Below are 51299 nucleotides of genomic sequence, written 5' to 3'. Positions count from 1 at the left end.
TTGCAAAGATCCAGTACCTCAAAACTGCACTTCAGTACAGAGTAAATGTGCTTTGGACTACTGTCAACCTCTAGTGTTTGCGTATTTGACAGCAGACACACAGAGCAGGAAACAGCATCCTCTTGTGTTTAACAGACAGAGTCACAGAATCTAAACATGTGTTGAAGTAAAGATTCATTTAATCAATATAAATATTCAGAAACCAAACGAAAGATAAAAAGAATGGATTGTCTAATTCTACACACTGTAAACTCCTCATTATTATGCTAAAAAACAAAGTGTGGATCTGTGACGTGATTTCACTGCATTGAGACTGACGTCTCTGATTGGCTCTCTCTTAGAAACTGGGCGGGATAATGCGACACAAACAACCAATAGCGTTTGAGCTCACCGCCTGACCAAAAAGTAAACAGACTTGTTTTGATCTGTCAAAAAATCAGGCGACTTCTCTGGCTGTCATCCCGCCAGGCTTTTAGTTTCATTTTGAGCAAACAGTCGATGTGAAACGGCTTGTTTTTCCACGAACACGAAGATATTTTCGCACTGTCACTTTGTTTGAATTTTGGAGTATTTGGCTTGTTTTTATAGTGCGTTACACGAGCACGCAGGCTAACCAAAAGATAGCTTGCTAGCTGATGTTCTTCACGTTTCAATCAACATTAGCTGACGGGTTAGCAGCGCGGTGGCAGCTAGCGGTGGGTCGACGCCAGGACGTATGTGACTGTGAACTTTCACGTCTTTCTGGTTGCTCAGTTTATAAAGTTATGGCGTGAATCGTGTGTTCAACTTCATACATAAACCCGTAACGTTACACCGACTCTGCAGTGACGTTTCAAGCAACCGTAAACATTAGCCGCTAGCTGCCCAGCCCGTTCCTCCTCTTCCTGGGTGTTTTTCTACGTCCGTTGTGGCTTCAATTTGCGACAGATGTGTGAATAGTCAGGACGATGTTGGTGTCAGACAGATAAAAGCGATGAAGCCTGAACATCAGTGCCCTGCCATGGCTGAGGATGGAGAGGTGAGTCCAGCGGGAGGACGCGCTGGCTCGTCAGGCCGCCTGGGCCGACAGACCTACAGAAGTTCAGCCCATTTCCGCAGCCTGCTGGACGGCCTCCTGGCGCTCAGACAGAGCGGCATCCTGTTTGATGTGGTGCTGCTGGTGGAGGGTCGACCCATCCAGGCCCACCGAATACTGCTGGCAGCCTCATGCGATTATTTTAGGTAAAACTCACAGATTGTGGCTTTACTGTCACTGCAGACAGAGCAGGCAGGAGTCATGTGGACTCCAGTGACGGACCACATGGCCTCCAGTCATTAAAATGACTCCTCAGTTAAGCTTGTCACAGAACCTGTTGTGCTTCATTACATGTACATACACTACAGCACAAGGTGATCAGTGAGAGCAGGTGTGTGTACACACACAGCTGCAGAGACCAGTTTTAAGTCCAGGTTTGAACCACTTCCTGCAGCTTATCAACACTGTCTTATGATCAGTGGTCATAAGGTTAACTTCCATCATGACGCAAGTGTTTGTAGACAATGGTAAGTAGGTCACAGATAAAATCCCCACATGTCCACACTCAGCAGCAGCATATGTGATGCAGAGAGGTGTGTTGAATGTGAAGTCAGTGTATCACGCTGTGCTTTAAACTGGTGCGCAGCTTAATGTGCAAAGGTGATTCTCTGTGATATGCAGTGTGCAGGTAAACCAGAGCCCTGCTGTTGGTAGGTAGCCATGTGATCCAACATAAACCGTCTTAACAGCGTGTTACTGTTCTCCTCCAGGGGGATGTTTGCTGGAGGCCTTCGGGAGACGCAGCAAAAGGAGATCCCGATCCATGGAGTGTCTTACATGGCCATGAAGAAAATACTTGACTACATCTACACATCAGAGATTGAGTTAGACCTGGAGTGTGTGCAGGAGGTCCTGATTGCGGCCACGCTAGTACAGGTGAGCTCTCTGTTGCCCCTTTGCTGCATCATGTTTTTCACTGTTCTTTGTTTTTCAGCTAATTTGTGTTCTTCTGTGTTTTAAAGCTTGAGATTGTCATCAGCTTTTGCTGTGATTTCCTTTTCTCCTGGCTGGACGAGAGCAACATTTTAGAGGTGCATCATCTAGCTGATGTCTACGGACTGCAGCAACTTAACGCCAGGGTCCACTCCTACATCCTCAGGAACATCCAGACTCTGTCTCGAACCGAGGTGTACCGACAGCTCCCCCAAGACGAAGTCTTCAGAGCGCTGAGCAGCGACGAGCTTCAGGTGAACAGCGAGAACGAGGCGTACGAGGCGGCGCTTCACTACCACTACAGTCCCGAGCAGGTGGAAACTGACCAGGTGTACTTGCAGGTCAGTCCCAAGGTGTGTCTGCATTTTGTTCTCATCTCACCATCAGATACACATTATATACTGAGTAGATAAGGAATCACTGTTATTATTTACAGAGCTGCGTAGTTTCACTCACACTTTGTCGGAGCTTTTTCGGTCAACTCATATTTTTATCTTTTTGACCCAAAGGACAGTCTGAAGATGCTTGATGCCGTGCGTTTCTGTCTGATCGAGAAACAAGTGCTGCAGAGGCTGTACGACAGACTGAACCAGTGTCCGCTGAGGGACTCGGTGTCCGCAGCCCTGCAGTATCACGAGCAGGAGATCTGGCAGCCCGTCCTGCAGACTCCCCTCACCCAGCCGCGCTCCACCTTCCACTGCATACTGGGCTTCGGGGGGATGTTCAGCTCCAGCTCCCTCACAGACAGCGAGCATTTGTTTCAGGTGTTCCACCCGAGCTGGGGCGAGTGGAGGACGCTCACTGCAGCTCACACCCCCCGAATGTCCAACCAGGGCATCGCTGTGCTCAACAACTTTGTTTATCTTATCGGAGGAGACAAGAACACCAATGGATTCCGTGCAGAGACTCGCTGCTGGAGGTAAGATAGTGTTTATTCTCTTTAAAAGAAGATCCCTTAAAATCGGTTCTTTAATAAAAGAAAGGCACCAGAGTGTTGAATGGTTTAAACAGCGTCACTGTTTCTACACTACTTCAGACGTGTCTTTGGTGTTTCTCTGCTGCACTTCCTTCTTTTCTCTGCTGATGCAGATGTATTTGCAGTAAGCTAACATTGGCTGGAACATGAGCCCACCTGAGTTATTGATCGGACGACAGTTTCAGATCTCGGCTGATTGTTTGCTTTGTCTGACCAGCTGCTCAAAATCCAAAGAAATTCTGTTTACGCTGATTCAAACCGAGAAAAGCAGCAAATCCTCACATCTGATAAGCTTGATAAATTTCTGACAGCCGATTGATTAACTGACTCATTATTCAGCAGCAGGTCTGTTTCTCTTGTTGGTTTATCGTTCGGCTGATTTCAGCGCAGGTTTTCTTCCCGCTGATTGAATTTTAAAAGTCAGGTTTTTATTTCGCTGCTCTTTTTCTTGCTTGTTTTTCCCAGATACGACCCTCGTCACAACAGCTGGTGCTCCGTCCAGCCTCTGCAGCAGCAGCATGCCGACCACTGTGTCTGCGTGCTGGGCGGCCATATTTATGCCATTGGAGGACGGGACTACAGCAACGAGCTGGACTCAGTGGAGCGCTATGACCCACACACCAACATGTGGGAGTTTGTCTCACCCCTGAAGAGAGAGGTGCGAAGAGGGTGTTTTAAAAAAATCTGCATGTAATACTGCTGCCATCCACATGAGGGTGCTAGACGCTCACCTGTGTGTTGTTAATGGAGGTTTTCCTGTTGTGCACCAGGTATTCCCCTGTCCTCCTGCCTCCTTTAACACCAGTCTCACCTTCCCTGCAGGTTTACGCCCACGCTGGAGCAGCATTGGACGGGAAAATGTACATAACATGTGGGCGCAGGGGAATGGCGTACCTGAGAGAGACCTACTGTTTTGACCCTGCGGCCAATAGCTGGACAGCGTGTGCCGAGGGGCCGGTGGAGCGGGCGTGGCACGGCACGGCCGCTGTTAATGGACGTCTTTATGTTATCGGTGGAAGCAACGATGAGTGCAGATATCGACGTGACGTCCTGAAGGTATGATGTCACGAGTCATCAGTGGCGTTACATGGAGACATATGATGACACGCGTCTGTCGTTGTTTCACGTGTGTCACTCGTCTCTGTTTTATACATTTAAATTAGAAAATATTTGACCTTATATTGACTCCAGACTTACTTTACGCTCTCATGTTTTTGTCTCCATGAGCTAAAAAGTCAGCTTCAGGACAGGAAACCAAGAGAAATTCATTTTGCATGTTTTTCAGGTGGCGTGCTTTGACCCCGAGGCCAACTCCTGGTCTTTGATGGCCCCCCTCCCGGCTGGTCACGGAGAGCCCGGCATAGCTGTGCTGGACAGTCGCATCTACATCCTGGGAGGACGCTCTCACGACAAAGGCAACCGGATGAAATACGTTCACGTGTACAACGCCGACACGGACGAGTGGGAGAGCGAGACGGAGTTTAAGGAGCGCGTGTCGGGCCTGGCGGCCTGCGTGGTCCTCATGCCCCCCGCTGTGATCGGCGAGGCCAGGAGCTGGGAGCAGCGCACCAAGACGTCGTGGGAACAGATGGACATGGACAACTCGGACGACTCGAGCGAGGACTGACGCGGCCTGGCTGAACTGAATGTCTGAGCGCCGGAGGCTGCATGTTGAAGCACCTGGAGGATTGTTTTGTTTTGTGAGTGGCGGCGGTCATGGCCGGATCGTGTCCTTCCTGTACGCTGACCGCTTCGAGTGCCTCTGAACCAAAGTGTCATTCAGGACTCACTTCTGAAACATCTTCTTAGATAATCACATCCATCCATGAATCCCTGCTGACGCCGCCGTGTGCCGCCGAGCCCTCGTCACTTCCTGTCACTGTAGCTGCTTCTGCTGTTTATCATAGACGAGTGAAGACTACTTGCTATGCAACGACACTGTAATATGGAGTTTGTTCTTTTTTGATCTGCTAAACCTGGGTTTAGACTTCAGAGGTTGACAGGCAGAAGTTATTTAATTGTTCATTCCTAATAACTAAAGACCGATGTTGACTTTTATTTATGACTCTGTTCTCGTCTCCACGGCGGCAGCTGCTGGTCATCGGCAGGAACTGCACGTCCAAACCACGGAGGAATCGTGACGTCGTCCAGTTTAACATTGTGCCTTGTTTTCATGTGATGTATTTCTGTGTTTCTGTGTTTCTGTTGGTGGAGATGAGCCTTTGGTTTTGTGCCTCTGACGTCACAGTTTGTTTGTACCTGAATGACGAGGCACTGGTGCTACAGGTGGTAGACATCAGCTCCTAATATGTTGCCATGTCTTTAAATCCTTTCAGGTCTTCATATTTGTGTGGTGAAAACTTTTTTTTTTGGTGTCCTTTCACTGTAAATTAATTAGTAAGTTATTCTGTGACTCAATCCAAAGAACAAGAAGCTGAGTAGATTTAGAGTATTTCTGATAGAGTCGAGCTTTGCTTCATGCTGCTGCTTGTTGCCTCAGTTCATTGTTACGCTGTTCAATAGAAGCATTTAAGAGGTTTAATGATCGCCGCTCTACTGTGTATCTGTGCTGAAAAACAGGAGCTTTAAAATGTGCTTTTTTTGTCATATAGAGAGAGTCCACGTCTTCAGAGGAAATGCACTGTACTAGAACACACTGTCACACACGATATGCAAATTTAGCATCCTGTTCATGAGATCAGTTTTGAAGTTTAATAAAAACAGTAATGTGTTGCTTTCGTCATGTGTGCATGTCAGGAGGGGTCGGGGCTGTTTGTGTTGAGTTTATGAGCAGTTAGATAGATAGATAGACAGACAGACAGACAGACTTTATTTATCCCAAGCTGGGAAATTGCAAGATTAGAAAGAATAAAATTAAGATAACTACAACAAAATAAACCAACGTGAAATAAAGGGCATGCAAAATAAGAACAACTTTCAAGTACAAAAATGCAAAGAGAGATTTATAAACCAGGAGGCAAAAATACAAAATAACAATATAAGAAAAAATAGTGAGATAAAAATTTAGAACTAAGCTGTTTAAATAAACATCTGGCGGTTAAATATGAGCTCAGTAGTGCAGTTGTGCAAAATGACTGGGGAAAGGTTGTTGACTTCCAAAGAAAGAAGAATGGCTCCATTGAAATAAAACCTACAGGAAATGCAATTAAACAGCAAAGTCAATGAGTAAAAACAGTAAAATGTTCTTTTAGTGTCTTGGAGTCGCAGCTGTGACTCGTCAGCTCAGTATGCCTAAAATCCTTCCTGTGACTCGTTTGGGTCAAAAAAAAACAGCACAGTTTTCATCAGTATAACAGAAAACAGAATCAGGTTAATGACTGAGCTCCTCACATGCAGAGTTTGATATTTGATAATGATAAAATAAAAATGAAGAACTTCTGCAGGCTGTGAATCAGGAATAGAAATAGAAGACGTTCGGTTTGAAGATGGGCGGCGCTGTATGGTGCATGGTTCAGGTTGTGGTTTGATCTGCATGGTTCAGGTTGTGGTTTGATCTGCATGGTTCAGGTTGTGGTTTGAGCTGTATGGTTCAGGTTGTGGTTCAGGTTGTAGTTCAGGCTGTGGTTCAGGTTGTGGTTCAGGTTGTGGTTCAGGCTGTGGTTCAGGTTGTGGTTCAGGTTGTAGTTCAGGCTGTGGTTCAGGTTGTGGTTCAGGCTGTGGTTCAGGTTGTGGTTCAGGTTGTGGTTCAGGTTGCAGTTTGAGCTCCTCTCAGCGGTGCTCGCTGCTCTTTATTCCGCCCAGTCTCCACCAGTTCCTCTCCATTTGGCCTCCACTCCATCAGCTTTATGAAGGCTGACTGTTGCTTTCCTCCTTCAGGCTGTTTCATCTACATCTGTTACCCCCCACCAGCCCCTAAGTGAGCGCCCCCTCCACCCCTCCCTTTGTTTCACACTACTGTGCCAGCCCCCGCCAAGATGTCTGGTGGGATCTGCTGACACCAGCACTGGACATCCAGCACCAACAATCTGCTGCTGCTGCTGCGGCTCTGTTTATGTGTCACTCTTTTCATTGTGAGGCTGCACTAGCACCCGGGGGACACTTAAGACGTATGTCATGCACTTAACCACGTCAGCGGCCTTCACGGCGCCTGAGTGCATGTCGATCCGCTGCTCTTTGCTCGACCATTATCAGAGCAATTAAAAGGCCCAAATTGCCCATTGATGTAGAGCTATGCAGATCAAACCCGGCTCTAAGTGCTCACTTTCATTCTCGTCTCTCCTGCTGTGCTGGAGGGGAGGAGGTCCTCGGCCAGCTTGTTTTGGCGATAAGTCAATAGAGAACAAAGGAGGTCACCTGTGGATGGAGACCTGGACCCAGAGAGGCGACACACATTAATCCTCCTGGACCTGTATGAAGCTGCTGCACCGGCGACCCTGCGACGTGCAGCAGCTTTGTCTTTAAAGTGCAGCTTTTAGCATCAGAACGTTTGTACTGTAACATATAAAGTTAGCTCAAACAGCATCAGCAGCACATGATGTGGAGGGAAAACTGGACCACAGAGGAACAGAAAGTCCACTCGAACCCACTGACCTCCAGTCCAGCCTCCTCTGTAGCTCCTGACCTTTTCTATACAAAATCTGCATGAAAGATAAAAACTAATTAAATTCGATTATTCAAGACAAACTGGCCGGCAAGCATTTTGCTTCTTAATTCACAACTAACAGTCGCAGCTGCTGACAGATATGTCACAGTTCAGCCGTGTTTGAACACATCTGAGTCATGGGAAAAGATTTTGGGATAAATTCCCAAATCTTAATGTTGAATTCACATTTTTCTGCAGCTTCTGTACAACTTTCACACCAGGGGAGCAAAATATTATCACAGTATAAACAGTTCACACATGTGGAAACCTTCATCATGGCAGAACACGTCTTACGATCAGTCTGAGTCTCATCATCTCAAGTCACATTAATATTAATAGATTTTATAATATTTGCTCTGTGATGACAGAAAAAATATGAAGGAAAACACTTTAAAGGAATTAAGAATTAAGAATCTCATCTTATTGGTTAAAGAGTATTTAAAGGGCAAAATCCAAACTTTTTCAAGTGTATATTCTGTAACATCGTCCCACTAATGTGACAATTTGATGCAGAAAAGCTTCATCACCTGATGAATCTGTGACATCAGCAGCCATAAGTAAAAACTGAGCTTGTTGAGCTGAGCTTGTTCTCTGTAAATCCAGAGTTTTATGCGTAAAGCACGTGTCTCTTTGAGCAGCGCTGCGTATGATCCCAGACAATATCCTGTGACAAAAGCTCTTTAAATTTCCTTTTTCCCGACAGTCTGATTTTATCTTCACTGCATTTCATTTAAAAACTGTCGGAATAATCTCATGACAAATTCAACTTCATCGGATTCCTGTAAAATTCTCTCTTTTCAACACACAGCTGGGAAGAAACACTGAGTAAAACCTGCACCACAGCAGAGTAGTTCAGAGATGGACGACCCCCCCCTCCTCCCCCCGGTCTTTACAACAGTCATTAGCAGCTCATATCCACCCAGGGTGGAGGTGATGGGCCCGGGCCCAGTGTTTCTCAGTTGTGAAAGGGAGCCAACAGCCGCCCATTTTCATGCCTTTTAAGGCTCATTGAGATGGAGAACAAGGGTCGTGCCATGCTTTATGACGGCGGTGGGTAAACCTCAGCAGGTGAGCCGGAGGCGCAGTAATACAGCGTCTTAATGCATGCTGGGCCCGTCGAAACTACAGAGTGCTGCTCGTTAGATCAACAAAGAGCAAATACAAACAAACAGCACCAAAGGTGGTGCTGCTCATCAGAGCTGGCCAGGTACGAGCATGCAGATGTGCACAACAAACAGAGCCATGCTCAGTCACCCAGTGAGTCACTGCAGAATATGAACTGATGGATGGATGAGAAACAGGATTATTATTAGCAGACTTGTAGCTAACATCAACCAGGGGAAGATACAAAGCTCTGGGTTAGAGTCAGAGGCCTGGCAGGCTAATGCTAACAGCTAACTAGCATGAGCAAAGTGCTGGTTTGACCATGTTGTTATTACAGCAGGAGAAACCAACAAGAAACAGAACAGAACAGAAACTTCTGTTCAGGCTTTGTTGAAGAAAGATTAAACAACCAGACATCGGATCATTTCACGTTTTATTTGCTGATCACATCACAGTTCGACAGACATAAATTGCACACTTTGGTTTTATTCTTCCTCTTTGTTTTTTTTTACAAAAATAATATTTTCACTTGGGAGATGAGATGAAATACAAAATAAATAGACAATTCAACGAACAAGGGAGCACTCGGCGTGCGTAGAGCAGCACACTGTGGCGTCAGTCGGCTGATCCGGAGCCTGAACTCTGCGGGTGTGAACGGCGACCGGCGGCCCCCTCGGAGCATGCATCTCAGAGCAGTGATCGGCTGCAGCGTCCGTACAGTCACTATTCACCAGCACGAGTACGAGAACAGCGGGTACTGGCTCCACTCGGCCACGTTGCCATGGTGATAGCCGTGATGCACGGCTTGCGTGGTGTAGTCGGCGGTCAGGTGGTGAGGGGGGGGATACTGGGCGGGCCCGGGGCCGCTCCACTGGCCCAGGGGCTGCTCCGCACCATACGGGCTGTAGATGTGGTGGCCGATCACCCCCGGCTTCCCGGCCTGGGCCATGGTCATGTTGAGGACCCCGGTGTAGTCCTGGGGACCAGGTAGGTGCTGGGGGCCACAGGGGGAAGGACCAATGTCATGCGTGCGTGACTTGGAAGAGTCATGATCAGGGACGGTGGCGACATCAGGGACTCGGGACTCGAAGCTGCTGCGTCCTGACCCACTGTTGCTGCTGCCGATGCTGGAGGACGGGGAGGGGGACTTCCCGTACTCGTGGAACCTGAACGGGAAAAGGAAGGTGGTCAGCGTGCTGCTCGTCATGACAACATTATGCTCTCGTTTGTTGCACGTGTTTAGCAGTATTCACCTGTACGGCTGGTAGGAGGCCGGAGCCGGAACAAGCTGCTCCGTGTTGTACATGTCCCTGGGGTCGGGCCCAGCGGGAGACTCCGTCCTCACGCTGTGCTCCCTCTCAGCGGTCCACGGGGAGTAACGCTCCTCTTTGACGGCGTCGCCCTCTTTCCTTTTGGGCAGGTCTCCTTCCTCTCCGTCGTAACCGTCGTATGACGAGCGGCAGAAATCTGAGAAGACAAACATCATCGGATCAGCCGAGGAGGACGGGATGAAGAGCAAAAACCTCAACACAAAGAAGAGTCAGAAAACCGTACCTGGTGGACTGTCCTCCTCAGAGTCCCTGTTCAAGATGTCTGACATCCTGGCTCGTTTCTCAAGGCAGGCCGGGTTCTTGTTTGCACGTCTGCAGAGGAACATCAGGTTCATTAGAACAATTCTGGAGGAAACTGGCAAACTGAGTTCCTGCCTGTGACCGCTGTGATACTCACCTCTTCTTATTCGTGCCTTCATCCCGGAAACCTTTTGCAAATGGGTTGTGATCGATCTTCAGCTTTGTGATCTGTATTCGGGGAAATAAAAGTTAGTGTCAGTTAAAATCTCAGTAATGTGTGAGTCCTGGCAGCGGTCTGCGGCCGCAGACACTGACCTTGGTGTTCTGGTAGGCTGTGACGGCGGTGAAGGACGTCTCAGGGAAGGTGAAGGTCTGGAAAACGCTCCAGCGGACGCTGAAGAGGTCATCTGCCTGCACGATGTGGAAGCGCGGGTGGTAGCGATGCATGGAGTGCAGGATGATCTGCAGACAGGAAGACGGCGAGTCATTCAAAGCACTTTTTCTTTTTCATTCTGTGAGTGTCAGCGGCCGGTCACACCTCCTCTGATGAAGCAGAGCGGAGATGCAGAGCTGCTGCTCCCAGGGCTCGTACTTACATGGCCGTGCTGGTCGAGCGTATTGTTGGTGAGCTTGAGCTTGAGGAAGGAGACGGACTGCTTCATCCAGTGGCTCCCCGGGGCCGGAGAGTCCGGGTGGAGGTAGGTCCTGCAGGGAGGCTGGGGCTCCGCTTTTCCTGCCACCTCCCATTTCTCTTTATTCCACTGTAGGAAGGAGACAAGTCAGTCAATCCGTCATAGAGAAAGGTGATTTACAGAAGGGGCTTCACCTTCTCCCCCTCCCACAGTGAGACAGCAGAGTGGAGAGTGACTGCTGGCCAGCACCACCCACAGAGACAGGGGGTAGTACAGTGGGCTCCCAGCAGGGGATAGAAAAACAGGAAGAGATAGCAGCCTTTGATGTACGATGTCAGGACGGGGGCGGGGGGGTGTCTCGTCTGGAGATGCTGATAACCACTGAGGGACATCTAGAGCCACGGCCGGGCTGAGTCAAGATTCAAGATTTCTTTATTGTCATTGTTGAGCATGACATGTCAATGAAATTTGCATTGCAACCCCCACGTTAGAAACAAGATAATAAGAAAGATTAGAAAATAAAATAAAGATACTAGAATAAAATAAACCAACATGCAGTTAAAATATTTGTAAATGCAATAAAAATATACCAGAAAAATATGCTAAACAATGAGAATAAAAGGCTGCTTACTGTAGGACACGCTAAAGGAGAGTGGGAGAGTGTCTTACCTTATACCTGAAACCGTCCTCAGGGACCATGTCAACCAGTAAGATGTACTTGGCGCAGGGAATGAGGCCAGAAAGATGAACTTTACAGTGTGGAAACATCCTCCTGGAACAGAACACATGAATGAGCAAACACTGCAGCAGAGGATCTCCAAACAGTTTGCATGGAGTGTGACTTTCATGTCGCCTCACCTTCCAGGTTTAGTGATGATCATCTCTGTTCCTATCCCGTGGAAGGTCTTCCAGAGTTCAGGGTCCTCCAGAGTCATCCTGATGTTGCCCTGCAGGTAAGCATCGGGGCCAGCGGCCATAGAGGGGGGAGGAGGGCCGCTGAAGTTGGGCTTCAAGTCTAGAAGTGAATAAGATTCATCACAGCTGTGCTTCTCTACAGAACTCATGATCGAGACAAATCGGCTGAAGACAAAAACCCCAAACTGATCCAGTGAAAGTCAGCCAGCACTCACCTCTGATGGACTGCATGCTTCAGGCTCAGTCAAAGCCGGACGAGGTTCATGCACTGAGGGCCAACAGGCAATCCGAGAATCTGTGATATCCAAGTGTTGCTCAGCGCTGCTCTGCCTCCGTTGTGTCCTGCCTCATGTGAACCAGAGAATCCAGCAGCTATCAGGGTCGGTCAGGCTTGTTGCAGCAGATCTTTCAGAGCTCTTCAGTCCTGCACACTGAGGTGACCGTGACTTTTAAGGGGATCCACGGAGTGGGTGGGGTCAAGAGAGCCATTCCCAGGCTTTGAAGTGGCACACAGATGAGTCAGTACCCCGCTGTGATTGGAGGGAGCTGGAAATCAAAGAGACTTAACAGAGCCTTGATACCATCCCCACAGGAAGGGGGACGGAGGAAATGCATCTTTATTAACTGCTAAGAGACTTTAAAACAAATATGGACGGACTTCCATGCTGCAGATCAGGACTCGCAGCGGCACCAGAATCTGTGCAAATATCATTCACACACACATATCGGCACACATGAAAAAGGCATTTAGTGTGTGTGTGCAAAGAGGTGAGCACCCAGTATGACACACGTGACACAGCTGATGGAGAAACAATGAAGGGTCCGGTTAAATAGCAGCAGCAAACAGAAAAACAGCAGAAAACTTTATTCCAACACTTCTTACAGCACATCATTCATATTGATCTGAAATTAGATGAAACACCAAACACGATCACCTGTAAATGTGTCCGGAAAATAAAGAGTTCAGCTCTACATGGATGACTCCTTTTATGATTTGGCACTAAATAAAGTTGACTCTGATGCAGTGGGTGGGAAACTTGGTGTAAACCCATAATGGTGTAATGACAACTTGCACTCTTTCTGCAGGTAAGTCTTACCTGGGGGCGCGCTGTGAGGCCTGCAGGGCTGCAGGCGCTGCTTGTGTATTGGGATGTCTAGACAGAGCCATACTCTGATAGATAATCTCATTAGGCCAGTTTCCCTTGAAGAGGCTACTCTCTGCATGTGGAGAAAGCCCTGTGTGTAGGCAGGCAATTAACAGCCAGTTAGCACCACAAGCCCAAGTCAGCCTTGAATGGGACAGGGGGGGTCTGAGAATAAAGACCTGCCGCAGTCGTCCTCCCACCAGCCACGTCCAGGCCAAATCCATGGGTGTCGCTCATCGGCCTGTCTCTGTACCGTGTGGCAAAACAAATGCTAAACAGTGCGGGCGTTAGCATAGAGGAGCATTACAGCACACTGACATGAACATTTGAATTCATTCAGCCTCGTTTCTAGCATACACACACCACTTCCACTTCCACGTCTCATTGTATTCTCCAGCCTGCCTGCTGCATACAGTGCTCCCCTCACACCCGCGCTCAGAGGACTGTTTCTGCTTTTGTGGACCTGTATGGAGAACAGGTTGGATGAAGACGACGTGCAGTTTTCAGAGCGAGGTGTGCAGCACAGAGAGGCTCCTGCTGTTTTAAAGGTGTGGCAGCACTCTGTGGAATCGGCAGTAAAATGTGCATAAAGAGACACTCGCTGCTGCAAAGCCCCCCCTGTGAAAATATCGACCGGCCTCTTTGGGCCCCTGTTTGAGGTCGATGCAGAATAAAAAGGAAAACACGGTTCAGCCTGTAACGATGCACTCAAAGAGATCTCTGTGCGATCATTTGCTCGTGTTAAACGCTCTGATGCACGACACCCCCGGCACTCTGTGGCACAACATTGGCCTTGAGGAGGTGCGACGTGTTTTTATCCTCCTCATGAGGAGTTATTAATCACAGGTTCAGTGTGGCTCTCCTCACTTAGCCAGCTCCTGCTTGGGGAGGCCGTTCAGCGGTCCCACGGGCAGAGGGGGCTCGCCGCTCTTTGGGTGCTCAGGAGGAAGACGGCGTGAGAAATAAAGAGGTTGTGATGGTGGATTCTCTGCAGCTCTGGCGGCGGAGTGTCAGAGCCGAGGCGTACGTTTCAGCAGCGGCAGCGTCGATCCCATTACGCCGCCGGTCTGGAGGTGACAGGTGTGACCGGGGAGGGCCCGGGGACAGGAGTCAGGGACAAAGAGGCAGGACAGCGAGCTTATGTAACAGCCAGCCTGGGGCGATTCAGACCGGATGAACTCATCTGGAGAAGATTCATAGAGGCCGAGAACAAAAACCAGACCATAAACCAGCCGTACGGACGCGGCGACACACGTCAGAGAGTAAACAACGAGGAATCCTTCAGGACTGATCACTTAATGTGGAGCTGTGTTAAACGGTTGACACCTCCTCTCCAAACTGAACCCTCTCCCACATCACCTTCAGCAGTGCTGTTCCACCTCCCAGGTGTCAGTCTTTGGCCATTTGCTTTAACTGCACAGATCCCCTCGCGCTCTTAACAGCTGCCAATATACAGCCAGGGCCCGGGGATCAGACGGCTCTCCGGCAGCCCAATAAAGAGCCCCTGGAGTGGACTGACGAGAAATCTCACACCTTTCGCTCACATTAGCCATGCAGCATGCCCTTTTGATGCTTAATTGGCCACTTTGAGGGGTTTGCAGATAGCCGCCCCACGGCTGGAAACAACACGATGTCACAGGAGGCCGAGCAGCCTCACGTGGCAGGAGGGGTGCGTTTACCTGCCGACAGGTCGGCTCGCTTTATCTGCTGCGAGGCGCTGAGTGCAGATTAGAGAGGAGTCAAGTCCAGTTTGTGGCAGAGACTCTAAAGCTCTGCATTTTTTATGTCACGTACACATCATTTACTTGTGAATTTCTTTATTCGTCTGTCCTGATTTCTGTCTTTTAGCTGCTGAAACACTCAGATTTCTCCTCTGGAGATTAATAAAGGTTTATCTTATCTTATACAAGCGAATCTGTTTTTTTTTCTGCACAAGAAAACAAACCTAATGAAGCAGATTTTATTCAGGTTAAGGTGAATTCATAAATTTTCCTGAGAAAATGAAGAATAAACCTCTTTACTGAGGATAAAAAGAGAAAACAGTGAGTTGGAAAATCCCGTCTGGCGTCTCTGAGCTGCTGTGATCTCACATGCATCGACGAGGACATTTGGTCCACATAAGAAAACAAAACTCAAATGTAGCTTGCCTGGCAAAGGGGGCAAACGACAACTTCACAGCACTTCATAAGAAACTCCTGGAAGTTGCTAATGAAGACTAATGACTTCCCTCGTGTCGGAGACTTCACACCAGAGTGAACAAGCCCTTTGACCACAGAGTCAGTGTGGTCAGCGGGGTGGTCTGCGGCCCCGGAGAGCCCGGCCGAGGCTCTGCCCTGCAGGAGGACGCCGTTTCTTATTTATTCTATTCTTTAAAAAAGCAAAGTGGAGCTCACAAATAAATCTGCTGAAGAGTTTATCTTTATCAGAGTCATCGGGGGTCTGAAGATGAGGCAGACTTTGGGCTATAAAAAAAAAAAACAGACTTTATTATTCTGCAATAAATGTTCGTCAGTATTAGCAGTATGTCAAGTTTTTGTTTCATTAGCAGTCGATAAGAAATCAGGATCAAACATTTATCTGGTTACTGATGAATCACAGAGAGTAAACTTGACAGTCAGGAGCCTCGACTGGTGACAAACCTGACTGCTGCGTTTCAGTGAGTAAACCAGCACTTTCCTCTTACTGGTCCCAGTCCTGGAAGCACAGGAGAGAAAACAAACACAATGTGAACACCAAACCTCATCAGGAGGGTTTCAAACTTTTTTTCTAAAGTGAATTTTCTGGATTTTTCCTGGATGTTCTGTGACACTCGTCGCTCCTCTGAACAGACTCACCTGGTTAAACAAAGTTATCGTCATATTAAAGCATGAAAGCAGTGAACTGAAGGTGAAACGCTGCCGTTGAATTAGAAGTAAAAACATTTATTCTCCTGGTTGTGATGTAAGTTTGAGTCCTAAAAGTCAAACTAGTAGAAACACTTTGTTTGAAGTGACTTGAAGTAAATGACGAGGTGACGCTTTAAGTTCATACATTCATGATTCACTCTAACCATGCTTAGTGTCTGCTTTGCACTCTGTCCACTCTGATGAAACGTTATCGGTCGACCTCCTGTGAAAGCCTGATTAGCAGCTGCTCACATTTGTCTCACATGAATCCTGAATCTGTCCGAACATCCGAACATCATGAAACCTCAGAATATGTGGTTCTGAGGTTGTTGCTGTTCTCACTCGAGGACCTGATGTGTTCAGCTGTGTGTCCATTAGTCTGATTATAAACCGTAGTTCCAGCAGTGACGGATGGTGTTCCTCAGAAAGACCAGGAGCTCTGAGCTCATTTAAAACCTGATTCCAGCGAAGTCTGGACGCCGTAAAACAAATCAAACCAGAATCAGTCAACTATCAAACTGTGACAGCAGTTTCCTGAAGTGTTCCTGAGTCCAGGTATTAACGACCAAGTCTTCCCAGGATGATTCAGAACCAATCATGATACTCTCACCTGTTACCAATCAGCCTGTTTACCTGTGGAATGATCCAAACAGGTGTTTTCCCAGTCTTTAGTTGCTCCTGTCACGTGTTTGAAACGTGTTGCTGCATCAGATTCAGAATCAGCAGATATTTACAGAAATCAATAAAGCTGACGAGCTCAGACAGTAAATATATTGACTTTGTGCTGTTTTCAGGTCAGTTTATGTTAAAAACGTGTTTCACGCGGCGTCTCAACCTGTTTGGGATTGTGTGCAGATCTGGATGGAATTTTAAGTAACACACAGAACAAAAATGTGTTTCTCAAATATATTTTTGGTTTGACATCTATAATGCATTCAGTCCAGACACAGAGAACAGTTCCCCTCCTGTAGGCTGAGCCGGGGGGGGGGGGGTTGTCACCTCTCCAGCTGTGGCACATTCCCAGAAGCTTCGCAGAACAATAGAAAACTATTTTACACCAAAAAAACAAACCAAAAAGAATGAAATCAAATACAAAACAGTTTTTAAATATCAGGGTGATCGTTAACATTATTCATTTGTGTCCTTTTTAAAAACGAGTCTTAGACGACGTTCAACAAACACAATCAGTAAATATCTCTCTGAATAGAAAACAATCTGTAAAAAACATTCTGTTGTCTTCCTCTGAGTTCAGATAGAATTGTGACAAATTTAGCAAAATGGTTTCAGTGGGAAGGCGTCAGTGCTGGAGGGTCTTCAGTTCCACCGCGGTCAGGAAAGACCGGCGAGTCGTTTCCTGAGCCGCCGCCTCGCCGCCGCGTTCACGCTCTCACAGCTTCTCCAGCTCGATGCTCAACCCATTAAAGCCGAACATATTGGAAAGATACTTGGATTGTGACGTCATGATATGTACAAAAGCTAATTTGTAATAACTGAACCCCCCACATCATTCAGATCAGTGCTGGTGACAGGACGTCTTCCTGGTAAACAACTGTTCCTCTGAGCTACAAATGCACACCAAGGAAAGAAAAATATATAGGACAAAATATTACAAGAAATACAGTGAGTACAAAAATAGCACAAAGTTCGGTGCCAACTGAAAAACATCCCAAACGTTAAGTGTAAACATTTCCAATCTGCTACAGGTTGTGAGGCTGCGATGAACCTCGCGTGCAGCCGATTGTCCTCATTTCACCTTGTGTACGCTGACGTTCATCATGAGCCGATGTGTCCTGCGGATGAAATTCTCATGCCGGAGTAAATGATCAGAGTCGAGGACAGCAGGTACATGCTGCTGAGCGTCAGTCCGGACTGAGGCACCTCAGATCGGTCAGTTCTCAGAGGGTTTAGCTGCAGCGTGGAGGTGCGGTTAGCGTGAAAAAGATGCATAAACACGGGACTGGTTGGCTTTGAAGGCTGAAAGTCTTTCAGGCCACATCCAGAGTGCAGCTGGTTGCAGGAACGCTGGATAAGTTGATGAGAGAGATGCATAAATGGCACATTGCAGACATGCTGCGAGCCTCGAGCCGCCAGTCGCTGCTGACGAGCGGAGCGACGCAGCGGCGTGACAGGCGATGAGAATACTGCATTCTTCAGTTTGGAGTGCTTGTTTTTCTAATGCACGTGACGGAACGATAGCATGAACAAAGACAGCTGCAGCGACATGTACCGTTCCTTTTTGGAGACGGGGGCACGGGTTCGGCAGAGTGAGGCCAAGCTGCGGCCGGAGAGCCGGCACACGTGGGGTGGGGGGGCTGCAGAGGCTCAGATGTCCATGTAATCGTCCTCCTCCTCGTCCGACTCGCTCTCCAGAGATGACTCCTGGCTGGACGTCTCCTGCACCTCCAGCGCCGGCTGGCTCAGAGTGTCCTTCTTGACTGTGGCTGCAGACTGAGAGGACAGGATGACGTTCTGTGCAGGGGCAGACAGCAGGGGGCACTGTTGAGTGTTAGAGACTGGAGCACAGTTTCAACAGCTGCACGTACGCTCACACAGACACTCAGAAGCACATATTTCCAGACACGCTGCATACCTTGAGTCTTTGTTTGGTTTCCTCTGAGATGCTGCCTTTTGGGGAGAGGAGCGTGGGTGTCGGAGGCGTTACTGTGATCTCTGGCGGGAACTTGGTGACGGTGGAGGGGATGAAAAGCTTTGGCATGTTGGGCGGGACACGGGAGCGGATTCGGTTGGGGTCTGGAAGCTTCGACTGCTCGCTGCTGGCATACTGCTGCTGGTCTGAGAGAGGAATTAAGAGGACATTTATGAGTATTTTCATTCACAGGTGGATTAGCTGCAGGTCGCATTAAATCGATCAATGCGTCCTGCCGTGTGCTCTTCTGTCACACCTCTGACTCAAAGGTCCTGACCTGGGCAAGGCTGTGCGGTGCTACATGTGGCAGTTTCTTCCTGGAACCAGCCTGCTGCTGACTCGGCCTGGGATACAGAGGCCAGTTTCATCTGCTGACAAAGGTGTGACTCCTGCTGTCGGTATGAAAGTCCCTCTGAAGGCTCCTCCCGCTCCTCTGTGGGCAAAAACAACACGACACAATGCATGTTAAAGTCTGCAACCAGCACAGAGTGTGTGGCTCATCTGAATCAGAATCCATGCCAACAAACAACAAAATATCCTGACAACATTACAACCTGAGCTCAGAGTTAGTTTCTGTGTTATCAGTCACAGACAAACATCATCAATAAGAAGAAAACTTAAAAGTTCTCTTCATCAGACGACGTGTGAACTAACTGCAAACGTCCCTGCAGCCCAGACTCAAATGAAAACAAAAATGATCTAATACTCTTTCAGGCTTCTCCACTAATGTTGCCTAGGAAACCATTACATAATACACAGCGCTGCAGTGATGCTTGATGCTAACCTGTGTATGTGTGTGTGTGCATGCAAATATACAGTATGCAGACACTTTTGCACGTATCTGCAACACCTTCAGAGGTAATCCATCCCAGATTCACACAGCTTGATAAACATGCAGCTGCTGGTTGGATTTATTGGTGTAATCAGTGACTACAGATGAAAAAAAACAGTCTGCAGGGACTGTCTTGTTTTTTAGGTTGGAGTATTTTATTAGAGCCAGCCGTCTGTCATTCAGGTTTTGTTTCATTTCTAGTTTTTATCTTAAACTGCTTGATCACATGACCCTCAGTGAGTTTACAGCTGTGTGGATGTGATGTGTGTACAGCTTGCTGGGAAGCAGCATCGTGGGTTTCCACTGACGGACAAAAACAAGATGAATGCTGCCGTGTTAGATTAGAATTGTTGCCTTTTAGTCAGTAATATTTGCCTTTAAATGAATTACGTCATGTGACGTGTGTCAGAGAACAGCTGGGCGGGTAAACACACGTCATTTGGTTTGATGCTTCGGCTTCATTCAAAACAAATTTTGAGTGAAGTCGATGTAAGACAACGGTGTGAGGTTTGTTACCTGCAGATATCAGAGAGGTCAAATGAAAGTCAGGTTGCAGTAAGAAACCAAACCATCAGCTGAAAAGGAGCAGAAGCAGGAGATCTTCTCTCAGTCAGGAAGGGCTTCTTTAGGGTCTCTAAATGCTCTTTACTGCCCCCTAATGGGTCTACTGCCCTCATACAAAAATCTAAGTGAAAACATCATAAATAATCAAATTTAACAACTAACAAGAAGGGGTTAAAATGTTAAGAAGAATACAAAAAACACCTGCAGATTCAAGGTTGAGTTTGGAATATCAGGGGAATCCAGGCTGAAGAACTGCTTTAGATATTAAACACGAGATAAACCAGCAGAATATTCATGATGAGGCTCAGCAGCGATTATCAAACCCCTCCAGGAGCTCATGTAGGCAGAAAAGGAGTCACAATCTGGAGGACACCGATTTCTAAAACTCTTGTTGGGGGACTGACAAAACCCAAAAGGCAAAATATAACCAGGCCAGAGTCAGCTGTTATGTAACCCATCAGTGGAAGCCCACAGGCGCCCCCTGCTGGTCAACATGGATTAAAGCACTTCAGGATGTCCAGAAACTGAACTGACAAAGCTTTACCTCAGCAGCAGCAGCAGACCACAACAGTCTGAAAAGCTGCCAGCATCAGAAAGTGGTCGATTCGTGTTGGGAGGAGGCCACCGTACCTGTGTGTGGTAAGAAGGCCATGGCTGCAGCAGGGTGGCTCGCTGCTCTCCTGTGAAGAGGCTGATCGTGGAAGCCCGAGGCTTGAGGTCTGGACGGCTTGCTCAGGGGCTCGTACACCACTTTGGCTTGGCCGTCCTGGGCAGACAGCGGGTGGCAGGCGGCGTGGCTGAGCAGGACCGGCGTCGGCAGGGAGGCGGGGAAGAAGATGTCTCGGTGCTCCTTGGTGTACTTGGGTGTGGTCGGGGCATCGCCTGCAGACTGTTGGAGACAGAAGAAGAGCAGTGGTCGTGAGGAGGTGTGACTGACCTTGGACATCCATCTGCAGCGTTAACCCTCCTCTGCTCAGGTAGATTTCTGTACTGTACCTCCTCTCCCCAGATCCAGAATCTGGTCAGAAACTCAGCGCCAGATGAAAACAAAAGTCAGTCGATGCCACAGCACTTTTCAAACAACGCGCATCAGCGGTATTAGTCTCGGCTCTCTCATAAGAAGCAATGAAATCCTTCACAGAGTTTCGATGCCGTTCTCCAGGAGTTCAGAGGCTCACTTGTGCGCTGGCGCAGCTCTACACCACACCACATCCCTCTGAGCCACTTTCCTGTGTGTCCTTTTGAGGACCACTTAAAAACACAAGAGCTGCACAAACAACCTGTGACAACAGCCGCCCTGCTCCCACAGCCGCTGTCATGGCAACACAGAGGAGCACAGTTTAAATGAATACACCTTCTCTAGTTTTCTATTTAAAATGGATGAAAAGTTGGATCAGATCTAGCCTCCAAATGCAGCCCTCCAGTCTTCAGTATGAACTGTGGCAAAATTCAACAAGCTGAAGAAAAACACATTTTCATATCCAGAGAAAGGCGACGTACAACTGTGCTGCATTCATTATGGAAGCATGTTAAAAAGTAAACATGACTGCCACAGAGCTTCTATATCAGAGGCACGTTAGATTATTAAACATATTACCGTTTTATCAAGATTTCAAAAGCCTGGAGGCAACTTTACACCTCTGCCATGACGAACAGGCTTTCACAGACACAGATGTGACTGTGAGCACAAGATAATCTGGCAAAAACTGAGCACTCATGCCATTTTTCTGAGGCTCTCTGCTGGGAGTTAAAGTCAAATTGTGCTCTGAATCAGAGCTGTGCACGATGAAGCTCCCATCGGGGTTCGCACAGCAGAGCACGGGCGAATCAAACGGAGTAGCCTTCCAGAAGCTTAGACAGCAACAGATCCTTCAGCTCGACACAGAGCGGCACAGCAGCTTCGAGCGTGCACCAGCTCCGAAGCCAGCTTTGATGATTCATATCTCATGAATTAAACATCGCCAACAAAGACTCCAACAAGTCAGCTGGACTGTGTGCATTAGAAAAACACTGTACCTGAGAAAATTGCAGCACATACCATGCAGCCAGCCTGCGGGCTCCTCCAGTGTCTGCTGGGAGGTGAGAGTGGGCTGCTGGCAGCCAAACTCAGGTCCCACAATTTGAATTGAAAGATGGTTCTCTGCAATTATCGAGATTGGGCTTTAAATCAGATTAGAGCAGCCGTAGATGTCGTGCAAAGGTTCGGTCATCTATCCAACACAACTGAAAGACCGGCCAACCGAACATTTTAATTAAATTGCCTGCACTAATGGGACTGACACAGGAGCTCTTTGTGAAGCAAATGTCCATAATATTTGACGAGTAAAACCTCAGCGTCTTCCTAAAGTCTGCTGATATACAGGAGGTGAGTCTGGGGTGTCTTAATGAAGCGCAGAGTCCCTCAAAAAGCTACAGCATGAGAGTAAAAACCCAGAAACCAGACATGGGTTGAGCTCACAGGTCATTTAGCCTCGACATGTGTTCTTCCTGATACGGCATCAAACTGGGGGAACAAACAACACACGGAGCACAACGCTGAACGCAGCCAGCTCTGCGGCTCAGCAGCAGATCGTGCTCTGCACTTGTGGGGGCTTGAAGGAATGTGTGAATCTGTAAGAAGCAAGCAAGGATTTTTTTTTTCATGTCCTCGAGCTAAGAACTTCAAGGTGCCTACTCACATTTCCCACTACAAATGCAACCAAATGCAAACCACAAAATGAGCTGGTGGCATAATAATTACACATAAACAGTTACATCAGACTCGAGAACAAGCACCCACTCTCATTATTATCAAAACAAACCAGCACATGCAGGCTGATGATCATCACGTCTAACGGGACAACAATCACGTCACCTGCACATGATAATTACATGTTGTTGTACTCTCTATATGTATTATAATAACAGCAATCACATTGACCTGACAGCTGATCAGATCTCATCATGAGATAAAAACAAGTATAGTAAAGTAAGTAAGTAAAAGTATTTCTTCTTCTTCTCTTCTTTCAACTGCAAATACCTTTTCATTCACTGCCACTAATTTCTGCTCAAGTGCTTTTCACTGTTAGACCTTCTAAATTATATTTAATTCTAAGGCAAAGTATAATTGCATTACTAAAACAAATCAATCTGAAAAAGGAGAGTGCACATCTTCACCAGGATGAAACAGAGGAAGGTGAAATATCTGAGGCATCAGACTGCAATGCTACCACAACTGAACAGCAAAGTAAAGTGCAAATTTTCTTACATACAGCATATTCTACCCCATCCCGGATTCAGCCCGTGAACTATAAAAACTTGCCAAGGATCTAATACTGGAGGACAAGACCAAATTTCTCAATTTAAATATTGTGATATATTTATAGCAATATTAAATTTATTTATATTCTAACACATCACACACAATAAAAGCTGTCCCTTGCTCTCTCACCACTCCCAAACAAAGGATAGTTCATACACATAAGATAATACACATCAGAGATGGAATTAATCTGCAGATGCTCAAGATGAGACCAAACTTTTCTATCGATGTCACTTTTTGTCCAAAATGTGGCCAGCAGTGGAGCAGCTGAGGCTCTGGCCTCTGGCTGGAAACGCTTTCGGCTGTCGTAGCGCATTTCGTAAAAAGGTGAATACAGCAGTCTAAAGCTGTTTCAAACAAAAGTCAGTCAAAGAAGTTTTTCAAAAATTCTGCATCACAGCAACCACAAGAGTTCACTGAGCAAACAGTGATTCATGTGCACAAAACATATTAGGCTGATGTGTCCATTTCTGAGACTGGCTGCAGACAGATACTCATTATGGAGATTCATACATGTAAAGACACACAAACTGGAAGCTGATGTGAAAAGTACCCTCACAGCTGGTTCAGTACAGATATAAGATTCTAATTCCGACCAGATTTTACCACTTCTGAAAAATGTGGCTTGTAGCTCTGAGCCTCGTCTGCATCATTACCTCCATGTTGAGTGTTTATTCGTGAAAATTAGACAAACAAATGCAGACAAAACGAACAAAGACAACAAAAAGACTCATGCAGAAAATAAGATGATAGGATCAGTGAAGTAGGAAAAGAGAAATTTATTTGCCCACAGCTACTTCTCGTGAGCCTGAGGTTCGGGAACATCGCCGTGACAACAGGATGTGGGCAGACAGACCCTTGTTGACTGTGTGGGCTGGAGGAGGGATGTGAGGAAGGGGGAGTAACCGACACAGGATGAGGCAGAGCAACTAATGATTCCATGAGGAATATGAGCGCTGAAGACAAAGCTGAGCTAATAGTTGGTTTAGCATTAGCTGAAACCTTTCAATTTTATTACAATTAAACACGTATTCAGTAAATTGCGCGCACATCGCCTGTGCTGATAAACAACATGCATACCAACGCTCAGCTGAAACTGATGACAAGTTTGGCAACGACTGTGTGAGGCTGAGGGGACAACAGGGAGCATTCACACCACGCGTTAGGCTATATTTAGCTCTGGCAGGCTGGAGCTGGACAGACGAAAATAATTCTGGGAATTACCAAGAAACTTTTCAGTTTAGCACATTTAACTACAGATGCTACATATAGCATAAAACATCCATCCTTACACTTCCTAGTATGAGGTAAACAGCACATAAGCAACATTAGCACTTAACATACTTGGATTGGCAGATGGGGAGTGCACAACATCAGGACAACTCACAGATCATACGCTTGCCATGCTGGAGCTCAAAAACATAATGTCATGAATAATTTAATTTTCTTTTTCCCTTAATTGTAATGTAAAAGTGGCATCAATGTTGAGAAAAGAGGGACAGACAGAGTGTACATTAGCTTTCTGTATGAATGTAAAGTGCAGCATTAGCTGCAGTGCGGGGGGGGTGGGGGGGTGTAGAGGTAGCAGAGAGAGTTTTACCTGTCTTTGGGCAGAAGTGGCCAACTGTATCTGGCAGAACTTCACAGCTTGGTCCAGAGCTACATCCTCGTCAACCTGAGACAGGAGAACAGCAACACATCTTCATATGCTCATGGTTGTATTCCACAGTGTCAAATCCTCTCACACATCTCTTTGCATTCAGTCAAACATGCTCATGCTCATGAGGGTACAACTGCAAGTCCATCATGTATGAACCAACTGACCTGTCCTGTGTGCGTACCATGTGAATTACTCACTATGTCTCCACACTAATGCCGACGCAACAGCAAATTCAGATTCTGTACGAGAGCCAGCAGGATTTCTTCTGAGCTTCTGATCATAGCAGCAGCAGAGAAAGACCCATATTAAGGCCCAGTACAGTCAGTGGATGTGTGGGAGTTGGCAAGCTCAGCTACAGCCCAACATCGTACACTTAATCTCGTTCACACAGCTGCTATGTTCCCTCCAGCAGCCTGTTGTAAGTAGCGGTTCAGGGACCCCCAAAAGGAGGGATTTTTACAGCAGCCTCATTCTACTTCTCAAATGATGCCAATTGTTAAATGGACTGAGTCAAGCGTTGGTGCATCACAGAGGACAACCCTCTGCTTCCAATTCATGTCTGGCTAACTGCAAACCTGCAGCCTGCACCCTGAGAGAACCGCACACAGTTGACTGATGACTTATCACGTAATGATTCAAAGTTTAACAGAGTGATGTGCAGGTGTCGCTCTGCATGTCTACAGCACCCGACCTTAACGGTGAACTGACAGACAGAAAGCAATATTAATAAGATCAACAAGAATGAAAAAGATGCGAGGTACGTGTCTGAACTGCAGCAGACCGTAAAACCACAACGCATCTGCACTTTGTGCAAGTAGGAGCACAATCAGAAGATGCTTCTGGAAGATGTCCAACATACCAGCTGCATAACTCATTTGGTGACAGGAAACATGTCGTGGCTGATTGCGGCTACTTTCTCTTAAGGCAGCATCTGAGAGAGTATGCTTTAAATAAAATAAAAAAAAACAAAAAACATCCAATCTCGTCCTATTTCTTCTTCTCCTCTTAAGCTCTCCCTCGCCTACTGCCCTCCCACTCCAGCTGCAGCTCTCCTGCATCACAAGGCCACTGGCAAGGCAGCTTCTGTAGGGATGGCATTGATCTTCAGCTCAATACAGCTACAAGCTGATGTGGGCTGTTCTGCAACTACATCAGTGCCACAGAAAGCACTGAAGTTAGACTAACTTTCAACAACTGAGGCAACAACTTTTGCTCTACAGAGATGCAAGGAAATGTCTCGCTTCTCTAACACTTCCTGTGCAGGAGAGTGATGATATAATGATTTACAAATGTCACATAACAAGCACAGTTATACAGACAGCTGCACCTCCCATGACTCAATAATTACTGCACATTTTAATAACACAGATTACTTAATAGACGAAAATCCAACAGTTTTGCAGTAATCTTACTGTGATGACACTATGCTGCAACACATTTTTACTTTTTGCCATCAGGGCTGCAGTCATCACATACTGAACACGTCTTTAACGAGTCAACAGTCTTTGTCTGGGAGCATAAACTGTCTGACAGACACCAACAATGATTCAGTCTTTGTGTTCAGAATGCAACCTGAGGGCCAATCACTGCAATTTATAAATAGTGAGGATGCAGTGATGAGAGACAGGAGACCGGTCCACAGCAGCTTGTACTATCAGATTAAAAAAAAAAAAATCCCAGTTCATCTTGAAAACACCCACTGGGGCTAATTTTAGAATCAACAACCTGTTTCAGGAGTGACAGCAGAAAGTCCAAAGTCACGGAGGTTGAATTTGGGTTAAATATGAGTAAAAACACAACCGCAGCTCATGAACTGGATTTGTCGCAGTGTTTGAAAAGTGAAAGAGGGAAAGTCCCCATTCTCCAGTGGGCGTTGCGTTAGTAATTCAGCAAGAAGAGGGGTTTCCCGAGTCCACTGTATTTCAAGAGGTTGCATGCATGATGCATGACTTTGCAAAATAAAATGCATAACTGATGGCAGCACATGCACTCACAACAATAATATCTGTGTGTGCACAGCAGAGGAAACGTGTGCTACATCCTGAAGGGCGTTACCTGTTTTATGAGCATATAAGTCTCTGACATGATCTTCTCAATGCGTCCAAGATCATAGGTCATGACCTTCTGGCCTTGCTGCCACACCCTGTAGGCATCGAGCAGCAACGTTTTTCCAGACTCCACGTCCTCAAGAAGCTTCCGTTTCCTATTTGGCCGCCGCACTGACCCCTGATCAGTCCCACTGGCTGCCACAGTGACCTTGGGTGCTGCGACTTGGAGCTGCTGCTGCCTGGAGCTGATACTTAGCTCCTCTAGAGACAGCTCTGGTGTCCGGCTGCTCTCAGTCACTTTCAGCTGGGGCTCCACAGCACTCAGGGAGGTCTCAGCCTCTGTTTGGTTGCCCTGAGAATCGGTGGCAGTCGGGGGCCTCCTCCAGCTGCCACTGTCAAGCTCCATGGGTTCATCTGGCCCTGCTTTGTGCCCCTCACTCCCAGCAGTCTCCACCTTCCCAGGGAAGCTCTCCTGAACCTTAATCTCTTTATCTACAGATGGTGGTGGTGGGGTCAGTTGTGCCTGGGAGGCTTCCTTGGGCCCTGTATCAGTGGCACAGGCCCCCTCCGTGAGCCCAGGCTTCTTAGGCAGAACATGTTTTCCGTCCTCTGAACTGGGCCTGTTGGATGCGTCCGTCGTGGTCATCTCCCCCATGGAGGGCGCCGGCGCTTTGTGAAGCTGCTCAGACACCTGAAAGAGAACAGAACCTGTCAAAACAAGAAGCGGGTGCATGCCAGACGGCTGAAACACCGCGCGGCTCTCAGCTCTTAATGTGTGTGTGAGTAGTGATTTGTGTTTCTTACCCCTGTGAGACTGTTCAGATTGTCCTCCAGAACTTTTACAGTTAGGAAAAATGCTCTCTTGGCCAAAACCTGGCGATCAACATCCCGTAAATACTTCCTTCATGGGAGAGAAAGAAGCGAGAGGGGAGTTGTCATGGACCAAATACATACCACATAACAGAAACAGCAGTGTCATACAAAGATGGTCCTTACTTTCCCTGGTCAGGGGTTCTCTGCAGCATGAAAGAGACTTTCAGCAGAGTGTCGTGATCCTTAAGCTGAGACAGCACCTCCAGCAAGAGGACAATGGATCGGTTCATATGAGATGCAAAACTTCCAGGGCGATCAATCTCATCTACTGGAATACGCCAGATGCCCTGCAGGAGGGAGAGAAGAAAAGAAGCAGAATCTGGAGCTGAGTTTGACTGCGACAAACGACAAACAAAACGATGTTTTCAGCAAACTGAACGCGGCACAGTCAAACCTGCTGCTGTGCCCAAATTGAGCACAGAGGCTAAATGTTGTCTAGGAGGAACTGCCTACATGTAACTGGTTTCACATTTAACTAGACAACAAACCAACAAGCTGTTCTGTGAAATTCTGAAAGTTTCTGTTTTTATGAGTGCTCTCTGCTGCTACCCCAGGTTTTCAAAAGCACACGGAAACCATTAACAGAGGGACATGGGAAAAACTGCAAGGAGAGAAAGTTGAAAGCAAGAGGAATTAATGGGAGTTAAAAACATGGCATTCAAAGAAGAAAGTCCTAATGAGGGGATGGAAAGGCGGCAGGAGAGATCTTGCGGACTGGCTGGCCATGTAGGAGGTGGGAAGGGAGGGATGGGGGGGCTTTCTCTCTGGGCACACATGATAGGCAGCCTCATTAGTGCTCAGCTCGGTCCAAGCAATGCAACAGACCAGCAGACGGGCTGCCAACAAACACAGTCCTCCTTTGCACAAAGCGTGATAAGGTTTTTTTTTTGATGGACGAGTCCACCTTTTCAGCGAGCACATGTCCTCCCAGCAGGTGAAGCGAGGCGAGGTTCTGCACTCTGAAGCCAGTGATGCGAGTGCAGATGGTGGCCTAGGCTGTGTTCAGTCACAAAGCACACGGCACAGAGTACAGCTTCTGGCCTCGGAAAAATGTGTGCGAGGCAAAACAAAGCTGACCGTATCAGGATGGAAGAAAACAAATGAGAAGGCTCCATCAGCTGCTCGAAGGCCCCGAGGAGCGCGGTGCTCCTCCTCACAGACAGATGACATTTTCAAAGCCACTGGAGAGGAACGATACAGGAAAGAGAAGCAAAAGAAGCCATCAAAACAAATCACATTCCTGAGGACGGACTGCGTGCTCACTGAGAAAGTGTCTCATCTGGCCATCTACCATGTCAGACACAAACTCGTCCCAGGAAACCCGTGCCTGCGTGCTTAATCCAAGTCTTCCTCTGAGAAATCCTACATCAAGGAGGTGTTGTCCTTTTTAGTTCGTGGAGGCTACTGAGTATTTGTTTACACGCATCTGTTAAGACTAATTTAGGAAGAAATCTCTTTGCCTCATTAATCATTTTAATTATGATGTTACAGGAGCCCATTCAAACTGCTGAAATGATACCAAATCAGATCTGGTGGTCAACCAAAAACCCTCAAAAACAAACAAACATGCGAAAATGAGAAAATAATAATATAATCATACCAACAACAAAAGCAACTATTATTCATATCCTTGCTACTGTTATTATTAGATGCAATCAGGAAGGGCTCGACAAGGCTTTAACCTTTCAATGCACAGATTATCAAAAGCTTCCAACAAGAGCAGGACAAGTATGATGAGGGGGTGGGCTCGGCTCACTTAGAAAAACATGTCTAATGGAGGAGAGTTGTTCTTCATCAGAGAACCATCCAACCACTGTAAATCTGTTTAGGGAAAGCAGAGCCATGGCTTTACACAGATTATGCTGTAGCACAACAGCTAAAGCAGATTTGTAAGACTTTAACTGCAATGATTTTAAGCATCTTTTTTCCCCTTTTTTTTTTGGTGAGAGAAAATATGACCACTGCTTGATATCTGGAGCAACAGCTTTGGCAAACACATGGCCAATACATCACGCAAAATAAATGAATAAGATGCGCGGCGAACAAGGGATGATGGGATAAATGCACGACAAGAGACTCCTGTGGTCCAAGTGGGAATCTGACCTTTCTTCAGTTTCAAATGGGCTTCTTCGTTTGGTTGTAGAGGATGAGGAAAAAATAGAGTGTGGACACATCACATCGTTAAGTAATCCTAATTAGTCACTTACTCACGTCTTACAAACAGCAACATAGAGGAGTCCTGTTGCAGAATGACAAAAAAAAGGGCAAAAAAAAAGGTGAAGAGCAGGGACTCGGACCTGATAGCCCCCCTGAGCCAAAACACAATACTGGCTGTCTGTTGAACAACAGCTGGAGGAAAACCCTCGACCTCCTGTCTTCTTCTTCTCACGTCTGAACATGCCATCAGTGACAGAACAAATGACCAACAGACAAACTTATTGACAGCAGCACAATCTGAGTGTTAATGTGTCTTGTTACAACCAGCAGTCATTAGTGCAGCTTATTGGTGACAACAGGTTCAGTATTTCACCAGCCAACTACAACTCTGATGTCTCAGATTTGTTTTTAAACCCAAGAAGGATGGTTACCTGCTAATGCTAGCAGGCAGGTGGGTGGTGTAATTCTACATCAGTGTATCTGACATGCAGAAAAGAGAACCATTAAGGAGTACATTCATCTCTCTTTTGCAGTTCTGGTCGAGTCTCCAAGAGTACCGCTGATTAAAAAACACCACACCACACAAGTTTAACACCAACTCTCTTTCTGCAACACCAAACACAGGAACTCTCTAACATGAACTTGCGCTCGATTTAGTAAAAGTCAGAGGGAAAGAGAAAGCGACTCACCATCACCAAAGAAAGCTACTCCCCGGTGCCTGTGTTAGTATTCTTTTGGACAGTTTCCTGCAGGCGGTTGCAGCGCCAGCAGCCCCGGCAGCGCCTCCACCCTGAGAGAGGCTCACGCTCAGAGAGCAAGGGGTGGGCTGCATTTGGGTGCTGGGGCAGCGAGAGCTGCGGGAGAAGCGGGGAGGGAAGCACAGCTGCACGCAGGAGAACGGGAACAGAAGCGGAGGAGAATGGCAGCTAGCGTGGCGTGAGGAGAAACCGTGCCGGAGTCGGGGCCTGTAGGCTCGGCGTGCCACCGACAGACGAGCTGACTCGCTCCTCTCCTGGTTTCAAACCCTGCCATCTCAAAACAAAAACACCCACGCACTCTATCTCCGCTCTCCCCTGACCCCAGCCTGCTGGAGTTCTCCCCCCTCCTCCCTTCCTCTCTCCCGCACTATACACAGCGTGCAGCCAATCCTCGTCGGGCTCTGCCAGCCAATCGGAGGTGTTCAGAGAAACTCCCGCCCATTAGTGCACACCCACACAATACACACACAAACAGAGGAGTGAGAGAGAGAGAGTAATGAGGAAACAGACGAGTGCAACAGAGAGAGGAGATGAGTAGAGCGAATAGAAGCCAGGGGGAGGGGCAGAGCGTGATCACCCTTAAGACGGAGCAACAGGAAAAGAACAAGAGAACATAAACTGACTGAAAAATGAACTCAGTGCTACCACATCAATGTGGTGGGAGGCATGACGAGGGTGACACAACAATGGTGACAATCACCCAAAAACAGAGTGAGAAAAGGTCAGATTGTGAAAGTAAAAGCCCCCCCATTAACCACAGAAACCACAGGTTGAAGAACAAACACACACACACACACACAGTATTTCCTCCGTCAGCTGTGGACAGCCCCCAACTCCTTCCTTTCCTCTCTTTCAACTCTGCTCGTGCCTCTCCAACTGGCCACCATAAACATATGAAGCAAACACACCTTGTTTTTCCTGCTTCCTGTTGTTTGACAGAGAGAGAGAAAAAAAACAACTGCTGAAAAATGTTCAGCTGAAGACCGAGCAGAAGAAGAAAGCAACTGAAAACATGCTGGCAGCCAGACTTAATCCTCCAAAATGCAAATCAGAATATCAACTTCTACAAAATGTGTTCATTGGGCCAATACTCCTCCCCCAAGAAAAAAAAAAACAAGGTTCTCCCGAGTGGAGCTCCACCTACAGCACACTGCACAGCTGAACACACAAAGGTTTGAGTCATACATCAAACCACGACAAGTAATGCAAGTGTAACTGTTGCCCAGAAGACTCTCCTAACCTAATACAACAAGACGCAGAGGCTTACCGATAAGCAAAGTTACATTCAAGCAGCCAAATCAACGCGAATGCTCGCTCTGAAAAGACAGCGCCGCTTCAGAACACGTTCTCTGAAAAGTTACGAGACCAGGATGGGTTTTCTGAAAAGCACCGGCGAGGACATCCATTTTCTCTGAGCTTCGCAGACAGCGAACGTGCGAGTGGGTGGAAGAATATGTAAGCAAGAGAGTGTGTGTGTGTGTGTGTGTGTGTGTGTGTGTGTGGTGTGTTGGGTGGGGGGCGAGGAGGGGGGAAGTTGCACCGTGCCTGAGTGAACACACAGGGACTCCTCACGATCACTCCACAGTAGCCCTGAGCAGCCACAGGGCCTGATGTTACAGCAGCTCTATAACCAAGATCATTAGAGTCAGCTCTGATATTCTGCTTCAAGGACCAGGAATATTTCTGTTCCAATATTCCAATTCTCCAACAGTGATGGCATTACTACAAGGCAATTTTGCAATTTTTAATAGTTTGCAAGATCTGTGTTACATCACAATATTTGTGTTGTTTAAAGGAAGATAGACCCTTAAAAGAGCCGAGTAATTCCTCAGAAAGCAGATTCATTTACTGCATTATCGAGAGGTGCACTACAAGCAGCAGAAGTGAAGCAGTGAGAGTTTGAGCCCTCTTAACATGCATACTTTAACTTCTTCTGCCTCAGCATCACCACACCAACAATAACGTAATGTCATAGACTGTAGCACCACATGCAACGTCTGTGACTGTGGGAATATTAACCTGATCGAGGATCATTTTCAATGAAACAACTACACAACTATCATTAGTTTATCATTGGTTTAAAAATGAACTGGCCCTCCTAGAGAGCACTCCTGTTGACAACCACACCAATAAATTATGCAACACAACCTCATCTGGATCATGTCTAAACAGCACTATATAGGTTACTTTATGCAGGCCCCAGTTAATGTAACCCAGCCAAAGCAAGGAGGAAAAGTAGGGCATCATGACCTACATTAGGGAACTCAGTATTCACCAACAGACTCACGGAGGTGTGTACCCAGCTGAGAGTCAAGTCTCCTTGACATCAAGGTGCCATGAGTCAGGCCATACGTTTCACATGATCAACACTCTGTCAGGCTCTCGCGGTGGTCGTTCTGACTCGAACACACACAATATGTTTATCTGACAGCGAGTGATTACTGAGTTTTGAAGGTGTTGGCTGTCAGCTGAGACTTGTGTAGTATACAGGTAAACAAAGGTGGCTTCAAGGGTTCAAAATCCACTTCTACCTGCAAAAACCATGTGCTAAAGCAGTGTTTCAGCTGCTTTTTTAATTTATGTCCAAACTGCCCAAAACTCATAGACTCAATGAAAACGGCATGTTTAATAAATATTTAGAAAGGTTTGCACTATCCTGTGGTAGAGAGAGAGACAGGGCTTCGTTTGGAGGGAACAGTAAAGCTCCAACAGTTGGTATGCCATGGTGGCAGGTTTCCCTCCAGAAGGGGCTCTGTGAGAACCCAGTGGGAGCCAGAGCGCTGCAGAGCTCTCCTCCAGCTCAGACCTGGCCCACATTGCTTCCACAGTCTGTTACCAGAAGCCCTCTGGAGTCAGCATTTGACTCCACAGACTACACAATCAACTACGTCCAAAATAATGTGCACCACAAAAATATGGCCTGACAGCTGACTGATAAGAGGTGCCGACACCATCTGACATTCTGCTTGTATTACCTGCTCTGGAACAAAAGTCGGAGCATTTGAGCATTGACAAATCACTCAGAGAAGAAATCAAAAGCCAATTTCTGCACATACTGAAAAGACATAATATCTGCTTCGAGTGAAAAGAGGTAAATAAAGTGACATGCAGAACAGATGACAGATTCAGACAGTAATCTCCTCCACTGGAACCCAACAGAGGCCTTGTAATTCTGAGAGGCAGATAATTCAACAATCCCCCCACTGTGTGACTCCATTTATAGCAGCGCTTGTATCTAGTGATCCATATTTAGGGCTGATTTTTTGTGCATCCAATTGAATTATGTAAATAATACGTGTGAAAAGGGTAAACCTAACTGTAGCACGCCAATCATTTGCTCGGAGCAAACACACAGACAGCCCATTAGTCACAAACGTGAGGACACACTTCAGCGCTTCATGGTTTCTTCCTCCGGGAGTCTCCCTCAGCTGCTGCTGTGCACTTATAGATTACAGTGAAGCTAAACTTTAAGAAGTAAGCCGGCGACATGTACGCTTTATTGCCATTTAAAATCATTTATAGTCAGGCACATTGTTGTATGAACAGTGCTGCTGTGTGTATATAAAACCAAATGTTGTGTGGTTGCTTCTGGAGTGAGTTGCTAACGCATGTCCTGACCTGGCATCAGTGCACAGCAAACATGTGCACCACAATTCTTCCTTTTAAACTGAAGAATACTCATGGTAACACCTCTAGAGGAGAACAGAGCAGCAGAGAATATCCCAGCCGCGTGATAGCTACTATTTAAAGATAAATATTCATTTATCAGATTACAAGAAGGTATTTCCACCAGATTCATTTCAGGCGTTTTCGTCACCAAGCTAATTCCTTCCAGCAATACTGGCCCGAAGTCACTTTGCCAACAACAACGTTCATTATGTCACAAGCCAGTGAAGCGAGACATTTTCTGTTGGTCCTGCCTTATGAAAAAATGTTGATGAGACCTTAACAATTTTAGACGTTGCTATAATGGCATGCTAATAAATACAGCGACGACAGACGCCTCCGAAGCGTGTGGTGACATAATGACATGGACAAAAGGAAAAAGAACGTGCGGGCATGGTGAACCCTGACTTACATTGAACAGGTTTGTCTTGTTTCTTTCACAGAAAAGTCCTTGTGCTGGCATGTGCTTCAGCTGTTGCCATGGGACACTGCTTCCTAGCAACACATCTCGGGCCCACTGTAGGTTCTGTGGGAGAAATAAATAAATAAATGAAAAAATCCACATACATGTGTATGTGCACTTTGATAAATAGACACACACACACAACAGGGTTTCTACTGAGAAAACCAAGAGGATACCCCTCATCCATCAGAACACTGACAGAAGTCATAAACAGATGTATCTTAACATGCACTATTTAATGTCTGCTAAAAAAGAAAAAGGAGAAAAATAGAGTCATTCGCAATCAGGAAAATGCAGACCTCGTTTCACAGTGCGATGACTCACAAATCAGTGTCTCCACCAGTGCTGTTTGAAAAGATAGCAAGCTAACGCCACTTCACGTTATCTTTCACAAGCCCAGTAGCCTATAGCATGAAATTACAGGCCCCCGTCCTCGGAGTGAGGATGAAGCTGGCCAGTCAATGTGAGCGGAGCAGCTTTCCCGAGAACAAAAGGGGCACTGAGGATTTTAACACTGGATGGTTTGGGTTGTGAGGGCAGCTAAGCAACCAGCGTCGACAGCATCACATCAACCAACTGTGTCATCAAGTCGCTGCCAGGCTGCTCATAACTCCATCAGACGCAAGAACTGAGGGAAGCCTTACCAATTACCACCTATAGATGTGTGTGTATGTGTGTATGTATGTATGTATGTATGTATGTGTACACACACACACATACATACATATATTAGCCTATATATGAATATATATATAGCCACAGATATACAAAACATTAAATATGAAGAGCTATCTACGACCTCACCTTTATTGAGGAGGCACAAATGCTGTATCAAAAGGGTTCATCAAACAAAGTGCTGACAGAAGGACGCCACCACAGTAAAGCTCAACACAAACTCCCATTGCCAAACTGGCTCAGGGAGCACTGTGCTACCACCCACGCACACCTCTGCCCACAGAGCCTCACAGCCAACACAGGCTGTTTCACAAACTCGTGTATCACTGCTGAGCTCACAGACACACAGGAAAATTTAAATTCATTTTTTTTTCTTAACACAAAAGGTCCGTGTGACTTCTGAGGAAATTGTTGGAATTCTTAGCAAGCCCCATCTTCTGTAAATGTCATCATTAATGACAGGGGACACTGATTATAGGTGTACGGCTCAGGTTTCATGGATGACTTGGCCTTTGAAATGCGATGAGAATGGACCAGAGGCGTCGGTTAACGGGGCGGACTGACCTGATGGGTCTTGCTGTTGGTGTAGAAGAAGGCCAGGCGGTACAGACTCTTGTAGTGCTGAGGGAAGCGGCCGAGGCAGAGGAAGAGAGCACGGACACACATTTCCACCAGCATCCGTCTCTGGTCGCCACGTTCTGCAGGCAGCGCCTTGGGCACCTCGATCACCTCGGCGGGGGGCTCCGGCTTCCTCTTTCCCTCGCTGGCCGGAGTTTGAGGAGCGGCTTGCTGAGGATGGGCTTGCTTTGGAGGGGTGGCTGGGACAGGCAGAGGATGAGGACAAGGGTCCACAGAGACCTTGGGAGCTGAAGCCTCGGGGAGCGCCACCACCACCACAGATTCTTCTACTTCCTGGATAACTTTCTCTTCTGTCTGGATGCCAGAATGTTCTCCATGTGATGCTAAAGTAGGATTCAAATAAAAGACTTGAGGACTTCAGAGGTTTGCATGTTAGATTAGAAGACAACACTTCTGAATATACACCTTGTGAATATTTAAATATGTTCATGCGTGTTGTCGTATGAATTGATCGCATTCAGCTAAAACAATGCAACAGTAGAGGTAAATGCAGCCAGAAAAGATGCGTCCTTTCACTCCGAGTGTACCTGTGTCCTCCGACGTGGACTGCCTGTCCTTCACAGGGGTTGTGCTTTCTGAGGACGATGAACTGACTTTCCCGGAAGCAGGTTTGTGGCTGCTGTCCTGTGAGCTGGTGGGATCTGTGAAGGCATCCTGGGTGGAGTTGGAGTCAGAGAGCATCACCACCTCACTGTCCTGACTGCGCTCTGCCAAAACAAAAAACATCATGGGTCATGCCGCCAGTCGCATGGACCCCGATCAAGACAAATGACTTCAGCCTTTGGGCTAAATCGTGGATGAATACACTTATAAATGTGTTTTTTCTGTCTATATATTTCTTTTAAAAAGCTATTACACTGTAATTTGGGACAATCTTTCAATCATCAATAAACTGAAATGATTGTACTGTATGAATTTCAAACAACAATGTAAAATGTGTAATTGCATACTTTCACAGCACGCTGCGTAGGCCTATTTTAAACTGTTGATTGGTGACCTGTTTTTAAATGCCCAACATTCCCTGTTGTAACGTGGGGGAAAATAATAAATACAATTATGAAACAAAAATAGGTCATGAGCCACAAATCCTTGTTAGTGCATCCCTAATGACGCACTGTTATAAAGGAGAGATGGTTTGTTTTTGTAAGTGGTCCAGAACTAAAATGCCAGCTTTCCTCTTAATTGCCATGTTGTGCAGCCTCAGCAAAAAGAAAGAAAGAAAAAAAAAAGTCCTTGGCAGGAAACTGTAAAAAAAAACAGAGTGAGAGGGGCAACAAGCTTTCGCTATTTCAGTGAATAATGCACACAAGGGACTTTTCAAAAGATTCACAGTCATGAGTTAACAGCAGAGTCACTACGGTACTGTAGATTTAACTGACAACTGTATATTCAGCGCTGCCTGCGGGAATGATCTTCACTTTGGATTAAAAACACAGCCTCTTATAGAGTTTGGTGGGTTTGAAGAGCAGTACCATTCAGGGAAGCCAGCCACATTGGAGACCTGGGCAGGCAGTAATCATGGTCAAACTCTGGTGAGGCTGTTGAAGATATGGGGAGCCGGTTTTAAAAGATAATCAAGAAAAGCTGCATCTATGAATTTATATGAATTAAAATCAGCAATTTTCCTCAAATCATTCACCTTTCTTGTCGACAGTACAAATTTAATGCCACGCCCCTTGAAAATGCAGGGCCTGATTCAGACACAAACATGTTTGAGAGCACACTGATATTATTTCAAAGGTCTGACAAATTTCAGTATTTCTGAGCTCAGTTTTTCCCTCCTAAACGTATTGAGTCCTGTGATGTGATCGATGGATAAAACCTCAGGCTGAATGTAGTGAAGACACATAACTGATCTCCTGTTTTCTGTCAATAGAGCAGCAACAGGATAAAAGCCATGATAAGAATCCAGATAGAACACTTTGGAGATAACAGACGGAGCATTTCCCCAGATAAAGATCTGATGGAGGGATGTCTGAGTCAGGCCCTACAGCTCTGTCACCTTCATGTGCTTTAAGCAGGACTCAAGCCAGAAATATACACCGACAAGCAAACATGTGCACGCCGGGGTATTTTCTGACTCCAGTCTCAGGGGCTGTGTGCCAACAACAGGCCAACCACATTCTTCCTGACTTGGCATTTTCACACTAATTGACCATAATTGGAAATTATATCCAATTAGAGGAAAATAGCAAACACATGATTCACGCGAGGTTTTGAAACATCTCCAGGGGAGCTTGACTGTCTGTCAAATTAAGCCCACACCAAACTCAAATAAAATGTGACCACATGATACAGACATTTCAGTGAATAGTGATAAAGGACTGACTCTGTCCGGTCGTGAAGACATTCACCCCATTAGAACTACATGCATATAAATGGCAAAGCAGGTGGTAAAAGCAAGCAGGCAAAGAGGTAGCAGGCAGGTAGGTAGGTAGGAAGGAATCTGGAAAGGGTGACAAAACTGGCAACATGGGCAATATGGCTGCATTATTTGCACATTCAAGCTAAACATGACACATGGGGTGGGTGAACGGATGTCACTGTTTTGGTCATATGGAAAGAATGACCAGAACTGCTTTCTCCAAACAGCATTTTGGCCTCTCTTTCATAAAACTCTGCAGTTACAACTCATGAAAATGTTGCCTTCAATACCTGAAACTGAAATCCAGGCTGCTGTAACTCCGCCTTTTACTCAATGTATGTGGCTGTTTTCTGTTCTTTTTGATCGGTTACGCAAGAAAATACCACAAAAACCTTCTTAGACATACACACAGAAAGTGTCATCTCTGAAAGTCACACAAAGACAACCATGGATGCAACAGTGCAAGAACAAGAACCTACATAAAATATGGTTAATGTGCATGAATCAGAAAGCTCACTTGTGGTCACTGTACACACACCGTACCAGATGTACACCGCTGAAAGAAATAATGCACATCTGACACATTACTGCACGCAAGTCTGTTCTTCAGGAACACACATCTTCTAATTTCACGTCCAGCTCCAAGAGGAAAACACACATTTCTACACATGTGGGCTGTAGAAGACTGAAAACTGCTCTGCCATACGTGCACATGAAACTAGGATTCTTGACTATATAAAAAAATCCCCAAATTATCAGAATGTTGCCTCATTCATCACTTCAGTCTATAACTGATTCACATCCTGTTAGCACTGACCTTGAGAAGAGTACCCTGAATTACAATTCATTTATACGGTGGACTTAAACATTTGTGATTGTTTCTGATGCTGTTTGTGTAATATGTGTGCCGCTGGCTCTTGTCTCTCTATTCTCTGCTGTATGCTATCTTAATTTCAATAAACAAAATAAAATGCCACATCACCTAAAAGCTACGATAAGAGAGGTGCTTCCTGACAAGCGATAAATGTAACCAAGACTTGCTTATTATTGGCAAATCACTCTCTGACAAGCGAACCACGCTGTTTAACTGAGTGTACTGAACACACAGTGAAGCAACAATCAGGATCAATAAGAAGTTGCAGCTGTGGTGGTGTGGTACCGCTCCACAGCACCCGGTCGAGGCTAAAAACACACAGTCCTGCAATGTTGCTCAGACGTCTCCATGATGTTAAAGGCTTGAGGAAGTTATAACAAAGCAACAACAGTAAAATATTAGGAGAGACAAGATGATTGGTGAGGAAAGAAAAAAAGTCCAGCGATAAAGCAGCGACTAGTAATGGATGTTATTTCAGCACACACACGAGCACGAGCACACGCGCACACACAGACACACACAGGCCTTAATGCTCTCTGCAAAACTCAATCTTCAAATCTATTTTTTTCAACACTGCTGCTTTGTCACGCATCATGAATTAGCCAAATAATCAGCAGCCATATTGCCCATTTCACCATTTCCCAATCACCCAGTGCACGGGGATCATTGTAACTGAAACCAAAGCCATTAAGCATGGTGATTAGCAATCTGAGCACTCCCCAGTGGGCTTCCTGTCCCAGTGCAGAAAGGGCAAAGAGCCCAACCCCAGAGGCAGTGTCTAGGACTGGGACTGTACCATCAGCCTGCTGCTCCTCATGCCGCTGCTGCTGCCACTGCTGCCGTCGGAGTGTTTTGCGTTTGGCGTAATCGTGGTCAAACGGCGTGGCCACGTAAGGAGGGGATGTGAGACCTGGGGTGGCAGCTGATGGGAGGGAGGAGCTGAGGGCGTTCCCTATGCAAACTGATGAGCAATTAAAGTCTTCATCCATCATGGAGGGTGGTTTCTCCCTGCAATGAATCAAGAACAGCGTTCAGAATGAATGTTCAGACATAAAGTTAACGCTTTTTGTTAATTGCTGCTGGGTTATACGTCTGTATCTTACTTTTCGTGGGACCTAGGCATGCTTGGCATACTCTTCTCCTCCCCCCTGGCAAATGGCCCAGTAGCAGCCTCGACCAGCAAACTGAACAAGAGCTCGTGTTCCAGATCGGGTTCATTAGCCTCTAGTAGTTTTAGGATGGTGGCACTGAGGCGGAAATGCAGCTAGAAGGGAGAAGTTGGAATGAGACGTTTAATGATGCGCAGGTAGTGGACAGTGTCTTTAAATGTGAATGCTTTCAAACACAATAAATGTGACAACACAAAGCCATCCAAGCTACCAGTCACAGGTAGATTACCTCCAGGGCCTCCATGGCCAGGTCAGGAGGATTATGGTAATGGATTTTCCGGGGGTACCTGGCAGCTTCCTCGTGCAGATAGTGTGCTGCCTGTAAATATACAGAGGAGAGAGTCACTGAACCAACACAATCACCGAGCGATGTAAATTAACGAACGGAAGGAAGGAGTGTAATAAGGAGGCTGTGTGTGCTGGCATCAGGGTGAACGCACTGTTCACGCTGCCCCCTCATCCTCCGCTAACCTCCATGACACCGTGTTTCATGCAGGTTCATCTGCCTCCACTGATCTCATCAGAACAACAGAGCTATGACTAACTCCATACATTGATCTCTCTACGAAAGAAAACAGCTTGCAAAGGCGGAAGGGCAGCGACCTTTGTTTCTGTAGGCAGATTACGAAAGAACTCCAGAGAGAGCAAGAAGAAAGTCTGCAACTTCGTACCAGCTGATTATTCCTCCAATTACTTTCAACGAAGGTTTTTATTACCCTGGTTTTTATCATCATGACAATTATATTGAAAATTTCCAGACTTACTTCACTGACTTCTATCAATGTGTGCTCATTACACTGAAGTACTCTGAAATATTAGTTTTTTATTAGGCTAAAAAGTTGAATAATTTGGAAAAATAAGGTGTTTAACCTTCAGGAAAGTCACAGACTGTACACAGGTCACATCGCAGCGTGCATAACGTTTGAAGATGTGTTATAAATCACTTTTTACGAGCTTTAACACTGTATTTCTGTATTTGCCTTGTGAGAGAACTCTAACCTTAATCAATCATCTGGAAATAAAATCGAAAAACAACTGGAAACAACTTGAGAAAAACTTTAACACAGCAAATCAATTTTTGACTACTTTTATCTGACGCACCTCAACAGCAGAGTTCATTATTCCACATACATGAATGTATAACCTGAAGCTGTTTACCTTTTTGTAAAGCTGCAGATATTCCACAGGAATCTGTTTGCGTTTCTCTGCGATCTTCCCCAGCATGTAGTGAATGAGCCACTCCTCTTCATCGCTGTCACACTCACAACGGGAAGCACCCTGGAAACACTGGAAGGCCGTCTCCAGCATGGAGTCTCTCCGTTCTTCCATCTGAAACAAACAACATGCGCCGTCACACGGTGACGCCTTCATGTGTAATTTAGCTCACGGCAACAGATTGATTTACTCCACGATGAATTCACATGTGGATGCGCGTGCGGAAGCAAAAGTGACAAGATGTGACATCTGTTTAGCTCTCATGTGGAAAATCTGACATAAAAGTGGTCTTAACATCGACTGACAGGGAACACAGATGAGCAACAAGATAACTCAGCTCACGTTAACGTGCACCTCACCTGTTTAACCACCTCCGGGGGGAGCTCGCTGCGCCACTGCTTCAGCTGCCGCGAAGCGAACGAATGCAGCGCATATGAGATGGTGCCATACTCGATCCACAGAGACAGGTTGGAGCCGTCTATCTCCAGGGCCCTCTTAAAGCAGTTGAGCACTGCCTGGGAGTGTTTCCATATAGGAACGTCGCTTTTCAGCTCATTGGAGTTGAGCTTTTCCTGGATACGGCTGGCCCTGGCTAAAGCCATACCTGCCCAGGAGTCAAACCTGAGGAAAGGTGCATGCTTTAGTCACAGCACTTGATGTGTTATAGTAAAATACAACAAAACGGAACCTACACATCTATTTGCTAATATTAATAGCATAAATATAGTTCAGTTTCACCTTTAAACATTAAATGAGATGATGTTTTGAAATGTGCACTAGTGTAGAGAGGTGAACTACCTGTTGGGACACACACATATGTCATGCATGTAGAACTTGATGGCTTTGGACTGCTCCTTGTTCTTGAAATGGTAATCGGCCAGCAGGTAGTAGATCTCATCAGTGATCGGAGGTGCAGGAGCACTGCCCTCAGGAAGGCATGGGGCCTTAAAGAGATCAACATTTCTTTAAAATCACGATTCTTGTTGACAACATGAAGTTAACTTAAAGCTGTTTAGCATGTCTGACTCACTGGTGCTTTTCAGTGTGGGCCCACCAACTGACCTTTTCTGTCATGCCCTCAATGTAGGCTGCCACTTCATCCATGGTCAGGACTGGGGTGTCACTTGAGGGGGCAATGCCGGCAAACCTCCTCAGCAGATTGGCCAATTCTGCAGACACCGTGCTTGTCTTGTAGCTGTCAAACTCAGGCAGCGACTTTGGTTTGAAGTACTGGAACATGAAGAGGGCATCGGCCCACAGCAGCTCGACCTGCAAAACATAAATTAATTCCACAGGAAACATCAGGATCAAGCTCATTGTATTAAGACTGTAACGCACAGCACCAGACCAAATTAGTGGTGTCGAGGTCTCATGAGGACTCGTCTCTTGCACTGTGGTATTAATCACAGCAGAATGCCAGTTATCTAAACGTGCTGATACACAGCTGTGGGAATGACACCCACCTGGTGGCTGGACTGTGCATTACAAAAATACAAGAGACCAGGGGATGTATCCACAAAGCTTCCTGATGCTATGAGTCACTCTATTGGTTAAATTCTCAGTGTTATAAGAGTTATGATATTGTCTGAGTTCGTCTGAATTCAGATCAAATCTCATTATCCACAAAGAATCCTTTCTGTCAAACGGTGAGGAAGCTGGAGACAGCAGAGACACAAACAGCTGAACAACAGGGACTGAAGTGCTGCAGAACTGATTGCGCAGGTGTGGTTAATCTAAACGTGTGCACATTTCTCACGCAGTAAATTAATGCTATTATGCCATTAATGCTATTTCACAGGCTCAGTTTATTTCAGTGACACCGGACGTGCACTCTGCAAGACGGCAAAACAACATTAATGGAGAAAGCAGATTTCCTCTGTGTGGTGAGGGTCAGTGAGGGAACATATGTGCATCATCGGCAGTCTGCTCCTCTTCAAACACTATTTATGCAAGTTTGCCAATACAGGTCAAAGCCTTTTCTCCACCTCTATCTTCACTATTTCACTGCCCCTTCAACGACATTTAGCTGTTAACTAAATACCATCTCAGCCACATTTGAAGTTTCCTGTTTTAGATTGAAACTAAACACACTTTGACACTTTGAACAGCATCTGGGTGACTGACCTGTGGAGACGAGTGGTCCTCAAGGTAGCGAGCCTTGCTCTTCTTACTGGGGTAGGCATACAGGCAGAAAAAGCATTGTTCCAAGGACATCTCCAGCTCCTCTTTGTACGGATGAGCGTCATTTTTGGACGAGGCTGCGAGCTCTTTCTCCAAGACTCGAACCTACACCAAAGATAAGAATAAAGCTCTGTCACCCTGTTGTGTCCAGTTCCAAGAATGTATCGTGAACACAATATTATCCAAATCTTTCTATTTTATTTCAAACTAAAAGGCAAGCTGTACAAGAACACAACATTTGAAGATTTCTACAAACTTACATAGAACTTGAGGAGTGCACCGTCAGAGCTGCAGCACAAGGAGCGACGGCCAAGATACTCATGGGCTGTGTTCAGAAGCATCAGGGAAGAGGGCAGCATGGGAGTGTCTGAGTCATCTGAAAGTGAGACTTGACAGGGTCAGTCAGTGTAACAACTACCATGGCATGAACACCAGGGGAAAACTGAACGCATGAAAAGAAGAAATCAACAAACCTTCATCATCCCCTACAGACATATGCTGTCGAAGCATGCAGTCAAAAGCAGCCTCCTCGTGTTTGATAATGCGATAGAGGATAATCCAAGGCAGAACCGAGAAGAAATAAGGCTCCTTGGGCTCATCGGAAATGGTCATGCTAAGATCAATCAGCTGGAAGCACAACAGCAACCACACAACAAATTAAAATTCCACAAACCCTCATCAGTTTCTTATTATAGCATCACTACAGCAGCTCTCTTCTAACCTGAATGAGGTTGTTTGCCAGTCGAGCCATACTGGAGAAGTGGGGGACACTGCTCAGAAGCACCAAGTCTTTGGTGAAGCAGACCTCGATGCCATCCAGCAGCTTTCCAATGGTGCTGACCCACTCCTCCTTACTCGGGGGAGAGCTGTTGGAAGCAGAGTTGAGCTGCTGCAGGGCTTCATTCAGAGCCAGCTCGCTGCACTCCAAACACTGCTGGTAGTCCTGCATCTTCAGCAGCGAGTTCTAGACCGCAGAGTTCAAATTCAGAGAGTAAGAAGTGTCAGCCATCGTGCATTTCAAAAGACACATGTATTGATCCAGTCGGTGACGTTGGAGCACATCTAACCTGAAGTAGCATCAGCTGAGCAGGCCGCTCTGGTGCTGAGCTCACAAACTCCAGAGGTTTACTCCTGCTGCCATAATTAAGAGTGGGCTGCAGCAGGCGCACAACAGACTCAAAGTCTGCAGACTCAAACAGACGCTGGATCTCCTCCAGAGACTGACAACGCTCCAGAGACTTCAGCCTCTTGTCAATCTGTCCATGCGGATAGATGAAATCCAACAGAAACCCAGTCAGTACAGCTAGAAGCTCTACAGGGGACATTTTTAAAAATAATTTACATTTATACTAAAAAAAAAAACATACATTCTTTCAATGGTACCTCAAAGTGGGAGCACCATTTTGTTTTCATAATTTGTGAAAACATTAATTTCTTTTTAAAATTTAACATAACATGTTGGTAATGAGGATTATAGTGATTCCAGAAATAGGCCAGAACACTGACCTCCTCCACAGAGATCGCAGCATCTACACGCAGGTTAGGCAGGTTGATGGTGTAATGTTTCCCTTCAGGGGTCTTTGGTTTCCTCTGCAAAAGGCCTATACAGACATCATAGCTCTCCAGGGCCAACTCCATGTCTCCCTTCAAAAGACAAGACAGACAGGCCAACAAGTCACGTCTAGCTGAGCTGAGTGAAAAGGATCCAAAGTCTAGGAAACAAAACAAAACTACAAAATAAAGACTGTACCTGCAGGGCCAGGAATCGAGCCTTCAGCCAGTAGACACGCACCATGACATCCAGCCAGTCCTCCTCAAACAGATCCTTTTGGGATGAACCTAAAGCCAGGAGTAACAAATCACCCTGGAAGTGCTGCCCGGGGAATTCTGAGTCAGCTGCATCACTGCAGGCGCCGATGCTGCTTCTTCTTGGAGACACTGAACGAGGAAAAAGATATGAGAACAAGCCAAGTGTAAACACGCTGTTCCCTAGAGGTGACTTTCTAATATTTAACAAATCCTGTACATCATCGTGTTTAGAAGTGCAACTGAAGTGCCCCCTTTTGGACAATCTGTCCAATTATTAAAATGCAAGAAAGCAACAATTCTATTTATCTCATTTGGTTTTGGTCAACATTTTGTCAGTGGTTCTCGAGATACGACACACTGACATACAAATAAACATCGAAGCATTTCTCTGGGCTACGTAAAGTATTGAGCTACTGCAGCACAGTGCTGCAAAGCATCAACCGACCACGTTCGGCTAAAATCAGAAATGATGAGGCTTCGCTACTGGCACTTACCAGTCTTCCCTTTGTTGTGTGACCATTGTTCCAACTGCAGCTCCATACATGCTAAGCTCATTGCCAACATTTCCTGCAGGTGTAGTAGGGACAAACACTCATTACAGGTCATAATGTATAAAATATGACGTTAATTCTGATGAAAAACTATAGTTATTTCCCTCCTTTCTCTATTAGACCTCTGTAGACCATTTCAAAAAGGGATTTGCCATTTCATATCACATGACAGTGTTGAAATCATAATAATAATATTTTCTATCTTTTGTTTCTCAGGCTTGCAGGTAATCTAAAACAGCTGCAGTCTAATTTAAGTCAAAGTAATCGAGAAATTAACCAGTTTTCATTTACCCGGATGTGTTTGTTGCTGCAGTCCCGAAGCAGAGGGTTAGGAAGACCACTGCTGTGCTTCCTCCAGGTCTGATAGACCTCCAGCACCACAGCCGCCAGCCCTCGAGGCCACTCCTCCAGGAACTTCTGACCCACTGCTTTCAGGTAGCGCATCATCAGGTCCAGTATACCACCATTGCTCATATTATTGAGCAGGAAATTGTGGACATCCTGTTGCTCTGCAGAAGGGAATGCACAGTTTAATATGACAGATATGACAACAAGGCACAACAGTGTAAAACACATATCCACAATGCACCACGTACCAGACTCCATGTATTCAACTGAGTCGACAGGCACGCAGCTCCCATGCAGAGGCTGCATGTCCTCCTTGCCGGCACACTGCGTCTCAAGATTACTCAGACTCTCGTCATCATTATCAGGATCAAACTTCTTCAGCCTAAGTCAAACCAGAAAGTGACTTTTTAATCCACAGAACTACAACAACCTATATACTCATGTATTGTATTAGGTTTAGTGTAAGCTACCTGGAAGGAAGGTATTTATAAAGAAGTTCTTGAAAATCAATCTTCTCTTCCTTCTTGCATTTTGTGTTTCGAACACGTGCCGAGCGGCGCTTGGCTGTTTCCCCACTGTCTTCCACCGCACGTTTCCTTTTCGGAGCTTTCTTTACTTTATCTGTCAGTGAAACTTCCATTGCTGTAGCTGTGAATATAAAGTAGGGTAAAGAATAAAACATGAAATATCACAGAATATTAGTTAGACTGTTGTTAAGAAAGGAGATAATTATTCATTATCACATGTAGGCAGGCAAAAGAGAAATTTCTCCGTACTAACAACTAACCGAGGGGGGGAGCAGAGGTGGTGACCTCCACGGTGGTCTGGCTGGGGGTAGTCTGAGGCTGTGTGCCCGGTTGGGGAAGAACTGCTGGCTCAGGGAGGGCAACTGGCGGAAGGGACGAGCTGGGGCTGCTGCTCAGCACGGTGGTCTGGCCCATACTGACTGGGCTGCTGGGTTGAGGGAGATTCTGCAGGAAGTTTGGGTCACGGTACTCTGACAAGTCGATTCTGCGGCCAAGGCTCGGGCGTGGGGGCTCACATGTGGTCTGGTGTCTGTACATTGCAATAAGGCTTTCGCCCACGTGCTTCCATCTGAGACACAGAAACAGTTTGTTAATATTAGTTCAAATGGTCTTAAAAAGGAGACGTCACTGACTCACTGTTACAACCCACAGAGAAAAGGTTTGACTAAAAGTTCACAGAATCAAGCCCAGAATATTAAAAGCTAGCAAAGCAACACTGGTTTTGCATGAAAGCTTTGCATAAGTATGACTTAGCCTGTCCTCTGAAAGAAACAACATGCTCAAAACTGTTATTCTTAGTAAAATAATTTTTTAGTGACAACCTAATTTAAAACTAAACCACCCTGACAGGAAACCATTCCCAGCACTCACGACAGGCAGCGGATGGGCTGAATCAGGACGAGGTCAGGTTTAGGTTCACAGAGAGAGAGAGCCTGTCTGCGTTTCCGCATCTCCAGCGCTTCTTCCACAATGGATTCACGCTCCTCTTTCTCCACTTCCACATAGTGAATAGACATATCACTGCAAAGCACAGCACAGAGGTTCGTCAGTGACGGCAGGTACAGAGCTGCAAGGTAGAGCACGTTGAGGAATATAAAAAATGAGGCGGCTTCACCATTTCATGAACATCTGCATTGTGTCTCTTTTCAGACAAGGCTGCTCCTCAAAGATTTTCTCCTTCAGCACCAGGCCTTTAGTGTAACAGTGATCCCTCTCTAAGGCTTTGGCGATGAAGTATAAACAGCCTGAAAACATGAACGCAGATGACAGTTACTTTTCTTTCTATACTTGAGCTCCTGCACTGGCAACGAAAGAGCATACAGAGGACAGAGCTTCTGATGAGTATTACATACAAGTGTAGTCACTGAGCGTGTAGAGAATAGTTATGAGGTTGTCCAGGCAGGGCCAGTGGTCTGGGTTACAGTGCAATCCCTCCTCGAAGGCATGTCGAGCCAGAGGAATGCGCACAAGTCGCACAGCCACCTGACCGATTTTGTACCACATGTTCACATCAGTGGAATCCAACATAACTGCCTAAGAACAGAGCAGAAAATATGGCATGAGCACTCACCACAGTGTTAATCATAAGACACATTTAGCGGCACAAAGCATTGCAATGCCAAGAATGAAAATAAACCATTAAACTGACGTTGTTTTATTGTTTTACCTCCAGATAAAACTCCATAGCAGTCTCCAGGTCATCCCGCGTTGCAGCCACACTAGCCAAGTTTTTAAAAGTAGAATATTTCAGCATCAGTCCGGGATGCTTGAGACCCACCCTCTGATCATCCGAGGGCATTGCCTAAAGTATCAGAGGATACATCAAATTTGACACTACACACACAGTAAAATGCAGATTCATTATTCTCCTCTATGTGGGCAGGGCTTGTGCTTCCATGACTAACTCTGAAACGCATATTGTAAATTTTTTTATCAGAAAAACTGGATCTAAATCTGATTTTTCAGACAAGAAAGTTGGCACAGCATTGCAGAGAAAATAGACATATTAGGCACAAGTAGATCTTCAAAAGACAGCTAACAGGATATTTTCTTAACAATACTGCTAAACTGATAATGAATGAACACCTGTACCAGTCTGACCAAGACTTCATGAATGGAAACTATTTCAGTACCAGTTCCTGAAATTATTACATGTGTTCAGCCAATGGACTTCAAAACCAAATGACAGCTGAAAAGTGTATGATATATCTTAATTGTGAATGGATAAGAATTTTCACTTTATCTTTCAAATCTGAATTTTGTTATTATGAAGACAATTAAGGTTACATCATACATCCCGGTCAGAATTAGATCTGTACCAAAACAAGCAATTATCCTCGCTGACGACATGGGGTGTAAGAGACGGTCTCAGCTACATCCCAGATACACAGTACGACACAGTATTTTGGGTGTTCTGTGGCAGGACTATATGGTCTGTGATCTTGTACCTCTTTGAGCAGTGGAGTTTTGAGAAGCTCATGATAAGCTTTGGCAGACTCCTCCAGCTTGTCATGCTTTTGCAGATCTAAAGCTTTGTGATACAAAGCAAACGCCTCGGCTTCCTGGGGACAGAAATAAAAGAAAGATCAGACAACTTATTCAGATCCGCAGAGGAACGGGCGTACAGGCCTAATATTGCTGATTCATCTGCGTGCAGTCTGTACCTGAGCCTCTTTCGTCTGACTCTTACTACTCCGCAAGGGGTCCTGAGACTCATCTGCAGCTGTCGAAGCAGCATTTAGTGCTGCTATGCGAATCTGTAAAGAGCAACACAGAAAAAGAGGTAAACCCCTTTGGCAAGCAGATATACACCTCAGGGTGGAATAGTCTGCACAATCACGAGGTGTGTGATACAAAACAACTACAGAGGAGGATGCACTCCCTGATTACAAGTCTTACCATTTCACGATGTGGTACGCAGACCTTCCTCCTTCAGCTTTTATTCGGATCTACAGAAATGTGCGAGAACCAAGCAAAGAAGGAAAGATAAGAGCAGGCGATATGACGATGCAGCAAACCAATGCAACGCAACATGAAAAACATACAGAGGCAACAATGTCGTAACGTTATGTCCCATCACCAGACACCCACCGACAGAGGCTCGCTCTACCGAGTCGTTTAACCAATGCCAGCCGCCTGCCCTGTTTTTGGATTAGGTACAAAGATGATTCATTCAGTTAGTGCAATGTTGAGCATATGTGGGAGCTCATCGGGCCACATTAACCGAAGTCGACAGAGATAACCTGGTTTGAGTTAGTCACTTGGCAGTTGCCAATTAAGAACAGCTTTGGCTCGACTAGCTAACCTTTTAACTCTAAACTTTGTCTGGTTAGCTTAGGTCTGCGGTATGAAACTGCTGCAGTTTGTCCTCAGCTAGCGTTTAGCTTCACTGACGAACAGCTGGCGATTAATATATCTTCCCGACGGGCTAGCAAATTCAGCTGGGTAGTTTACAACTCACATTACTGCCTCAGCTAGCTAATGTTAGCAGACACTTTATTAGAGCTAACGTTAGCTGCTGTTTCACCGGGTGACCGTCACTTCCAAAGCCCGCTGACTTACCGTTCATTCCCGGTGTAACTGCATTTGTAACGTTGCTGTTGCAACCACGAAGCGGTGAACTGTAAAAACTGCTGCGGCCATGAGTGGACATGAAGCACGAAGCAAGTTTCAAACTTCATTTATTCATCATCCTTTGTTATTGGTAACGTTGGGAGCGTTTGCGTCGCAGCGTGACGTTGGCACCCGCCAATGAGTAACGTCGTCACTCATTGGTCAAGACGCTGTGGGTGTATTCGTGTGACCAATCGTATGTTATGATATCAAGAGGAAACCAAAACGTCATCACGCACAGGCTCGAAATGTCAGCTGCCACAAAGGTAGAGAGACTATAACAATTAGCCCAAAAGAAATTATCACAAAAATACGTCTCTGTGTCTTTGAATCAAACTTATAAATATAATTGCCAAATTGCATATACATAAATGTCAACTCACATTGTCATACGTAAAAAAACATTTTTTGAACCCAGTTAAGTTAAATTTAACTTAACAAGGTTAAAAAAATTCAAGTTCAGAGTTTTGTTGCTACAACTTAATACAATGATCTATATTCTATTTAACTAAAATGACCTATTTTG

At 46.1% G+C, this 51299-nt stretch overlaps 3 protein-coding genes across 8 annotated transcripts; 1 reads left to right on the top strand and 2 right to left on the bottom strand.

Annotated features, from left to right (window-relative positions):
• Window positions 1–434: 434 nt before the first annotated feature.
• Window positions 435–5717, top strand: klhl22 (kelch-like family member 22). 2 transcript variants are annotated; one of them, XM_041937036.1, is made up of 7 exons: window positions 435–1221; window positions 1786–1951; window positions 2038–2349; window positions 2518–2927; window positions 3450–3642; window positions 3807–4040; window positions 4270–5717. In XM_041937036.1, the coding sequence occupies exons 1-7, from the start codon at window positions 974–976 to the stop codon at window positions 4609–4611; spliced, it is 1905 nt and encodes a 634-aa protein (XP_041792970.1). In that variant the 5' UTR covers window positions 435–973; the 3' UTR covers window positions 4612–5717. The 2 variants fall into 2 exon arrangements, with proteins under 2 accessions (XP_041792970.1, XP_041792969.1); XM_041937035.1 differs by having other exon boundaries at window positions 2038–2361.
• Window positions 5718–9418: 3701 nt separating this feature from the next.
• tbx16 (T-box transcription factor 16) lies at window positions 9419–12040 on the bottom strand. Its single transcript, XM_041937798.1, has 9 exons — window positions 12025–12040; window positions 11753–11909; window positions 11564–11666; window positions 10859–11023; window positions 10578–10724; window positions 10420–10490; window positions 10246–10334; window positions 9945–10158; window positions 9419–9857 (listed from the first exon to the last, which is right to left on the bottom strand). Exons 1-9 carry the CDS (start codon window positions 12038–12040, stop codon window positions 9419–9421), a joined length of 1401 nt encoding a protein of 466 aa, XP_041793732.1.
• Window positions 12041–16731: 4691 nt separating this feature from the next.
• Window positions 16732–50858, bottom strand: cabin1 (calcineurin binding protein 1). Of its 5 annotated transcripts, none has more exons than XM_041937374.1 (39): window positions 50723–50858; window positions 50060–50109; window positions 49825–49917; window positions 49609–49722; window positions 48828–48962; window positions 48514–48694; window positions 48276–48405; window positions 48032–48181; window positions 47422–47729; window positions 47105–47282; window positions 46883–47016; window positions 46578–46795; window positions 46230–46302; window positions 45677–45864; window positions 45433–45570; window positions 44994–45182; window positions 44648–44890; window positions 44400–44553; window positions 44187–44314; window positions 43870–44031; window positions 42808–43014; window positions 42544–42689; window positions 42105–42366; window positions 41689–41859; window positions 40760–40849; window positions 40465–40625; window positions 40158–40369; window positions 37595–37660; window positions 36650–36829; window positions 36048–36445; window positions 34758–34871; window positions 27888–28051; window positions 27696–27792; window positions 26899–27582; window positions 24784–24858; window positions 20513–20771; window positions 18764–18919; window positions 18430–18632; window positions 16732–18308 (listed from the first exon to the last, which is right to left on the bottom strand). In XM_041937374.1, exons 2-39 carry the CDS (start codon window positions 50060–50062, stop codon window positions 18162–18164), a joined length of 6711 nt encoding a protein of 2236 aa, XP_041793308.1. In that variant the 5' UTR covers window positions 50063–50109; window positions 50723–50858; the 3' UTR covers window positions 16732–18161. The 5 variants fall into 5 exon arrangements, with proteins under 5 accessions (XP_041793308.1, XP_041793309.1, XP_041793306.1 ...); XM_041937375.1 differs by having other exon boundaries at window positions 44187–44302; XM_041937372.1 differs by having other exon boundaries at window positions 46578–47016.
• Window positions 50859–51299: the final 441 nt, after the last annotated feature.

The sequence above is a fragment of the Chelmon rostratus genome, chromosome 5, assembly GCF_017976325.1.
Source record: "Chelmon rostratus isolate fCheRos1 chromosome 5, fCheRos1.pri, whole genome shotgun sequence".
NCBI classification, from domain to species: domain Eukaryota; kingdom Metazoa; phylum Chordata; class Actinopteri; order Chaetodontiformes; family Chaetodontidae; genus Chelmon; species Chelmon rostratus.
The sequence above is the reverse complement of the archived record's forward strand: the minus strand, read 5'-3'. Positions and strand labels throughout refer to the sequence as shown.

Coding starts and splice junctions, on each gene's coding strand:
- cabin1 (XM_041937372.1), bottom strand. Junction 49,723..49,824: donor GTCAGACGAAAGAGGCTCAG/GTACAGACTGCA, acceptor TTCTGTCCCCAG/GAAGCCGAGGCGTTTGCTTT. Junction 47,017..47,104: donor TATAAATACCTTCCTTCCAG/GTAGCTTACACT, acceptor GGTTTGACTTAG/GCTGAAGAAGTTTGATCCTG.
- tbx16 (XM_041937798.1), bottom strand. Junction 11,667..11,752: donor ATCATCACTAAACCTGGAAG/GTGAGGCGACAT, acceptor GTTCTGTTCCAG/GAGGATGTTTCCACACTGTA. Junction 11,024..11,563: donor AGGACGGTTTCAGGTATAAG/GTAAGACACTCT, acceptor TCCTTCCTACAG/TGGAATAAAGAGAAATGGGA.
- klhl22 (XM_041937035.1), top strand. CDS start 974: ATGAAGCCTGAACATCAGTGCCCTGCCATGGCTGAGGATGGAGAGGTG. Junction 1,952..2,037: donor TTGCGGCCACGCTAGTACAG/GTGAGCTCTCTG, acceptor TGTGTTTTAAAG/CTTGAGATTGTCATCAGCTT. Junction 2,362..2,517: donor ACTTGCAGGTCAGTCCCAAG/GTGTGTCTGCAT, acceptor TTTGACCCAAAG/GACAGTCTGAAGATGCTTGA.